This window comes from Danio aesculapii, chromosome 6 (assembly GCF_903798145.1).
Source record: "Danio aesculapii chromosome 6, fDanAes4.1, whole genome shotgun sequence".
Taxonomy (NCBI): Eukaryota; Metazoa; Chordata; class Actinopteri; order Cypriniformes; family Danionidae; genus Danio; species Danio aesculapii.
This window is the reverse complement of record NC_079440.1, coordinates 50,449,584-50,521,672: the sequence shown is the minus strand read 5'-3', so window position 1 is coordinate 50,521,672 and position 72,089 is coordinate 50,449,584. Positions and strand designations below refer to the sequence as shown.

Sequence of the window (72,089 nt, the reverse complement as noted above, 5' to 3'; positions counted from 1 at the left end):
CAACACGTCGTGGCAAACACGTCTTGCGCCTTATTGCGCCAGATGTATGATAGAGCCCAAAATGTAACTTACATTACATTACATTTTTTACATTACATTTTTAAGTATCTCAAATTTTTAAATAATATTTGTATGATTATTTTTGTAACTTAATTTGTGAAAATAATGCGTTACTTTACTCGCTACTTAGAAAAGTAATATTATTACATAACTTGCGTATACTTGTATAGCAGACTTCACTTGCACATCTTCATTTGTTCAGAAACCGAAGACATTTTAGTTTACAACGTCTAAATGAAAAGTTTAAGAAACAATGACAATGATAGTTTATTTATATAGCACAATTAAAACAACCCAAGTAGACCAATGTGCTTCACAAGAACTATAAACCACAAACAACAAGAGTAAGTCACAAAAAAAATACAAAGAATAAAAGAAAAAACCTTGTACCTGCTTGAAATCCAGTCAAATCTGAAATAAAACACATGTGTTAAAAATACTTTGTCAAACAGAAAAGTTTTAAACTTGGATTACTATAGAAAACAATATGTGATGCCACAATGGATGGTCACTGTTTCCATTCAGCTAATTTTGACTGACACCTATTAAATTTTTCCATCTCCACAAGGCAGGATCAACAGTAATAACAGCTCATGGTTTGCGCTTCTGAATTCCTGTTTAAGCAAATAGATGTGAGATGGCAGAGGAGGGACGTGCTGCGCCTCGCCGTCAGATGGCAAACGTACATGCTAGCAAACACGCACACATCTAGTGGCTTTGGCTAGCAGGGCGTGTATGTGTCAGCGAGAGGGTATTTACTTCCTCACTGATGCGGATTAGGTTTAGGTAGAGAGAAAGAAAGAGTGCTGGTGAGCATGTGATCGATTATAAAAGACAAAGAAGAGTCAGACTCGAGCAAAAGAAGCAGAGGATTTAAACGGCAAGAGCTAAAACTAGTAGTAATGAAAGAAAAACAATTACATTTAGATGATTTTGAAAAAGACTTATTAGAATAGGAATGCTAACTAGTTAATAAGAACTACTGTAACTATGAACTATGTTTTATTTTTAGTTATTGTGTAATATGTTAAAATCATGAAAAAAAAATGTACAAAAAGTTTTATATATTGATATTAGTTCATGTCTAATGAACTAACATGAGCGTGCATTTGATTAAACATTGATAGTTAAGGTTAATAAATGCTGTAAAAATGAATGTATTATTCATTTTTCTTAATTAATGCTTATTTACTTTTTTTATAATGTTATTGAATGATCACACATGCAATTTTATTTGAAACAAAGTTAATTAATCTACATTTTAATTAATCTACAACAGTGGTTCTCAAACTTTTAAACCCGCGACCCCCATTGTAAGATCGTCAAGAACTCGCGACCCCCAACTACCAAAGCATATACAAACAATAAAAATATATTTTTTTAAGCTGTTCACAATATTTTAACTATATTTACTATAGATTACAGGGCTCGAAATTAACATTTTTGCTTGGTAACACTGGTGCTTCTAACTTTAAAAATGTAGGCGCACCAGCCAAAATTTAGTGGCTCCCACCAATTATCGCACTGTTACTACAAGTTTTATAAACAGATTTATTGCATTTGAAAATCAACACTAATCAAAACTAACAAGCAAAAAAATAAATATGCATGCGTGAGGAAAATATGTCTCAATGAAATCCCGTTATCACAAGAAAAGACATTTTTATAACATAATTGAGTGACCAAAAGATACACGGACGGATATCCCAAAAGGTAACCCACAGACTTTACAGTGAATGCTAGTTATTTTCATAGCAGACTTGAAGCCAATGGAGGTCTTTTATCCACTCTTCAATAAGTATAGCTGGTGGATTAACATTCAGCACATGATCAGTAATCAGATGTGCCAATATTTGTAGCTTTAGGTGTTTCTAAGACAAAATCTGTCAGTGTTGTTTTCATTCTCTCGTCTTCAGCGCTTTACATTTTCGCGGTTGTAGCTCCTGTCATCTGAAGACAGGAGGCGTTGACTGAGTGATTGACAGCTGATTTTAACCAATCATTCGTGTTCAGTTCGTAGAGCAGTGGGCCAATAGGAAGAGCGCGAAGGCGGGGCAAGCGTTGAAGGCTTTGTTTACTGCGGCAAGTTGACATGACAACAGTTTTTAACTGTTCCTGAGCGCTGCGTTCCAAGTACAAAGATGCATTCTGCCTGAACGTGTCCTAAATACTTTATGAATTTATCAGTGATATCTTTTTAAAAATCTGAAAATATTAGCTTTCACTTTTAATACTGAAAAATATTTATTATAATCACTGAAAATTACACAATTTTTAAATGACTCTCGCGACCCCTTGAAATTATTCTGCGACCCCCGCAGGGGTCGCGACCCCCAGTTTGGGAACCACTGATCTACAACAACCATGCCACATTCAAAGTCGCTTAAATCACCTTTCTTCCCTGTTCTGATGTTTGAACTACAGCAGATCATCTTCTTGACCATGTCTACATGCCTAAATGCATTGAGTTGCTGCCATGTTATTGGGTGATTAGAGATTTGCTTTAACGAGCAGTTGGACAGGTGTGCCTAATAAAGTGGCCGGTGAGTATATATAAATAAATATATATATAAATTCTTAGTCCTGTGAAATTTAATTATTTTTTCAAATATTTCCCATTTAATGTTTAACAGAATGGCGTATTTTTTAATGTAGCATTTTTATTTATTCTTTCTAATAGGTTACTCATATAATTTTGGTTAATTGGTTTAATTAGGCAGGTTAGATTAACTAGGCAAATCACTGGATAACATTTGTCCAAAGCAAATACATTTTTTATATTTATATTTATATATATATATATATATATATATATATATATATATATATATATATATATATATATATATATATATATATATATATATATATTTCAGACATGGATTCAAGGCCTGGACAGTACTTAACAACAAACACAGGTTTTTGAAAGAGCTTGAATTAAATTTGAAATTAAATTAGTTTATAATTTTATTTTAACAATTGTACTCAATTGTCAAAAAGCGAACAAGTCTTAAAATTAAATCTTGTACAATAACACTGACAAATAATGCACATTTGATCAATATTTCAGGAACCCCATTTGAATATTACCAGTATTGAATTCAACAAATTTAAGTAAAGTTCTGTGAACATGACTTTTTAAAATGGACAATTTTTTTAAAAATAACTTTTTAATATACAATTTTTTAATGTATAATAATGTTGACGTCAGAAATATTAACCCCCTGAATTATTATCCTGTTTATTTTTCCCCAGTTTCTGTTTAACGGAGAGCAGATTTTTTCAACACATTTCTAAACATAATAGTTTTAATAACTCATTTATTTTATCTTTGCCATGATGACAGTAAATAATATTTAACTAGAATTTTTTTCAAGACACTTCTATACAGCTTAAAGCTCAAATCACTGGATAACATTTGTCCAAAGCAAATACATTTTTATATTTATATAATAATAAATAAAAACTAATTATATATATTTATATATAGATTATATATATATATTATCAGATTTAAGTCTGAAAGGCTGATCTGGAGTCAGTCTGCAGGACCAGTAGGCCTGTAACAGAAGAAGAGAGATGTGATAGATGGCACACAAACGCTACACCTCAGCCTCACGCGCTTGTAAATCTAAACCAGTCTCATCCTGATTGCAAACACAAACACTCACATGCATCCAAACACCAACTTTTCTGCAGAAGATCCCACTGTATGACTCAAATAGTAATATATGTCACTTCCTGTATAAGCACAGACTATCATAAACCCGACCTATATTTTTCTGGTTATCAAAACATGTCACAAAAGCATCCTATTTACTAGTGAAATGCTAATAATGTTCGTAATGATAGCTTATAAATGCTCACCATTCGTTCTGCACTTGTCTAAAGTGTCCATTTAGTGTGGATTTTACTGTCAAACTATTGTGATGAAAACGTCCATCCATTAGGGATTTGGACAGGGATTGTGAATTATGCACAAACCATATAGACTCGACATGGAATTCAAATTCTTACTCGACTGAATAGGAAGCACGGCTATTCTTTATGTTTGTTTAGTCTGTGTGTGCTTTAAGAAAAACAGGTTGAACTGAGTCTCTGATGCTTGGTTGGTTTAAAAGCTCTCTGGCTTAACTCTGACCGACAGACTGTTTTTATATTGTGCCCAATTGCTGGAGTGGCAGATGCGTAATTGGACATAATGAATGCCAGAGGCAATGTGCATGACGAGCTTCATTGGTCGCATATGATTTCTTCATTACTTTTGCTGATTCGGTTTTATTTAAGTCATTAGAGGCCAAAAAGATTATGCTCCTTTGAATAGTATATGGTACTGATCAAAAGACTGGGGTCGTATGTCGAATGTACAGTTGAAGTCAGAATTATTAACCCCCCTGAATTATTAGTATAACTGATTTCTTTTATCTTTGCCATGATGACAGTCAATAATATTTTACTAAATATTTTTCAAGATACTAGTATTCAGCTTAAAGTGACATTTAAAGGCTTAACTAGGTTAATTAGGTTAAAGTTATTATAACGAGTAATTAGGCAAATCATGGTTTATTCTGTAGACAATCAAAAAAAAAAAATAGCTTAATGGGTCTAATAATATTTGACCTTAAAATGTTTTTTTTTTTATTAAAAAACTGCTTTTATTCTAGTCGAAATAAAACAAATAGAAGAAAAAATATTATTGGAAATACTGTAAAAAATTCCTTGCTCTGTTGGACATAATTTGGGAAATATCTAAAAAAGATAATAATTTGGACTTCAACTATATGTGTTTTTTAAAAGATTTGTTTGTTTGTTTGATTTATTGTGTTATAGTTTTTTCTTTTATTTTTTTTCATTTAAAATAAACTCTGAAAATTAAAAATGGTGTTCTTATTAATCTTGTAGAATTATTGCTCTTGTGATTTTATTAGTGTAGGGCAAAGATTAATCACAATACAGTATGTGTGTGTATTATGTTATATATGTTTATTATGCATATATAATACACACATACTTAAAAAAAACAAAACAATACAAAATAGTATATTTTTGCATACATATTTACATTTTATATATATTATATATAATGTTATTTATATATATATATATATATATATTTTATCATTTGTATACGCACACATACAATTGAAGTCTGAATTATTAGCCCCCCTCCTTTATTAGCCCCTCTGTTTATTTTTTCCCCCAATTTCTGTTTAACAGAGAGAAGATTTCTTAAACACATTTCTAAACATAATAGTTTTAATGACTCATTTCTAATAACTGATTTATTTTGTCTTTGCCATGATGACAGTAAATAATATTTGACTAGATATTTTTTAAGACACTTCTATACAGCTTAAAGTGGCATTTGAAGGCTTAACTAGGTTAACTAGGCAGGTTAGGGTAATTAGGCAAGTTATTGTATAATGATGGTTTGTTCGGTAGACTATGGAAAACAAATATAGCTTAAAAGGGGCTAATAATTTTGACCTTAAAATTGTTTTTAAAAAATTAAACACTGCTTTTATTCTAGCCAAAATAAAACACATAAGAGTTTATCCAGTAGAAAAAATATTATCAGACATACTGTGAAAATTTGCTTTCTCTGTTAAACATCATTTGGGAAATATTCAAAAAAAATTATATTTATATGTATGTATGTATATATATATATATATATATATATATATATATATATATATATATATATATATATATATATATATATGGGAAACATTCATACACACTCTCACACTCATACACTACGGACAATTTAGTGTACCCAATTCACTTGTACCGCATGTCTTTGGACTGTGGGGGAAACCGGAGCACCCGGAGGAAACCCACGCGAACGCAGGGAGAACATGCAAACTCCACAGAAACACCAACTGACCCAGCCAAGGCTCGAACCAGCGACCTTCTTACGACAGCACTCTATATATATATATATAGATATGTACATATGTATTTGAAACATTTTCTCAAATACATCAATGCATGTATGTATTTATCTACACATACTGTAATAAATATTCACACTACACACACACATATATTATCTTAAAAAAAAACTCAAAAAAAAGCACTAGATTTTATAGAATGAAATGGAAAAATAAAATACAAATATATTCAAAATATCAGTTTTGATGATATCAAATAAATAAATTCATTCATTCATTTTCTTTTCGGTTTAGTCCCTTTATTAATTTGGCGCCACAGCAGAATCAACCGCCAACTTATCCAGGACATGTTTTACGCAGCGGATGCCCTTCCAGCTGCAACCCATCACTGGGAAACCCACACACATTCACTATTTAGCTTACTCAATTTACCTGTAATGCATGTCTTTGGACTGTGGGGGAAACCGGAGCACCCGGAGGAAACCCACGCGAACGCGGGGAGAACATGCAAACTCTACACAGAAATGCCAACTGACCCAGTCGAGGCTCGAACCAGCGACCTTGTTGTTGTGAGGCGACAGCACTACCTACTGCACCACTGCGTCGCCTAAATAAATAAATTATATATGTTATATTTGTAGTTTTGACAATAATGTATACATTAATTTAAAAATATAATAATTTGGTAGACATGTTATTTTTACCAATCTTACATCAATTTCAATTTTACACTCTGATTTGGTGCTTTTTTCGTAAAAAAAAAAAATAAAGTGCTTAATTTTTTGTGTGAAAACTTTTTTAAGGTGAACACAGAACTTTGAAATAGTGTATATGTACTGTTTTTTATTTGAAACTGTTAAAAAAAAGTTATGTTCAGCAACGTGCTGCTTTTAGATAGCAAACAGTTATTATTGTTTTAAACTTACTTTTTTGTATGTAATGCAATAGTATTACGTGTCAAATATATATTTATAATCCATTTCTACTTATTTCTTTAAATATTCAGCTTATTTTAACAGAGGTGTTTTCATGTTCTTCCTATATAAGATGAATTAGGAATTTGGTAACTTCCCTTTTTTGGCTCAACGCTGTGTTTGTCAGTCTCTATATATCCTCACCTGTCTGCTTTCAAACACTATAAAGACTGTTTACAGCCTCATCAGCCAATAGAAATCTACATCGCATTTCAAGAGGGTGGCATCTACCTATTTAATGTCAGGTAGGATGAATCCCTTTAGCAGCTCAGCCAAGAATAACTTACGACTCTCTACACACTACCCATTTTTATTGACTTATTTAACTACAAATAAATCCCATACCACTGAGTTTTACCAGGAAATCTAAAGGAATCCACAGACACCCTGATGGTGTTCCATGGAGATGAAGTTTCAACCCAGAATTAAATTCAGAATGTTCAAATTGGAGCCAAGAAAAATAGCACATTACCCAAACAAAATGGCTGTTTGTTGCAAAGGAAGCCTGGGAAGATCTATTAAGGGTTGCATGTTTACAATAGTCCCTTCAATGCCTCTTTTAATTACTGTGAGATTAAACACTGCCGGTAAACCCCTCTCAATCAATCAGTGTGCCCTTGGGGTCTCGAAGGATTGAAAATCGTTGGATTACCAGTCTGAATAATGATCAACAATATATGGCACATTCATACTGAAGAAGCTTTTTACTGACAGCAATCAGTTTGTGAAGGAATAAACTTTAGATAACTCTGTAGATAACATTAAGTTCCTAATAGACACATAACACAGGGCAGTGATATACTGTAGTGACCCATAATCTCCTTCTGCTAGACACTGGACTGGCATTAACAATTCAGGTCCTGTTTGCTCCAGACGTGCATCAGCTTGAGTATTTCCTCCAAAAGCTTTGTTGCTAGGCTGCTGTTTACACCAACACAAACTAAACATCTTCATTGGTCGGTTACCGAATGTCTGCTGTGACAGCAGTCAGCTGGTTATTAATCAGGGTAGTTAATAAGGGTATGTTGAATTATTGTTACTTGAAGAAAGAAAAAACTGAAATGGAGTCAAAATTAAAGACTTTAAAGACATAAAAATGACTAATATTTAAACAGAAATGTCAAAAATAAAATCTAATTGATTTTTAAGGGCACCTATGATCAAAATCATCTTTCGTAAGCTGTTTGGACAGAACTGTGTGTAGGTATAGTGTGTCCACAGTCATATTGGGGTGATTTAAACCCAATAAGGCTCTTTTTTTTTAATTTCTTGATGTTAAAATAGTATCCAAATCCCTCCCATTTTGAGGCCCACCGCAACGGGAGGCCCACCCACCAAATTGATTGACAGCTACGTATTAACATGTCTTCGTAGTAATGTGTATGATCATATCAACAAGACTGGACGTGCGCAAAGCAACTGGAATTAAAAGATCTGTTCAGCTCGCTGTGATCATCAATCATCATCAAATGTGATCAAGAATGAGTTTTAAAAGTTTAAAAGGTTTTTAAAACGTGCATGGGGGCGACAAAGTGGGTAGTGCCTGACTGTTAGTTGACATGAACGAACCATGAGCAACTGTATTTTCAATAACTAACATTAAATTACATAAACAAATACTGTAATAAATGTATTGTTCAGTGTTTGTTCATGCTACTAAATAGATCAACTAGCATTAACTAATACAAACCGTATTGTAAAGTGTAACCAATGTGTTTTTAGGATATCATTTACTTGCTAATGTATCTCTTGATTTTTTTTCTTTTAGAAATCTGCTTAATTGAACCTCCACTGACTCATTCTTCCTCAGAAGGGTTCATTGCAAACAGGTAACTTGTATTGCATACATTTCCCGCCATTGCATTGATAAAACTAGTGCATCATGCAGGTGTGTGGTCTGAGTCTGACATTGGTCATTCTATTATGATCATATTACGAGTATAAAGGTGATGCAGTCATTCACAGTCCATACAGCAGCAGTTCACAGCTGTAAAGACACCTACTGTAGAGAGTCAGTGAGTATTGCATCAGCCAGACATTTCCAGCTGATAGCAGAACAGAAGGTTAGTCACTGTTAAGCCTGCGTTATCTTTAATTTCACAAAGGAAGTGGCAAGGTAATAAAACAATCAGACCATTTTTCATGTTGAAAACAAGCAATCCAGAGTCTATTTAGATTACCAGTCAACATAAAAAATTGCACCTTGTTTTACTTTGAGAAGAGTTGCCAACAGTTTGAGAAGGATTTCATTAAACCAGCGAAAAGTTTTTGAAAGCGCTTTTACTGTTATGTCAGTGTTTGCACAATAATGACCTAATTAAGGGTTTGTGGGCAATCGTGCATTTACAAAAAGACTAGCTTGTATGGACTTTTAAAGAAACAAATCCAACAAATCCTCATTACTAACATGCAGAAATTGCTGGCCAACATACTGGCTGTCAAAAAAATGTTCTAGTGTTTGTTTTGGAATCAGTTTGGGATTGGTTGAAATCGGAGGCATGCTGGTGTTAGGTAACATAACAATAGATAATGGCAAAATGCCAGCAGAACCATGCTAGGTTTAATGGATGGTGATAGGAATGGGTTCAATTCACTCAGACAGATGCACTATTATATTATATTATATTATATTATATTATATTATATTATATTATATTATATTATATTATATTATATTATATTATATTATATTATATTATATTATATTATATTATATTATATTATATTATATTATATTATATATATTTGCTGCATAATTGCACCTGTGAAGAGCATGTAGCCAATGTCCTTGCAGATTTATATTGTGATCTTTAAAGCTTTACACAGTGATTCTTTCTATCATTCTAGTAAATCTGGACTTTACTAGAACTTCTATGTTAAGCAGCTTTGACACAATCTACATTGTAAAAGCGCTATAGAATTAAACATGAAGTGAATTGAATATTTAAGAATCTATCACTCATTGTTTTTGCATTTTGCATGTAGCAGATAGGAAAATGTTTGAGGTAAGATGTTGTTTATTTTCACTCATGCTTGGTGAGAGATTCTATGCATTGGTTAAAACATATTTTGGATGTACTTTCACAGTGAGTTAGCACCGACATGTACACTACCTAACAAAAGTCGCCCATCCAAGTTTTGGCAGCAAATAATAACTTGACTTCTGGTTGATCATTTGATATCAGAAGTGGCCCTATATGAACGGCAAAGGCCGCTAGATTATGCTTATTAGCCTGACATGCTAATAATGTTCATGGCTGGTGACAGGGCTGGCCAAACCTAGAGCACCTTGACTTTCTTTGCTTTCAGGAACTTTTATGTGGAGGCTGAAGTATGAGAAGGTGCGCTATCCTGCTGAAGAATTTGCCCTCTCCCGTGGTTTGTAATGTAATGGGCAGCATAAATGTCTTGATACCTCAGGCTGTTGATGTTGCCATCCACTCTGCTGATCTCTTGCACGCCCCCATACTTAATATAACCCCAAATCCAGATTTTTCCTTTACCAAACATGACTGATTTCTGTAAAAATTTTTGGTCCTTGCGGGTTCTAATAGGTCTTCTGCAGTATTTGTGATGAATGAGATGCAATTCAAAAGATGATTTATCAGAAAAACCTACCTTTTGACACTTTTCCAAGCGATCAACTAGAAGTCAAGTTAATTTGTTGCTCTTACAACTGGGATCGACGACAACACTTTTGTCAGATAGTGTATTGTATATATGTATATAAGCTACACTTTTTCTTTTTGATGCTGTTAACATGTAGAATTAAGGGTGTGTGGATTAGTTCACATTAATAATGTTGGCAATGTAAAGCTTGCACACATTTAAATGAAAAGAAAAGATCAAAATTGGACACAAACAGCACTTTGTTAAAACGATACCTCTTCAAAATCCTCAATGCTGATCTGATTATGTAATGTACAACTTTGCGCATTTCAAGTAAATTCTCCTAAATCCTCTGTTCAAGCTGTAATAACAAGTGCAATAGGCTTAGTGGTCGAACATCGACCCTTGTGACCTGAATTGAAAATTAGCTACTTTAGCTGACCTGGCAAACATGTAGATGAAATCTTTATCCATGATTTTTTTGTATAATATGCATTCTGTTTATCGTGTAAAAACATTTGGTAACACTTTACCTTAGGTCACAATTCACGATATTAACAAACCATTAACTAACACTACTAGCTTAATAAACTACTAATTAATTGATTATTAATAGTTAGAAATGTAGAAGTTGGGTTTATGTTTTGGGTGGGTTTAGGGATAAAGGAAAAGATCATACTTTATAACTACTAATAAACAATTAATATCTTAATGGTTGGTTAGCACGCTGGCATATGGTGCGGAAGTGCTCCGGGCATCCTAAGTTCGAATCCCAGCTCGTGGACCATTCCCTATCCTACCCCTTTCTCTCTCCCACTTCACTTCCTGTCAAACTACTGTCCTCTCAAATAAAGGCAAAAATGCCAAAAATAAATCTTTAAAAAAGAAAAAAAATTATATATATATCTATCAGAGTTTCCGCTGGGTCTTAAAAAGTCTAAAATTTTAAAATTGAAATTTTAGGCCTTAAAAAGTCTTAAATTCGCTGTTCTTGGTGTAAAACATGAACTTAAAACCAATACAATAAAAAACACATTATATCTAATAGTTTAATTTAATTCCCAATAGTTGAGAGAACATATTACAATTTAGTCATCTCAAATTCGCTAGACAAATCAAATGGATGAACACACCAAACTAACTTCAGTTAAGTAGTTAATTCACCCAAAAAGTAAAAATTTGTTATTAATTTCTCAGCCTAACGTCACTTCAATACAAATTAAGATATTTTAGGTGAATCCCTTATGTCCCTCTGAGAATATTATCGAGCTATGATAATTATTTTGTGTGCACACAAAACAAAAATAACAAATTTATTCAACAGTTTCTTCTCCTCGGTGTCGGGGCCACATTCATGTGTTGCGATTGACCTTGCCTCTGACACATTACCTCGGTTTCAAACAAAGGAAGTTGCATAGATATCCTGTGGGTATACGTCACTACACAGTGCTCATGAACGTGCTCAATATACTGACACTGAAGAGAAGGAACTGAAAGTGAAATCTGAGAGCTTATTATTTTGTGTGCACATGTGAAAAATAACGAATTTATTTAACAGTATCTTCTCTTCAGTGTCAGTATAGGGGACACATTCATGTGTCGTGATTGACCGTGCCTCTGATGTATTACCCAGGATGTCTCAGATTTTTTTCAAACAGAGGACGTTGCATAGATATCCTGTGGGTTTACGTCACTGCACAGTGCTCATGAACACTCTCAATATACTGACACCGAAGAGAAGGAACTGAAAGTGAAATTTGACAGCTCCCTCAAGTGCCTCAGGGAATATTATCGAGCTACGATGTATCCTTTTGTATGCGCATAAAACTAAATAACAAATTTTTTCAACAGTATCTTCTCTTCAGTGTTAGTTTAAGGTGCACATTCATGTGCCGCAATTGGCTGCAACTTTAATGTATTACCTTAAATGCATCTGTGCTTTATTTCAAACAGATAACTCACATATATAGTCTGTGGGTATTAGGCACGGGCCGGTTTAACTCTCTGATGATATAATAAACTTGGATAAAAAATAGCATGATTTTACGGTATCGCGGTATTGTGATTAATACTCTAAAATATGTACTTTTTAATTATCTTGGTAAAAAAACAACCTTTCCCATTGAACAAAATATATTTTATTTTAGGAAACATTTATAATATATTTCAGAACAGTAAACATGTCAGGCTAAATTATTCAAATAAATCATTTCTGACTTCTGCTATCTTCATTAGTTTCAAAAGCAGAGATTTCTTTACAACTTGAAAAGGCATCTTTAGATAGCTTTCTTTTCTTTGGATATAAAGTAAGCCACTACACTCTTTAGGCCCAGAGCATGCTTGGATGTTGGTGTGTAAGTCATTTATTTTTCAGATGATTAATGAATCATGGACCAGTAGCTTTTGATGTGGAGAGTCCTTTTCTGCTGGAGAAACTGTTGCCCTAAAAAGTTTTATAAAGTAGTCATAAAGAACACATAAAAAAAATAAAATAAAATAAAAAAAAAATTGCATATAGTGTAGGAAGGGTATAACAGAATATTTTAACACTTTTAGAACCTTGACCTTTCCAAACCATGATAAACCTTGAAACCCATTATCGTCCATTGCCTAGCTGGAATACATCACTGCACAGTGCTCATGAACGCTCTAAATCTACTGACATTGAAGAGAAGAAACTGTTGAATAAAGTTGTTATTTTTGCTTTATGTGTGCAGAAAAGGTTTCTTGTAGCTTGAAAAATTTCCTGTTGATTCGAATAAAAAAATCAATGAATCAAAAAATCTAAATATATATATATATATATATATATATATATATATATATATATATATATATATATATATATATATATATATATATATATATATATTTGACATTTTTTCAAACTACTTTTAGATAAAAAAAATACTTTTAGATAAAAAATTAGCTGAAACAACACAATTCTTGAGGGTTTTTTGTGACAACTTAATTGTTTAATGTTCAATTCACTTACATTTGTAAAAACTAGCAAATTAACTTAATTCATTCATGTTGTCCCAACACAAATTGATTGTGTGGAGCCCAGCGTGTTTTTACCTATATGGAGGATGAGGGAGCTCTCAGATTTCATCTAAAATATCTTTAACTTATGTTCCAAAGATGAATGAAGATCTCAAAGATTTTGAACCATGTAAGGGTGAGTAATTAATACCACCATTTTCTTTTTTGGGTGGGCTAACCCTTTAATTTAATTTATTTTTTAAAACTTTCATTTATTCATTTAATTTCCTTCTGCTTACTCTCTTATTTATCAGCGGAACGAACCGCCAACTATTCCAGCATATGTTTTACACAGCGGATGCCCTTCCAACACCCATACCATCTTGCATTCACGCATACACTCATACACTACACTGAAAAAAAAATTATTCAAAGAGGATTCCTTGGATTTACTCCATTTTTTTACGTTAAGTGGTTGTAAACAATTTATTTGGGCTAAATTTAAACAAACAAATTAAGTTGAACATTATTAAATTTAATTTGTTTGTTTTGCATGCAACACTTTTTTCAGTGTACGGCCAATCTTTGTTCATCCAACTCAACTATAGCACATGTGTTTGGACTGTGGGGTAAATCGGAGCACCCGGAGAAAAACCCACGCGAACACAGGGAGAACATGCAAGCTCCACCCAGGAATGCCAACTGGCCTAGCCAGGGACTCAATCCAGCGACCTTCTTGCTGTGAGATGACAGTGCTAACCACTGAGCCACCGTGCCACCCATAAACTTTTGAAACCTTTCTATTTGTATTTGACAGTGGTGTCGTGTGAAAGGGCACTGATTTCTAAAGTCTTCATAAATGTGCTGAAGTGCATTAAACAATGCCTCGCAGTGGCCGTATTAATAATAAACCCATGAGACATGCCATGCTTTCTCCAGCTGGTTTAAATAGAGGCAGTGACTCAGCAGGGCCTAAACTGGCAGAGAGGGCATTGGGTGTTTCGGTGCTTGTCACTTCTGCAAGCGATGTATCAGATTTCACAGCTATGAAAGCCCTGGCCTCAACTGCTCTGGTGCTAAAATGTCATAGGTAGAGTGAAGTTTGGATTACCGGGACGAACGTGCAGATGCGAGGCTAAAGCATGTGCTGGCCAGAGCTCTGTCTGGATTGGCTCCCAGTGACTCAAATGACACAGAGGCATAGTGACCAGGCTGTTCATCTATCTTGTTAAAAGCAGCCAAGGGGTGTTGGCTGATTGGGCATCAGTTCGGACAGCTAAAATATATAGACAGAAGGTCAGTCTGTAGCCTTGACCTGACAAATTTTCTAGCATTATGCTGTGCTAATTCAGACGTACGACCTTTTTGTTTCAGCTTTGCATTGTTTTTGATCTAAATAAGGATGCCGCTTAAATTAAAGCAAACATCTCTACTATTATATGCACATATTACATGTAGAAAGAAACGTTATACCTCTATAATCCTTATAATTCCTCTTTTTTCTTTTTTTATAGAGCAGAAAAAGTGTTTAAATAATTAATTGTGAAAAATTATATGAAAACAAATGCTTTTATGTTACTTTGACTAAATTTAATAGGATAATCGGGTTTCAACTAATTGTTTTAGTTATACAGAGTTTACGTACTCTTTTTAGTCTTTTAGGCTGATTTAAGCAGCGGTGGAAAGAGTATTGAAAAATCGTACTTAGATAAAAGTACCATTGCTTTCCCAAAATTGTAGTGCCCCAAAAGTAGAGTAAAAGTATCTGTTGTAAATATTACTCAAACGTTGATGTTTGGTTGATTTATACTGTGTTAGAAACTGACTAAATTCCAACATTGAGCCAACTTCTTAAACCAACGTCATATTGACGTCAAATACTGACATATATTTGTAATATATTATTTTGCCAACCAAAATCCAACATCTAATTAACGTCATAGTGGTAACGCCTACACAACGTCAAGCTGTAACATCATTAGACGTTAAAATTTGGTTGATTTTAGGTTTGACGTTGGCTGATTTTCATTTCCAAACAAAATGCAATGCAAAATCCATGACGTTGGGGTACATTGTCAATCTGACATCATGTTGACGTCTTTTGCCTGCTGGGTGTTTAAGGCTATTTCGGCCATCATGTCAGTAAACATCTGTCATCTTCTCATCAGTGACATGCATCTAAACAGTCTCTGGGTCAATGTGTGAGATTTTGGACATCTACTTGGACACTTTTAACGCTTCCAAACAGTTTGCTGCAATGATAAATCGCCCATGTCTTGAGGTTGTTTGTTATGATGCGATTTACCTTCTATGTGTGATTTGATTGGGCAGGAATCACAGGACTGAAGAAAAAAAAAAGTAGTGACTACAGGTTTAAGGAAAGTAGCTGAGTAAAAGTACTAATACTGATGCAGCACTAAACGTGCTCAAGGGAAAGTAAAAGTACACATTTTTAAAACTACTTAGTAAATTACAATTCCTAAGAAAACTACTTAATTACAGTCATTTGAGTATTTGTAATTTGTTTCTTTACATCACTGGATTTAAGTTAAGGAAATTTCAACAAATTTCAGCTAAAACAATTAAGGCAGGAGGAATTCAGAATGAGGGGAAAAGTTCCCAGACTCTGTAATCTACAAATAAATCAACCTGTAAGTATTATTCTTGAAAGAACTTGTCTTTAGGGATGGGCATTGCCAGCTACGGTTAGAGGTAAAGTACATACCGATATTGGGAAAGATGTTCTGTTAAAATAACTTTTTTTATATAAAGTGCAGAGAACTTTTTGTTTTTCGAGGTTTTATTATTTGTTTTTCACATTATACAGAGCAAACAAAAGCAAAACAAAACACCCCTTTCCCAGAACACCAGATCTACAATACATAATCAAATGTCCATACAGAAAATAAAAAATGAAAACATGACACTAGTTTCTTTTTTCTCATATTGTCATGTTTTATGCGTCCATTTTCATCACAAGAGTTACAATAGGTTGCCAGACCTTATAAAATGTTTCAACAGACCCTTTGATGGTATGCCTTATTTTCTCCAATTTAAGATGAGACATCACTTCTCTTATCCAGTGATTATGTGTTGATAGAATAGGGTCTTTCCATTTAAACAATACCAGTCTTCTAGTGCAGAGAACTTTTGACGATGATTATGTTGCTTTTGCATTATTTTGACATTTGATAGTCCCAATGTGTTCACTATTTAAAATTAAAATGCAAAAAAACTACAAAAAAAAAAAGATGTATTTTTTAAATTAGTCGACAAGAGAGTGAGTTAAGGGTCCTTTTATGCATGGGCTTCTTAAAAAAAACATGTATTTTTGTCCATTTATTTATAATAATAATGGTGTTTTGGAGGTTTAAGAATGAACATTTTTGCAAATGAATTTCAAAGTGACAGTTTTAAAAATGTTTAGTCTATACTCGTGTAAGAGCTTGAAAACCAAAACAGCAGTGATGGATTAATATACTTTAGCACAGATGCTTAGAGTTTCTTCAGAAAAAGACATTGGGATCTACTGCCCTGGTAAATGAATTACAAACACAATCTTATGACAATTCATAACTTTTTGATTTAGTGGCTAATTTGCATGAATTCGTACATTTGTATCTCATTCATACATTTTAGTATGATTTGCTAATCCCCCAATGATGGTTGGGTATAGGGGTGGGGTTGGGTGCCATGCCTCCTTTTTAAAATTGTACATTTTCGTAAGACTGAATTCGTATGAATTATCTACTAAACTGACAAAACGTAAAATACTTACGCTTCCTCGTGAGATCAAGTTGGACATAAAGTGTTTTAGTAAATTTGGTAGATCCATTTAAACAACGAAAACCTTGTCATTTTTCCATAAAAACTGAAAACGTTTTCCTTTGTGCTTTTGATTTTTTTTTGTATTGTCAGGCTTGTGTAAACAAACTATAAATAATTATAAAAATTTGTTCAACAGTTCCGTTTATTCATTCCTTAATTCATTCATCCATCCATTCATTCATTCATTCATTCATTCATTCATTCATTCATTTTCTTTTCGGCTTAGTCCCTTTATTAATCAGGGGTCACCACAGCAGAATCAACCACCAACTAATCCAGCATAGGAATCCCAATCCCAGCATCCCATCACTAAGAAACACCCATAAATTCTCATTTACACACATACACTATGGCCAATTTAGCTTACCCAAATCATCTGTACTGCATGTCTTTGGACATGTGGGCGAAACCGGATCACCCAGAGGAAACCCACGTGAATGCGGGGAGAACATGCAAACTCCACACAGAAACGCCAACTGACCCAGCCGAGGCTCGAACCAGAAACCTTCTTGCTGTGAGGCGAGAGCGCTACCCACTGCACCACCACATCGCCCAGTTCAGTCTAAAATCTTAATGATTATTTTATTATTTGTGGTTTCAAACGACAGCAAATGATGTACAAAATCTGGACTAATTTATGGACCTGTCTGATATGCTAAATTGTTCCACAATCGGAAATATACATTTTTATGATTTTTTTTCTATATCTATGTAATGCTGCTTTGACACAATCTACATCGTAAAAGAGCTATAGAACTAACAATAATAAAAAATCATTACTTTTCAGAGAATTGCAAAAAAAGGGAAAGAAATTTGACTTGAGGGTGAGCGAAATATATTGATTATGTTTCTGATTATAAAGTGATTGCAAGTTTAGCACTTTCTTGACTAGTAATATTTTCTGCCTAGTAACACCAGACTGCTCACTGAAACTGCTTATTTGGCCTTCTAAAGAGTTATTGGTGCCAAAAGGTCATTTTTTTTTGTTGCATTAGTCATTAAAGTAATGATTCATACACACTAAAGTATTCATTTGGCTGATGTTTGTACATTTTTTGTCTTATTGATTCTTCCAAGGGGCAGCAAGGTGGGTAAGTGGTTAGCTAGTGATTAGTTAGTAGTTAGTTAGTGTTTCTGTGTGGAGTTTGCATGTTCTCCCTGTGTTTGCGTGGGTTTCGTCCGGGTGCTCCGGCTTCCCCCACAGTCCAAAGACATAAGCTATAATTGAGTTGTATGAACTAAATTACCCAAAGTGCATGAGGATGTGAGAGTATATAGGTGTTTTCCAGTACTGGGTTGTGGCTGGAAGGGCATCCACTGAGTAAAACATATGCCGGAATAGTTGGCTGTTCATTCCGCTGTGGTGACCCCTGATAAATAAGGGAATAAGCCGAAGGAAAATGAATGAATTAATAGTTCTTCCAATTTAACTGAAATACTAAATGTCTTCTTGAGGAGTGAGAAGAGACTTTCGACACTGTTTCCTAATAAAACATCCTCTTTTGAAGACCTGAACCCAGGCCAAATTTGGGCCAGAGGGGTTCCCAGAATCGCGCATTCCAGCACAGTTGAAGGAAAACCACCCGCTTAGATGCGAGCTGTGATTATTTGTCTGCTGTATCTCGATGTTGTAAGATGCATACTGTACTATTGTCTGGTTTCCGTATTCAGAGGTCAATTTTCACAACAGTGCAACTGCTGACTACCTGCGACTTACTGAAAACTCCCTAGGGTTGAGTTGTCATCGAGGTCCTACAATAATAGTGTGTCTGCTGTGAAAACACTTCAGTTTTATTTTGAATTCATCCTCGCAGTTATGGAAGCGGTAAACATAACATCTCCAGTTTGGTTTATATTAAACACTAGGCCTAAAAAAATGTGATTGTTTATATAAAGCTCTCTCTATCCAGCCATGTAGATCTGCAAAGGAACATTTAGTTGTCAGTTGATCCTCAGGTCATGTTTATTATCTAAAATGTGAAGTTATATCATCGCCACGTGCAGCTTTTGTGTTTTGAAAACAGTCTGAGATTTCCATGACTGGTGTTTAACACGGAGAATTAAATCGGAGGATGCCGTACAGTTGATAACTATTGTTTACACGCAATGGTAAACATACAGTAATAAAATCTGCAGAAATTCACAGTAACCTGAAATTAACCCGAGCTGGTTAGTGAAGTTGATGTGCACTGTGGAATGAGTGTAGATGCCGGTTATCCACATTAGTCCAACAAAGCACACATTAGTTTGCAACCTACGTGCAGGAGACCACAAAGCCTGCCAAGAGAGTGTAGGGCTACTTGTTGTGGCTTTGACAGATTGACCAAGCAGTATTTATGAATGAGGCCGACACACCACTGCAGGATCTGCCTACAGCGGGAAATCCAAACAGGAACGGATTTAAGGGGCAAATTCCATAAAGAAAAAGACAAATAATATAACTCAAATGAAAAAAAAAGCATAATTAATGAACCTAAATTGTTAAGAAAAAAACAAGACAAGTGCATTTTTTTAATTTTTATAAATAAAATTTATAATTACTATTATAATTTACATTTTGCACACAATATTATTCTGTGTGTGCGTATTGTGTGTGCGTGTGTGTGTGTGTAAATATATTGATATATACTCTATATATACACTATTAGACATATTATTGTATTTTCACAGTAACTTACTGGCAGCACTGTTGCCTGCAATTTTACAGTAACTTACCTGTAAATGTGTTTTACAGTAGCACGACCCTACCACAACTTCATTACAGTAAACTTCCTTGAATTTACAGTAAAATAGCCTTATTCACAAATTTTTTTAATGGTAAAATTCCCTTTACCACATTTAAATTTTACAGTATGAATTTTTTTACAGTACTTTTACTGTCATTTATTTACATTTAAGCTCTACAAAACCTTTATTTTTAGCATTTACTATTGAATTGAAGGAATTCCAAACAAGTGACGAGATCATGTACAGTATTTTTATTATTTAATGTTATAATATCCATTTTAAGTCATTTACAAAAAACATTTTCATTCATCAATTTATTTTAAATACATGTTGTCATACAAGATGTTAATTAATTTTTCATTAACAGTCTCATTTTTGTTTTCGACTATAGTAGCCAAAACAAATACATTTACATTTCTGGAGAGAGCAAATTACGTAGCCAGAGCTACGTATGGCTGCTTTTCGTCTTTAAAATTAAAGCTATGGGGTGGTATGAGACCACAGATGGCTTCTGTTTCTTTTCACGCTAATAGCTGACCGCTTACCTCCATGTGGACGGCTTTTCCGCTGTTACCAGTTTGCCCAGTTTGTTTTCTGAAAACACTATCGGTTGAGTTTAGGGCAGGGGGTGGGTGGGTTGGTCATTCAGTCAGTCAGTCGACAGCAGCCTTTAGTAGATTTACACAAGAACAACAGGCATGAATGGCACTAACGAGAGAAATTTAAGATCTGAAAAAGTGAACACAGCGGCCTCTGGTGGATTCGCGAAAACAAAAACTGCAAAACATATACCTCCTGGGACATGTTTCGTTCTCTCCAGAAATGTATACCAGGGAACATATCCATAATAAGCCTGGGTTGACAGTAGCAATATTTATATCAATACAGTAAATTCCTAATATGCAGGAGGTTACTGCCAAAGTTTTTAAATTATTCACAACGCTGCGCATATAACAGTAGTGAACTGTAAAGAATGTATGTGGTACTTTACTGGACAGTAAATAAGTGTAAGTTGCAGCCAAGTTTAACAGCGTAGTTCTAATATTGCAATATCATTATTGCAGAGATTATAATATTATTATATTACTTACAGTAATTCCATAACAGACTACAGGATCTTGCATAATAGACTATATTTTCATCATAAATATTTTAATATCAGCCTTTTCCTGCATTGTATTGTTTGAATGCTTGATTCACTTCATTGCCATTCTTTTGAAGGTTTGAGGTGACGAACATCCTGGAACCATCATGCTCATTTTATTATTCTCTTTCTGTCTCTCATGTTGAGAACAATCCATTACTGATTGTTCCGAAATGTCTCTATTTGTTTTTCTTAGAATATCAAACGAATTTAACAAAGAGACAAAAGGTGCACACTTTTAGCTTGTGTCAGTTTTTTCTACTCTTATTTGTGTATGGTTTTGAATATTGTGCCAATGCATAGTGGTTTCCTCCTGTTTGCAGGTTGATTATTTTTCTTGTGCGATAAGCAGATACTTCCCCACCAACTCAAACAAAACCTCTATGTTGTAATGAGTTGTTACGTATTACCCCCTTCTCATCTCTCCTTTTCCCACGATCCAACAGGAATTGTCTGTAGGAGTGAGACACAATCGCTCTTTGAGCTCGTCTACAAACACTTGTTCAGTTTGACTGCAGATCTGTCGGTTTGATCACTGACATGGTAGAGGGCCTGAGTGGGCACTGAAACTGCAGTTACCTGGAAGCCCGTTTAGTCTCTTGGCTGGATATGATGCATTGGAATAAATGATTCTGCCACATGAACACATTACAATGTATCTGGTCAATCAGATCAGTAGGTAAACGAGTTTAATCCGTCTATTATTTACACATACAACTGCTTTCTTGATTTCTTTGAAGGAGATCAATGGGAGGGTGTTCGGGCTCTCAAATTAATATATAATATGAACATGATGGAAGACTGATAACTGGATGAACAAAAATGTATCTTAATACCAGATGAGAACCAAAATTATACCCATGTACCACAAAGTTGCCCTCTTAAGTTGCATGGATATATTTGTAGGAATAGCCAACAAAACAATTAATGAGTCAAAGTTATTGATTTTGCCAAACAGTTCATGTTCTGTGTACGGTTGTCACGATACTGGAATTCAATACCAATCGGTACTGAAATTTTTCAAATGTCACTGGAGCGTTTTAAAGACATGAAGATCAGTCGATTCATCAGCGGATAGCTCATATGTCAGCTCATAAACAGACCAGCTGATCTTCACTGCTTTAAAACGCTCCAATGCCCCTGTATCTGTGGTAACACTCATTAAACAGTGGTGAGTTCATTGAACTTCACAGCCAATCACAGTCATTTCTGATGAGCACGTGAACAAATCAACACTGTTTACGAATGCACTCAAATGTTTGCAGAAAATGCATATTTTTTAAATTTCAGTACTAATTAGTATCAAATTCCAGTATCGTGAAATACTAGTTCCATGTAGACATTTTGTAATTGTTTTTACTGTAATTACTGTATATCAATACTTCATTTTTGAATAGTAATATGCATTGACAACTTTCTTAATTTCTTAATTTGGTGATTTTTCTTAATATATATTTTTTAATACATCAGTGGAAATGTATAAATAAATAAAAACTGACCCTTGACTGGTTTTGTGGTCTACACTGGAAGAAATATCTGTAAATTAGCAGTTTTCTATCAGTTATTTTGTGATTCATAAATGTTTTTTTTCACCTGTTTATGCTTTTGAACTGCATTATGGAACCTTGATCTTTCTTCCAAACCTTCTTTTAACCTTGAAAACTTTGAAAAAGGGACTTTTATTAACATTTTGAATAGCTTGAAGTGATATATTGTGTGGGTTGGTGTTGTAAATTACAGTACAAAAACCTTATAATAAGCCACCAGTACATTTTCTGACTTATTCCTTTATTAATTGTTTCTCATACATTATATTATTTCAAAATGTTAATAAAAGTTTTGATGTTGAAAATTCAACTCCACTGTTTAACAAAGCAGAGATCAAAGTCCCATAATGCAATTCACAATCATAAATAAATAAAAAAACACTTGTGAATCACAAAATACAAAAACACAATTGGTCAAAAGGTGAATATAGCTCAAATCAAATCCTCAATACACATGTATTTAACATTGAATACTTATGATTGGGTTAAAAAAATGCACATCTCAATAATAATAAAATAACAAGTAGGCTATAACATGATAGTGAGGTGTACATGCAGACCTTTAGAATCAAATATTTATTATTCATTCATTTTCCTTCGGCTTAGTCCCTTTACCCATCAGGGGTCGCCACAGCGGAATGAACTGTCAATTTATTCAGCATATGTTATACTCAGCGGATGCCCTTCTAGCTGCAACCCAGTATTGGGAAACATCCATACACACTCATTCACACACATACACGCATAACGACTAATTTAGTTTATTCAATTCACCTATAGCACATGTCTTTGGATTGTGGGGGAAACCGGAGCACCCAGAGGAAACCCACGCCAACACGGGGAGAACATGCAAACTCCACAGAAATGCCAACTGACCAGCCGAGGCTCGAACCAGCGACCTTCTTGCTGTGGGGCAACAGTGCTAACCACTGAGCCACCATGTCACCCCAAATATTTATTATATTAATAAATTGAGTGTAAACTGCCATAAAAATATTGGTGTACGTCAAATTTGGTACATTCATAACTAAATATTAGTGTATTTCTGCTCTCTGATTAAGACATTTTTGTCTCCAAATGTATTGTTTTCATTACATTTCAAAGCATGAAACATGAAAGCTTTGCTTCTATTTTGATTACAAGCAGTTTATTTGGAACAAGTCCATTCTCCTCAGACATTTCCTTAAACAATCCCTTCTAGAAAAAAAAACATTACGTAAGGATCTCAAATTTTCCATTATTTATGTATTTTCTTAATATAACCTGGTTCTTATTACGACATTATTCTTATTACTATGTTATTACTATGGAAAGGTCAAAAGCATTTTAGAAACTTTTTAGTGTATGAAAAGTATTTTGTATAAAGGTTTTTTTTTTTTTTTTGCAAAACCTACAATATTGTAGCAGTCTTCAACAAACCTCTATACTTACGGCAACACTTCTCAACTCGTCACCACAGAAGTCTGCCTGGATAATGTTATCAATATTACTTCATCTTTCGGATTTTCAGGCTTGATTCTTGTGATGTGTAATTATGCACGCTCCTTTACGCATTCATTTTACACTGTATATGTCGTCATTCCGGATTAGCCAATCACAAAGCACATTCCGAGTCCGACCCCCTTCACTCCCGACATTGTTGCGTCATACATATTAAACCGGCGAGCCCGGACAGCATCTCAGATTCACCGGGTCGAGCAGACAACTTTTAGGTTAATTGAAACACTCCAGTTAAGAAAAAGGAGAAGAAATCAACTTATTTAAGAAAAGGGGAGTTGTCAGAAGAAGTTTTTAAGAGGCATCTGAAGGCATTTACGCGGTCTCCCTTCTGAAGCTACAACACCATACTTGGCGAGGTGTATTATTTATTTATTTAGTATATAGTTGATTTCATTTACAGTCGAATTCCGAAAAAATCCAAGTGGGGAAAGGCGAAGTTTCTGCCGAGTTAACGTGCGTCGAGGCGTAATTGAAAATTTGACAAGCCGTGATGGAAGGCGGAAAGGTAAGTTACGTTTAAAACTTCATTTTTGTCCCCTCTGATAATAAATAAATGCGAATATATATATATAAAGAATATAAATCTTAACAGAGCATGGTGTGGAAAACTAAACTGGTTTGTGTTGGTATTTCAGTGTGTCTATTTCTGGCTCTCTCAATGTCAGTCAGGATATTAACGTTAGCTGCATAAGTTAGCATCGCGAGCCTTTCTCTCGATCTCCAAAAGTTTGACAAAAACCAAAATAAACTCGTACCACATGTTGGGATGACACATGGGCAACCGAGCTGTGATAGCGTTTTAGTTTCCTTAAAAGTGGTAGGTGTCATAATGCCGAGTCTATGCCGGGAACTCGTTTGCTTGAAGAGAGAGACTGTGTTTAAAAACCGAGTATGCTCCCTAAGTAGACGGCATTTTTGGGGTACCACAAGCGCGTTTTCTGACTTTGTCTCAAAAGCAACTTGAGTTGTCTCCGTAGGCGGCATTGTAAGTGACTGTGGTGGCGCTATGGTTGCCCGAAAATGCTGTATTTGTAGGTAGCATAATGGGATTTCACACAGCCGGGGGATCGTGGTGTACGTGCCCACTTTAACCCGGTTTTCAATACATCAGTCATAATTTCTTTCTTTCTTTCTTTCTTTCTTTCTTTCTTTCTTTCTTTCTTTCTTATAATTTTCAATCAAATGTTCTTTATAGACATAGTTGTTTAAATACAATATTACTGAAACGTTATTACACAAAATAAATAATAAGAAAAACATCATTATTTTCTTGTATTAAAAACAAAAAAATGGCATTACAACAGTGATATTGTAGCATTAAAATTATAATTATGATAATAATAATAAGTGCATAATACTACATTCTAATGGCTTAAGTTTACCTTCAATTTCATATTAAATGCAACCATTTTGTTTTAATTAGAACACTCCATCTCTAGTTTTGTTTTGAGCCCAATCCAAACTAGTGACTAACAGTGAACTAGAGACTCATACGTGACTAGTAGGCTGTTCTAGATGGCTAACCTAACCACAGATGCATGATGATCACCCATGACAGATCAAGTGTCTTTTAGATTTCCTGAGGTCAGGGACTTTACAATATCTTGTTGTTTGATTTTTTTTTTGTCCTTCAAAGAACTAGCCTATTAAAAACAACCAGTCAGGGTGTTTTTAGCTTAATCTGAGTGAAATACAATGGCTTTAAAGTAAATGTGAGTAGTGCCATTAAATTAATTAAATTCAGCTGCAGTGCACTACGGTGTTGCTGCATTTAATCTATGGTCGACGTGCTGGGAACGATGGAGATGTCCCTAAGGGAGGGGACAGCCACAGCTGGCTTCTAGCTAGGGGACACACAGCATAACCCTGCCAGAAAGGTCGTGTTCTTGACCTATTCCCAGCACAATGTCTAATGTTTTGGCTTTGTTATACAGCACTCTGAGTCAACGTGCACGGTCCTATGCCTCTCTAATGCCAGAGGAACGTGTACACATGTTGTTGGTTGTTAAGACAACCCTCGTGCTTGGTCTTTTCATACCAAACTGGCTTCTGATATTAAATAACATATGGGAAGAATATTTGCTTGTGCCAAAGGCTTTAGATATTATAGCTGGCCATTAAACATGCTCAGACCTTTAAAGCACACTCATCAGGGTGCATTGTGTGAATAGGCAAAAGTGCCACACCTGACGCTCACCTGTCAGGTATTAGTATTCGCGTAAAAGAACTTTCTTTCTTTCTTTCTTTCTTTCTTTCTTTCTTTCTTTCTTTCTTTCTTTCTTTCTTTCTTTCTTTCTTTCTTTCTTTCTTTCTTTCTTTCTTTCTTATAATTTTCAATTGAACGTTCTTTATTGACATGACTGTTTAAATTCAATGTTACTAAAACCAGTGCTTCTCACAGGTTTGAAATATACTTGTGGTAACTGGCACATGGTTACCAACATGCGACAAATAATATTTTTTAACAATATTTTTTATTTATTATGACACTGTTATACACTGTTTCTTTTCAAAGCGTTGAAGTTTAAAAAGAGACTGTAATAAAAAAATAAATAAAGAAATCCACAATATGTTTTACTTCTATTGAGGAACCATGTGCTGATGACATTTTGTACAGTTTTGCCAAAGCATCTTAGATATGTATAAAGTATGCAATCACACACAACGAGAAGTGGGAAATGTGTAGGGTGAGAGAAGATTTTCCACTAGTTAATCGATCGCGGATGTTTGGCGGAAAAAAGGTGTAAAAGGATGATAGTAAAAATAATAAAAAATTAATGTCACCAAATATACTTGGGTGGCTGTTAATATATCTGGGCGGCCCGCCCAAGTAAAGTCAATGTGTGGGAAGCACTGACTAAAACGTCATTACATAAAACAAAACAAATAAAATAAAATAAAAACCTCCTATTATACTCTTTTATTTACTTTGTTGTATTAAAAAAAAAAAAAATGTCACTATAACAATGATTGCAGATTATGGCATCACACTGATTATGATAGTGTGATTTTATTTATTTATTTTTTTCATTTTCTTTTTTGCCAAATAAGTGCATAATACTACATTCTAATGGCTTGAGTTTGCCTTAAAATTCTTAGTAAATGCAGATTGTTTTAATTAGAACTCTCCATCTCTTGTTTTCTTTTGAGCCCTATCCAAACTAGTAACTAACAGTGAGTATTTACATGGACACCAATAACAGTAATAATAATAATAATAATAAGAAGAAGAATTATATATATATATATATATATATATATATATATATATATATATATATATATATATATATATATATATATATATATATATATATATATATATATATATATATATATATACACATCCAGTAAAGGCATCTAGTAATACGATAAACACAATACTCTGATTAAGAGTCTACCATTTAAACAGAGATTTTTGATTCATTTAATCTGATTAAGGTCGTAATCGAACTAAACAAAAATGGAATTAAGACAAATAGAGTATGCCAATTTTAGTCGCATTATTGAAGTTCAGTACAGACATGTAAACACCACAATCAAACTGTTGTAGTTGTGTAGGATTTTCATCGCATTTTGCGACAGGATAGTCTAGGCATGGGCCGGTATAAGAATCTAACGGTATTATAACCTTTTATAACAATATCACGGTTTCACAGTATTGGGATAACTGCTCTAAAATATATTCTTTTTAAATGTCTACGTTCAAAATCACAAACATCCATACTATATAGGATGCTAAAAGCATTATGCAAGCCAAGTAGTATGTCTGAATTCAAAGAAATCGAAAAACTGTATGCAAGAAGATAAGTCGACAAATTAAAAATGAAACACCCCAAATTATATGGAAGTCCAGAGGAAATGTGGATAGCATGGAGACGCAATGACGTTAATCAAATTTTGTGCTATAACATGTAGCGGGAACATTAAAGGAACATTCAAAAAGCAACTCATGTAAACACCTTAATCATGTTGTTGTCTTTATTCAGATTAAGGTAAATAATTCGATTACTGATGTCCATGTAAATGTAGGCAGTGAACCAGAGACTCATACATGACTAGTAGGCTGCTCTACATGGCTAACCTAACCACAACTGGCAAAAGGTACTATAAAACTAGCAAGTTACCATAACATGAGTCTACTGTACAGTGAATTCTGGTAAGCAAATAGATGTTTTTTTCTATGCTTCTATTTCTAACTTGACAGCATTTATGAATTAGCTGAACCACATGCACAGGCTACAAAGCATCAAACCAATCAGATAAAGGCATGTGAATCAGACAGACATGCTTCAGTGTATACTTTTTTATGTAGGCAGGGTTTTTCCAGATTTTGGTTCAAAACATTAGCTCAAACTGTGGAAATATTACAGTAATTGGGGGCAGGTGTGCAGTTGACCTTTATTATTTCAAGCGAAACTAACATGCTTTTAGTGGAAATCTCCATTTGCAGAGAGACATTCGGGGCTTTTGATAGAGGATTAAACCTAAAGCAAACTGTCGGAGACCTTAATTCTATTTTGCTTTGTCAAGTCAGGTTGCTTTTCTTTTCCTTTTCACCCTGCATGACTGCAGCCTGCGTATGTACTTCCCTGTTACTGTCATTTCAGCCTAATGGGCGCTAATAACAGGATTTTTAAGCGGAATCGGATTATGAAACGAAGTGCCACTGAGGTAATTTTTTTCCTTGAAAATTCCAGGGTCGAATCAGTGCTGAGCTGTAATTGCTAATCCTAGATATTTGAAAGGGTGGGCAGAGTTTTTAGCTTGAGGTCATCTACTGTAAGTTACATAATATTGTTTGCAGTGGTAAAGGGTCGTATTTACTGTATTTATCACTGCAGTTTTAAAAAATGCTGTCAAAAAATCGACCTGCAAAAAACCTTGGGCTAAAATGAGCCAGCTGGGGCTTCAGGTCAGAGTGAAAGCAGAGGCGGAGTTTGCCCATTTGGTAAAAATGCTGTGTCGCCATTACACTAGTTTTCTGATCATGCCCGAGTACATGCACCAAAAATAAAGTAAAGTAAAGTAAAGTAAATAAAGTAAAGAAAAAACATAAGTTCTGGTCAGTTTGATATTGCATAAACCCCTTATAGGCTAGGGGTCTTTTGCTTAAAATCGCCCTTATGTTTCCTTTTTAAATTTAAGGGTGTTGCATAAATTATTAAAGTAGTTTTAATTTAATAAGTGATATTTATTTGCTGCGTCCTTCTTGATGTTTCAATAAGCCTCATAATCTTTACACCATATTAAAGAAACAGCAGCCAGTAAATTTTAGTGGTTGAGTTTTTGTCACATTTAAAAGGTGTGTCTGTCATGAAACGTGCGCGTTTAGATGCATGCGTGTGTGTGAGAGACCTCGCTTTACAATGCGATGCTTTATCTGCCTGATTCTGATTTGACTTTCTCCTTTCTGCTGAACTGAGCTGGTTGTGTGACGTTTGATTCAGGGGTGTTCTGGGGGCTGGATTTGTGTGCTGCACTGCGAGCAAACGCGACATGGTTTCGGCCTCACTGCTCAAGCTCCCGGGCTATTGGCCCAGCCCGGCCTGATAAAAGCCCTGGCTCGCACTGGCCCGACAGTGGAAATTCAACTAATGTATATGTGAACAGGCTGTTGCAAATTTTGCTGACTTTATATAAGCTGTTCACTGTAAACAGTGCTGGGTTCCACACAATTCCCTCAGGTTTTCCCAACACACATCGATTAATATAACGTAAACTTTTTTTTCTAATTTAAGTGAACATAAAGTATAATTAAGTTGTCCCCCCCAGAAAATATTAAGAACTCATTTTAAATAAGTAGTTTGAACAAGCATCAAGTCATTTTTTAAATCAGTGTTTCCCAACCCTGTTCCTGAAGGCACACCAACAGTACACATTTTCAACCTCTCCCTAATCAAAGACACCTGAATCAACTCAGCAGAACATTAGAAAAGATCCCAAATCCTGACACGAATGAATCAGATAAGGGAGACATATGAAATATGGACTGTTGGTGTGCCTCCAGGAACAGGGTTGGGAAACACTGTTTTAAATGATTAAATTAGTTGTTTTTCTAAGCTCATTTCATAATTGTAATACAGAAATGAGCCTCATTTGTGTCAGACTCCTGAGAATTTTTGACATACAGTAGGTCTTAAACCCAGAAAGGTAGGTGTTTTGTGACACTTAAAATCATTGGGTTGTGCTCCAGTGATGAATGGCATTGTTCGCAGTGTAAAAGAACAGAACTGTGTGTGTAAGTTGTGAGTGGCTCCCAGACAATTTAGAGAACTAAGCTGGCAGAGAGATGCTGCTGGAGAAAAGGAGACGTGCCAGTCTGAGCATCACCCTCAAAGAGAGAGAGAGAGAGAGAGCCAGAAAGAGAGAGCTTTGTTGCAGAGTAAGCGCTTTTTCAAGAGTGTGAATCAGACAGCTTCTCTTCCTCACAATGCCAGCTTGAATTCATAGTTCATCAGTTTCAAAAGGTATTCGGACACTTAATCCAGTTAAAAGTCTGAATGTCTTTAAACCAGATAACAGTGTCATGATTTCCCAATTAATTCTGCAATAATGCTGAACTCATTTTGTTTTTCGAAACATTTTGTGTAAAGTCTGTACTAGATGTATATATATATATAATTCTTCTTCTTCTTCTTCTTCTTCTTCTTCTTCTTAATATTATTATTATTATTATTATTATTATTATTATTATTTATTTTATTAATTATTATTCTTTTTTTTTTAAGTTCATAAAATTAACAGGGGTCATCAAGTTAATTAGGGTTGCAAACTAAATTAGCACAAAATAAAATTACAGTAATAAATTATTGTTTCATTTAAGTATTTTTATCACTTTATCGTTATAAATTGAACTTGGTTTCATATTCCGTTTGAAAGTTATATATAAATAAATTATATATATGTATGTTTTCCCAATACACAATCAAGACTTCAAATCAGGGCCTGGAATAATTAACCATTAAATAAACAAAGAAATAAATGACTGAATTGTTTGAAAATTGAACAAATTCCACCACATATAATGATTAGCTCAAGTTCAAGAAATGAGATATGAGATTAAACTGATCGATAAGTTATTGCTACTGGAATCATGACACCCTAGTTTCCTCCAAATTGGTAGAACAAAGCATTTTAACATTTAGATATTGGTGATGTTATTTGAAAATGCTATGGTGTGCCCTGTAATAAGTGTTTTCTAAGAACAGGTTTGTGTTCATCGTCAGTCTCACTGGATGTTTCATAGCATGTACGTCATTTTGATTTGGTTGTCACTGAGAAAGTGCTGTAGTTTTTTATTTTTGTAGTTTGTTTACCTAGGGATGCAGATCCTCTGGCTATTGTTAGTTTAATGGTTATAGCACTTGGTTTATGATGTATATACTTCCACATTGACACATGGACCATAAATGGGATGATCAGGAGATACATAGTTTTTCAAACTAACTAAAATAAAATAAAAATGTCCACAGCAATAATAAGCCATAGTCCGGAATCTGAAGCTTTCAATGTCTTAAGCAGCAACAATATCAGCTCAAATTTGTTACGTAACTCTGAGAGGCCCAAAATCAAAACACAAAAAGCCTGTAAGCCTTGCCATGAATAGTGAGGTTTATTTGCATGCTGGTTTGGTTACTCCAACAGAGCTGGTGTCTAGTTGCCAGCGTTACTGGTGCAGTTGTGTTTGCATTTTTATACAGGAAGTCTCCGAATTATTTTCCCTCTACAATGTTCAAGATTAAAAATCCCTTTCTATATAGTACTATCCATTAAAACAGCTAATGTAAACCAATACACTGACCCACAATAAAGTAATCACTCAGCCAAAATATGTGTCCAAATCAACTGTGAGTGTGTGATATCAGTACAAGGGCGTGACTGTTTATTTCATGAGAGGCGCAAATTCAGGATGACGAAGCGAAAAATATTTAGTGCCGCTAAAACCATTAATGTAACTATTGGCAAAACCCAAGCACATACACTGTATGTTTCATGAGGGCTAGGCCAAGTCCATATACATCTGTTTGATCAGGTTTATGGAGTTACTACAGGCATGTCTGCATTGTAATATAGGGTAAAGGCAGGAATCTGAAGTGGAATTTTTCATAGCCAAACCTACGCCCTCCCCTCGAGTCAGACGTAAGACAAAATCTTCCATATTTAAAGGGTTCATATTTCTTAAAGAGACACAGCCGTTCTACATGCGTCTGAGCTGCGCTTGCTAGTAGCACTAATGTTTCAGAAGCAGGAAGGATGTAGTTAACTTTTTGGGGAAACTGAACCGGCTGAGCCAAGGCTACTGTATTATGCCTTTTCGCTCGTGTGGCCACTATCGCCATGCTCCCATGTGTGAGTTTGACTGCAAATGGGACATTTTCAGGATTTAAAAAATGACTTAATGAATATTTAAAGGCCTGCTGGAGGTTTTGTGTTTGTGTTTATTTGGCCTCGTGTTTCATGGCTGGTTAAACAGCATAGTTTGTGAACTCCATGAACTGTAGTTTCCATACACCAACATGAAGGTGTGACCACTTCCCGCCTCTTTAAGCTCTTGCCTCTTGGTCAAAAGCGTGTACACACGTGAGCAGGCAAATGAGTGTACACATCCAAAACTGGTATCTTTCTCATCGTGGACAGTCTGTTTATAACAGAGGAATGCAAGCTCTGAAAAATGTTCACAATGGAGATCTGTTTACAGTCTCATCGAGCATGCTAAATGCTAGCTGAAAAAAGAACAGCTTGACATTTAAAGGTACTTCGTAAGAGTGGGATGAGTGGATCGACAATCCATAGATGGTTTTCAGAGTTAAACTGCTATATAATTGAACTCTTATTAGAGAATGTTTTTGTTTGTATGCTGATTTTGCCAAAATAAATATAAAAATGGAGAAATTGTGACTGCTGTTTTATAAAAGTTTGAGTAAAGTTTACTCAAAGAGTGCTTGAGTCTCTGTGTGGTTTGTGTACTAGTTATGCAATGGCACTAAGTTCGTCATCAGACGTTCATGTTTGTAAAGCTGTCAAAGACTTGACTTACTTGTAAAGTGGCTCTTTAAACTGTGACCTAAACAGCAAGGGTTCAGTTTAATGCTGTCTCGGTGTTGAGGAGGGATAATAATGTACATGTAAATGTCCATCCCACATACTGTAGGTGTGAAATACTCTAATCTAGTATTATGATGGGGAGGAGGGTTTACAGATCGTTCTATATAGGGCTACAAACTACAGAGAATTCTTCATAAATCATTCAGAAGACTTTGTTCATACAGTAGTCTTTCTTAAGGACAATAAAAGTGATTTGATTTGATTTAATTTGATTTGATTTGAAGGTCACTGTAGTCCGCTGTTGTCATTTTACCCAAACCTGGGTAGATTGTATTAAATATAAATACATTTAAATGGTAAATTATTTGACGCCTCTCATGAACGTCATAAGCTACGTTTCAATCCAAAAATGCAAAATTAAATGTATGCACAAAACTGGAATATCGCTTAAAAGACATGCAAATACAGCAGTGTTTCCATTCAACAAGTCGTAGAGAACTAAATCGTCACTTCTTGATTAACTGGTGCCAAATATCAACAGTAAAAGTGGAATTTGCTGCGGTAGGAGAAGCTGCGTGAATCTTTTCCTTAATAAATGACTTGCATCTCAGAAGACAATGCCGACACGCAATGAATGTGTGGTCGTGTTTAAGGGCTTGAGACGCAGAGTGCAGATGCTCTTCACCATTTTGGAGGTCATTAATAATATAATAAAACGAATACTGAAATGGTTAAGGCATTTTAAAATGACTAAAACAACATTTCAGGTTTTTTACAATGTGCTCAGCCTGCTGGTTTGTCCCTTCACAAACATATTTCGCACCACATGACCTTTTTTAGTGCGCATACTGGAATTTTTTCAATAAAAGTGTTTCATCGTCCATCTTTTTTTATCGAATAAAAAGGTTATCCTACTCAGAATAAAGTATTTCTATCGAATAAAAAGTTTATCCTACTCAGCGCATATGTTTTTAATGCACATTTTCAAAATGTATGCGCATCTTGCCGTTTCCATCAACTGTTTTTTATGTACACATTCAAAATGCGCATAAAAATAGGTGGATGGAAACATAGCTATTCCAAATAGACATTACAAATAAAAAGCTATTAAATTTATCAAGTTATTAAAGTTCTTAAATATAATAATATTTAGAAGACTAGAAAATTGTTTGGCACCAATAGCCTAGTGTTTAGTGCATCACTGTCCCGAGTTTGACTCCCAGCTCGAGCTCCTTTGCCAATTTTTCTTCTCTGATCTCTCCCCACACTTTCCTGTCTGTAATCTCCACTGTCCTATGAAATTAAGGGTGAAAACGCCTAAAAATTATTATAATAAAAAAAAAAAAAACATTTGTTCCTAAAGATAATTTGCATTGACATTTTTGATATAGGGAATCCTTCATGATAATAGTATTAGAATTAATAGGTAACATTGTAATTAAGAATTGTATTCTTATTTATATCCTTCTTGTATTATGAAAATACTTTTTTTTTTTTTTAATTTTTGTTATGTGAAATTCTCATTATTCTTAATTAATGATTTAGTTAATATTGAGGTAAAAATTATTATATAAGATGATCCCTTTACTATATAATGTAGCAATGCAGTAATATTAGCCCACTATACTAATCATACAAGCTTTTAGTTCCTCTTTTGTGTTGCAGAAAGATTTCATCATTTCTTCATTTTGTCCAGTCACTATTACACCAGACAGTCCGAATGCAAATGTACTTCAGCTTGTGTTTTAATTCTTTATTTTTTTTCCTCTTTGTTTGGAATGAGGAAGGTGATTAATATTTCTAGCACTTCCCTGAGGGCTATTGAAATATATCTCAAACCATCAGAAAAATAAACGAAACCTTACAGGAACTCATCCTTTCGCGTGAATACTTTTTGTTGTACTGTAAGAGAAGGAAATGCTTGTCATTTTGCGCAAACACTAATCTTTAATATCCCCCCAGGAAAGGGGGGGGGGGGATGCGGGATATGGGAACAATAGCACAGCCTGAGCATGAGATTTTATTTATATTTAATTGTATTAACGTGTATTTTAAAGTATGTGCTATGCTTTGTTTGACTCTTTATTTTTAGCACTTTGGTCATCTTTGTTGGTTTTAAAGTGCATTATAAATGAAATTGAATTGAAAATTGAGCAATAGAATTATTTTGGTAATACTAAACACTGTTATTTATATTATTTATGATTCATATCTATAATATTATGTCTGTTTTTATCTTTCAAAATGTATTCTACACAAACTCCAGAAGTTTGTTGTCATCATAGCCTAGCCGTTAGCACATGTGTGTTAGAAAAAGTGGAGTTGTCTTTTATTTTCGAGGAAGGAAAGAATTGAAACCAGCTCTGCAACCACCATAGCAATCATTAGAATGCCAAACAATAGTTCACCACACCTCTTATTTCTAAAATTCATAAATAAGTACAGTATATAACATGTTTGGATTTGGACTTCTTTTTCCAACCTTATCAAAAAATATCCTTCACGAACTTGGTTTATAGAAGTTTGTTGAGTTGTGCTGCTGTTGTTTGTTTTCGAGGAAGGACAGAATTAAAACCAGCTCTGCAACCACCGTAGCAATCATCAGAATGTCAAACAATAGGTCACCACACCTCTGAGAATAGTTGTGTTTAATGCAGTCATGTCAGGCCAGTCACTGCTAGAGTAATAGCGCTCCATTGGACAATGAGAGTTTCAAAAGTGTCATTGTGTGGCCGGAAAATGGCTCAATCTGTCTTATTCTTCCCTCAACAGCAATTGACCTTGCCGTTGATGCTTGCTGTGGGGACGGCTGTAATCGGCTCTCTTCAGTTTGGCTACAACACTGGTGTCATCAATGCTCCACAAAAGGTGAGTTTAAAGTACATACTCACACACGCACAAAGTCCAAGTGACAAATTTTTACAGTTCACCCCGACTGACATCCCAGGTGTGTCCTTGGACATTGACATTATTGGAACGTTGGCCTCTCACTCATTCATTATATACTGCTGCAGCTGTCTCCAAATCCGTCTGTCAGTAAACGCACACACACACACACACACACACACACACACACACACACACACACTTCAATGTAACACAATTCCAGAAGGACTGAAGACTTAAAGCTCCACAGGGAGATTTAGTCTCATCTCTCATCAACATATTATTAACTTAATTTGCATGTTAAATAATAAGTTTGTATAAATAAAGCGTATTTTCTGTTCTGGAACATGGTGTAAAGTCATCACACACATAGCACTGCTTGTTCAGACCTGCATGTTGAACTAGGGGCCAGGCTTGGTCTACATGAATGGAGCTTTTCTAGCTTTTAGACAGTATATGGCCTGTATATTCTTGTATTTCTCTCTAGAGAAACTACCGCAGGATTTGACTTATACTGACCAATACTGACCTTAGGGAGAAACATTTGCAACTGCTAGATCAAAAGCCCTCCGGAATTATTAGCCCCCCGGTATATATATAACTAATTTCTAATAATAGATTTCTTTTATCTTTGCCATGATGACAGTAAATAATATTTTACTTTTACTTTTTTAAGATACTAGTTTTCAGATTAAAGTGACATTTAAAGGCTTAACTAGTTTAACTAGGCAAATCATTGTTTAATGGTGTTTTTTCTGTAGACAATCGAAAACAAATATTGCTTTAGGGGCTAATAATATGAACTTAAAATGGTTTTAAAACTGCTAATGAAAAACTCCTTTTATTCTAGCCAAAATAAAACAATAAGACTTTCTCCAGAAGGAAAAATATTATAGGAAATACTGTGGAATGTAGATTTCCTTGCTCTAATCATTTAGAAAATGTTTAAAAAAGAAAAACAAATTCACAGGAGGGCTAATAATTTTGACTCCCTCTGTATATGTATATATCCAACATTATGGATGTGGCCTTTAGACTCACTGAATAATGACAGCAGAAATGTCTCAGTAAAAGTAATAAACATTTTAGAATATTTAAATTGGAAATGCTTATTTTTCTCGAGATTCTCGAAGCAAGAATTTACTGTACAGTATTGTAATGTATGTATTTAAGCCTTACTCACCCCCCCCATAATATGCAAAGTGACATGCATTATGGGTCTAACTGTATAATTGTTGAATGCTGATATCCGCATGATGAGTATAAAAATGTCCGCGTTAAAAATATTTTTATGAAGAGCATTTTGAGGGAAAACCAAGGCCATAACCAAAACATAACAGTACTGTTTTTTGACTTTCATAGATGTTAAATTTGTCTGACATTAAGGAAAATACATCTGAAAAGAAAGAAAGACAGACAAATAGATAGACAGACAAATAGATACATAGATGGACGGATGGACTTTTTGACTTGACTTGAAATGATTCAGAATATTTTTAAGATGGCCACCAAATTTTAATCCCCACAAGCTAAGCATGATAATTAAGTGGAGTTTTCTCCTTAACTAAAAGAATAATTTAAGGATGCTGCATATAATTGCTTAAAATCGTCTCTTTTAGATGTGAACATGTCATAGTCAGAAGCAGCATTACAAAAAATAATAGATAGCACAAATAAAATAATAACATGGTAAGAAAAATGACAAACAATGCAATTTGGAAACACTGCAAATGATGGAAGGAGAATTCAATATATCTCAATCAATAATAAGTTTGAAGTGCATATTGGATGCATAAGAAGTTAAATTGTAAACCTATAAATCTAATACTTCTTAAAGGAGGTCTATAAACAACTCATTCAAATATTTTGCTCATCTTCAACTAACACAAACACTTGTGATGGGTTTATGAGATCGGTACTGATTGTGTTATTAGTTGTGATTATCGGCCGATACCAATCCCCAGCCAGAGCATCCCTAGCTATTACATATCCATAATACACTGTGATATAGTCTGGTTCGTTATTTTGTTAGATCGTATTGCTTTCTCACTACAATTGATCCGATTTGTTTCAATCAAGCCAAGACCACCTCATTCAGGCAGTCTTGGACTGATTGATTTAGCGTGAATCAGAGAGCAATTGCGGGATTCACTTAAGCCAAACAAACCACGGCAAATGGGGAAACGCGCCAGGTTCCGAAACAAGTGTCTAGGTGTGAAAGCACTCTTATTGTGCTTAACAGTTAATGTCAAGACCACATCAACTTTCTTCCTTTTATTTATGATACATTATTACATGGCGATCTTAGAAAGACCACACAATTAATATTTATTTTAATGTTGTGATGCCTAAGTAGATTATTGCATTACATTACATCTGCATGTTTGAACTACTAGTGACAACCTAAATGTATTATGTTGAATCCACCTAAATTTCTAAAAAAAAGTAAGTTAACTTAATCGATTTGTGTGGGGACAACATGAAGGAATTGTGTTGAACCCAGCATTTCTTTACAGTGTATTGATTTATAACTGAATTTGATTATAAGGGCATCCAAAAAGCTTTACCTACTGAAGTGCCTTTATTCTCAGCATATACTGGCCTCTGGCAATGAACAGCGTGTTTGCTTTCACTGTTTGTGTTTCTGACAGTTGTAACAATAGTTTTCGCATGTGAGATAAGGCTGTGAGGCCATGGTAGGAGTACCATGTGTGGGGTGTGAGTCTGACGCAGACCCTCTCTATTAATAATCACTTCGATAAGATTACTGCACACTCAAGGGCTCCTTACTGAAACTGCACTCACAAATCACCAAAACTATACTCCGTTATCTAGCCTGAAAGTCTTCCATCAATGGACTGCATTATTTGCGAGCAGGTGGATCTTTGCTGCACTCCACAATTCAGGAGGTTTGCGTGGATAAACAACCATTAAACTTGCTTTTAAAATGAAAACAAATGCATTTATTTATTCACGCTCACTTCATTTCACTTTTATTGTTTGACTTTTTTAACACATCAACAGACAGCTGTGGACACCATATTTTCAAATGGTTTATTTTCACAGTTTTGTCTTTTAGCTATTTTAGACGCAAATTAGCTCTTTAGATGCAAATTAAAAATAGCATTTGGCCTAAATTGTATGCTCTTGTAAAACCGGTTTACTTTCATAGTGAATTCAACAGATATCTAGTATCATTTCCTAGCACAGTGGTTCTATTAAAACACCCACAGCACTGTAGAACAGGTTTGTTTAATGAGGAGTCGAGACGTGAAGCACATGACTGATATTTAGGCGACGCTGGCGCACCAAAGAGTTTGTACATGCCTAAAGTGTCAGATAGCCCAAGCTGAGAGAAGACAGACAGGAAGTAGTCATAAAAATATGCCTCTGACCTTAGTACGTCAAGAGATCATACAAAAGACGCTCTGCTGTCATTGGCTGTCAGTGAAATTCCTCTGATAGTCACCAGTGCTTTATAAGGGTTAGCTGGAGACGGTCTATGTTTATCAACAAACCCGGAGACCAGCTGAAACCTGACTCCCTCCGCGGGCCTCAGTTTACATCACAAAACCAAATCACTTAATACTGAGCAAGGCAGCGAGACACCTTCTGGACAGAACTGCTCATTGCTGTATAAATCTAAACCTTACAGTAAAAATACCCTCAAGAATTGTGTTGATTCTGCTCATTTTAAATAAGCAGTTTGAACACAGTGGGTAATTTGCTCTGGAATTGTTACGGATGCCGTGTGTCACAATTTCTCTTAATGTCCCCCCTGTAAAACTAGGAAAATAGGGAGAACATGAGGTCTAAGGCCCATTTAGACTAATGTGTTTTCGTTTTAAAAAAGTTTTGCTATGGTTATGCCATCCGTCCACACTACGCCGGAGTTTTCTAAAACGCTGCTGCTCCATGTCAGTGTGGATGGGGGAAAACGGAGACATGTAAAAACGGAGGATAGGCTGCAGACATTCGCCCCTCTGATTGGGGTTTTTCCCTCAATATTAAGTTGCCTACCCAGTTCAGTCCTGCATCCTCTCCTTGTAAGTTCAGACTTCGCAAGTTTGATATGGAAAACAGACTCCCGTGGATATGTCGGATAAATCTTCAAATGGAACAGTGTACTTTATAATCTTATTCACATCATCCTGGATACGTTGTTTCACTATCTTAATAAATAAAATGAAAACATGATATGAGGAACTGCGGTTTTCATTTTGATATCAACAACTTAACAGACATTAGAAATGTTGAGGCGTCGTGCCGCATATATGAGCGTCATCTTCACTGTATGCATGTTTAAACAAAACGAAGCCTATTACTGCCTCCTTTCATTTTCATTAAAAATACGAGACACTTTTGCTGAATATCAGTTTAATAATCAATAATGGCAATTATAAAAGTATAACATACAAAACATACAATACAGTTTATACAATATAGGAAATAAAGGCAAACAATCAGTCAATATACAGAATGTACGTGGTTACATTAATTATTAACTTATCTTTGCGCTCAGCCAAAACACGTTACCTGAGAACAAGTAATAGATTCAAAAGACCAAAGTTGGGGAATATGTCGTTAGATAGAGACAAGATTAATTAAATATCACGTTTAACAAATATAGTGAGATTGGATCCAGGGGTAGATCCTTGATGAACAGTCTGACGTGTGTGTGTGGTCACGTGATGTGTGTTTTCTGTGATTTGGTGTAGATGGAGAGCTGTTCAGAAACGCTGGGTGAAACGCTAATGTGGACGTGGATCGTTTTCATTCTAAAACACCGTTTTAAAACTAAAATGTACTAGTGTAAACGGGGCCTAAAATAAACGCTATGCGAGTTCATTCATTTATTCATTTTATTTTCGGCTTAGCCCCTTATTAATCAGGCGGAATGAACCGCCAACGTATCCAGCATATGTTTTTATGCAGCGAATGCCCTTCCAGCTGCAACCCATCACTGGGAAGCACCCATGCACTCTCATTTACACATATACACTACGAACAATTTAGTTCACCTATAGCGCATGTCTTTGGACTTGTGAAGGAAACCGGAGCACCCGGAGGAAACCCACTCGAACACAGGGAGAACTTTCAAACTCCACACAGAAATTCCACTGACCCAGCCGGGACTCGAACCAATAATCTTCTTGCTGTGAGGGGACAGTGCTAAACACTGAGCCACTGTGTCGCCCCTTAAACTACATTATCAGAATAGTAATAATAAAATATATAGAGCATGTTGACTTTTTGTATTTGATATCACTGGAAGCTGATGTAATAAGTCATTGTATTTGTGTTTTAGATCATCGAGGCCTTCTACAATGAGACGTGGACAGCTCGACACGGGGAAATGATCACTAAAACCACCTTGACTACCCTGTGGTCTCTGTCTGTGTCCATCTTCCCTATAGGTGGCATTGTTGGATCCTTCTCTGTCGGGCTGTTTGTCAACCGATTTGGAAGGTGAAATACAGTTAATCAGACAACTGATAGGGTTTGAGTATTAAAGGGATAGTTCACTCAAAACATTTACTGACAATTTACTTTTTACAAACCTACTGTATGTGACTTTCTTTTTTTGTTAAACACAGAAGAAGATATTTTGAAGAAATCTGGAAACCTATAACCACTGACTACCATAATATTTGTTGTTTTTTTCAGCTTTCTTCTTTCTTTCAGCTTTCTTCTTAATATCTTATTTTTTGTACATCAAAAGAAATAAACTCATAAAGGTTTGAAACCACTTGAGGGTAATTAAATAATGAGTAAATATACATTTTTGAGTGAACTGTCCCTTTAATTATGGCACCAAATTTCACATTATGGCACATTTAAACTTGTGATGAGTAAAATGTGCCTGTTTTTCTGATGCAGGAAGAATTCAATGCTTATGGTTAATGTTCTGGCTTTCATTGCTGCGGCATTGATGGGCTTCTCTAAGATGGCAGCATCCTGGGAGATGCTCATTATTGGACGGTTTGTGGTGGGCCTTTATTCTGGCCTGTCTGGTGGTTTTGTGCCCATGTATGTGGGTGAAGTGGCCCCTACAGCCCTCAGAGGAGCCCTGGGCACGCTTCATCAACTAGGCATTGTTGTTGGCATCCTCATGGCACAGGTACATCTAATCATTTCAGCAGTCTCAGTCACTATTTAAGTGTTTTTCCATATTTAAATTCAGGTTTTTGGTATTGTAGGTCTTCGGTATGGATGCTCTCATGGGTAATGCAACAATGTGGCCGTTCCTTCTGGGCTTTACCTTTATCCCAGCCCTGGTGCAGTGCTGTTTACTGCCTATATGCCCTGAGAGCCCTCGATTCCTGCTCATTAATCGCAACGAGGAAAGCAAAGCCAAATCTGGTGAGTATGGACCCATAGCCAACTCTACACATCAGGGTTATTTTTTCAATAAATATTTGTAAGTTTCATTTTAGTTAGTTTCATTAATGGTTTTGTTTTAGTTAGTTTTTATTATGTGAACACATTTCGATTTAGTTTTTATATATTTAGCTTTAGTTTCAGTTTTAGTAATTCTAGTTAAGCAGATTTAACAGAACACTCTTGTGCAAACCTAGTAATAAAAGTAAAATAATAGTTTGAACAGACACCGACTGAACCCAAAACCAAACTAATCCAACTTAAATTAATCAAAGTAAAACTAATGAAGAATTCAGGCAAACCTCTTCATATTAAAGATCATTTTCATAGTTAAACATGACTGGTTTATGTTTTTTGGTTAATGAAAAAAATGTGTTTGTCTGTAAAAGCACCAATTTGCTTATTAATTTAGATTATTATCTTTTTATTATTTCGGTTTCTCAGTGACAGTTGTTAGTTTCATTTAGTTTTAGTCTTTCATTTATTGTGAATACTTTACATTTTATTTAAATGAACGAAAATAGTTTTTGACCAGTAGCTTTAGTCTTAGTTTTATTTTTTGTTTACAAAAATAACCTTGCTACACACCCCTTTAAATGCACTGGGTGTCCACGAGACCTTAAACAAGGTGTCCGCGGGGTCTTAAAAAGTATTAAAAGTTGATCAATCAATTATGAGAAAATGAAAGCCCTTAAAAGGTATTAAAAAGTCTTGATCGCGTTTTACGCTGTCTTAAATTTTGTTCAAGCGTTGTCCAAAGTGTTTGATTCCAAAAAAGCATAAATAGATTTATTCTCCTCCTAAGATTAATTACTGTATGCTCAATCCACGTGATTGGTTCGGGCCGGGGCACGTCTGGCCAAGCTCCTCCGTCTGGGTGAGGTCACGTAATTTGCGACAAATGCGGGAAAGTGATGTGACGCTCTCCACATCATAGAGCAAAACAGACGGCAAAATAGGAAAATGTAAGTTTGTGTACTGCTGGTTGGAAAAAGATGAGTTTAGCCAATGGCTGAAGCCGTCGCTGAAAACAACCGTGTAATATTAACAATTGTTTATTAAGTTAAAGGTTTGATACTGATTAGAACTTGAAGTGGTGATGAGGTCTTAAAATATTCTGAGAAGGTCTTTAAAAAGTCTTAAAAGGTATTGAAATTACCTTTAGGATTCCTGCATTTACCCTGTTAAAAAGTCTTAAATTCACTGAAATATTGTGTTGTAGGTCTTACATCATTTTAAACTGGTCTTAATTGCCCTATGTCCAAGTAAAGCTTCCCAATTGGGCTGAAACCCAATCACCAATAATTCATCTCAAAACATTGATACAAGGCAGGATGGATCCATGATTTCATGTTGTTGACGCCAAATTCTGATGGTTCAACGTTTTTTCAATCTTCTTTTGTCCAGTTTTGGTGAGCCTGTGCGAATTGCAGCCTCAGTTTCCTTCTTTTTTTTTTGGACCATTATCTGTAAACCCTCGAGATGGTTGTGCATGAAAATCCCAGTAGATCAGCAGATTCTGAAATATTCAGACCAGCCCGTCTGGCACCAACAACAACACTTTCAAAGTCACTTAAATCACTTAATCACTTAAATTCTTTCCTATTCTGATGCTTGGTTTGAACTGCAGCAGATCATCTTGACCGTGTCTACATGCCTAAATGCATTGAGTTGTTGCCATGTGATTGGCTGATTAGAAATTTCTGTTAACAAGCAGTTGGACAGGTGTACCTAATAAAGTGGCCGGTGTGTGTATATTTAATTTTTTTATTGCAAAGAGATACAGTTCACAACAGCTCTTAGACATTTTTACAGCAAATTCTTCCTAAATTCTTCCTAAAAAAGAAAACTAAAGCAACGCATACCTTTACATGATCTTCACTTAATACAAAGACTATTTACAAAGGTAACCGGGCCATTAGAAAAGTCTTTAGTGTTTAGCTGTGTGTAAGTCTGAAATTTCGTTCATAATCGTCTAAAAGGGTCTTTAAAAGTCTTCAATTTATTTGAAAGAAACCTGCATAAACTCTGATGCCATCAACTTAATATTTTTGTGTGTTTAGTGCTTAAGAAGCTGCGCGGGACTACAGACGTGAGCGTAGACATGCAGGAGATGAAAGAGGAGAGCAGACAGATGATGAGGGAGAAGAAAGTCACCATTCCTGAACTCTTCCGCTCTCCGCTTTACCGGCAGCCCATGGTTATAGCCATCATGCTTCAGCTGTCTCAGCAGCTCTCTGGAATCAATGCTGTGAGTACCTGCTCATGCACTACACACTATATTTTAATAGAACACATGGATTTAACCTGGTTTATGTTGTTGTGTAGATATTCTACTACTCTACAAAGATCTTTGAGAAGGCAGGTGTGCAGCAGCCGGTTTACGCCACTATCGGAGCTGGAGTTGTCAACACTGCATTCACTGTAGTGTCAGTGAGTATCACATTAGTACACAGACATGAACATAAACGCAACGGCGCCTCTGCTAAAATTTGAATCATTATTTTTGTCATTTTTTAAAAAAGTTATAAAAGGTAATATATTAGTATTGTCAAGCCATTCATTGACCTCTGCAGCTGATGGTCAGAACTGCAGAAACTGTTGTTAATTTGCCAACGTCACTTTAGAGCTAGTATTTGAATGATTCTCTAGCATAATGTCTAAAGTGAAGACAAAAATGTTGCTGACATTTTAAGATTATAAGGCCGAACGGCATGAGATGCCATCAGTCTACAGTGATTTCCATAATTTTTTTGCTGCAATTAGGATATCGCAATAATTAACCCCAAAAAAGCCAAAGCAAAGCAAAAACTACCAGATTACTGTGGAATAAATTAGGGATGCTTCGATCGATTAGCCGAAGATCAGACTTTGGCCGATAATCACATTTAATGACTCGATCGGTAATCGGCAATCTGGCCAATCTCAAGAACCGATCGCAGGTGTTTGTTTATGAGTTTACAAGCAGAGGAAGACGCACGTGCACTCCCGTATATTGTACATAGCCTACAGCAGTCACAACATGTGAGGAGGTAAATGATGCATGGGGGCATGAGCGATCGATACAGATGCTGTGTGATCTGTTTATACAGTCTATTGGCGCGACTGGCGTGAGTGATGCTCTCTTTCTTGCAAGTGCAACCATTGTATTTCCAGTGCTCTGCAAGTCTTCTGCATATCATAGTAGCTCCTTGATCCCCAAAATGAGTTAAGATATGCAGAAATCATGGCAACGAGAGTGAATAAGCAAAAGAATTGTGGGAGAGGCACAGTGATATTCTAAGCATTACATTTGTTAGGTTAAATGAATAGAGCAGTAAAGATATCACCAGTGTAAATCCCCCTCTCTGTCATAGAGCTATCTAGCTGCTGAGACTCTCCTGATCTGCTGTCAGTCGTTGGAGACAAGCAAAATATTCTAATGGTCCTGCATGTTTTTAAGCCATTTTTTGCATATAACATTCATTGCTCTGCTCAGTATGATAGGCTAATGGCCGCCAGCAAGCTAAATCTTAAAAATTACAAATATTTTAAATAGGCACTATCCTTATAAATAAACCGCATAGTTGCAATCTAAACAACTACATTCTCGCCTTAAAAAGATTTTTTTGCAGTGCCGTAAACATATAAAATGAAAATATGCATGATGTAGTCAAATGCTATATTTATTATAATGAGTTAAAATTATTACTGTGTAACATAATATTAATATGTGTATTGTTATTGTTCTACAGTTGTTTGTGGTAGAGCGTGCCGGCCGCAGATCTCTGCACCTCTTGGGACTGCTGGGAATGGCTGGATCTGCTATTCTGATGACCATCGCTCTTGCCTTACTGGTATGCAAACTCTATTTACTTGCTTGAATGACACAGTGTCAGCATTTACAGGTATTAATCCATCATACGGTCAGCCTTGCGGTCCAGAGGATTTCAGTATATGTGATCTGATGGCTTTATTGTATATGTCTATTGCCCAACAGGAAAAATATGACTGGATGTCCTACATGAGCATTGTAGCTATCTTTGCCTTTGTGGCCTTCTTTGAGATCGGACCCGGCCCCATCCCATGGTTTATTGTGGCTGAACTGTTCAGTCAAGGCCCAAGACCCTCAGCATTTGCTGTCGCTGGATTTTCCAACTGGACAGCCAACTTTATCGTGGGCATGTGCTTCCAGTATGTTGAGGTAAGAGGCTGCTGGGAAACACATCAAGGAAATTGGGATGTTTTGATTTTGCTACATAATTCTGGCTATGAATGCAGTGACTCCATGATAAATATTGGGAATGCTAACTAAAACCCATATATTTTATATATGCAGTTGAGGACAAAATTATTAGACCTCCAGTGAAATTTAAATTTTTTTTTTAATATTTCCCAAGGGCTGTTTACCTGAGAATTTTTTCCCAATACATTTTTACACATACTAGGTTTAATAATTAATTTCTTTTATCTCTGCCATGATGACAGTACAAAATGTTTTACTAATTATTTTGCAAAATAATACTTTTCAGCTTAAAGTGCAGTTTAAATACTTTTTAATTATTTTTATTAGGTTAATTATTTTAACTAGCTAATTAAAGTTAATTATACAAGTCATTGGACAACAGTGGTTTGTTCTGTAGCCAATCAAAAATATATAAGTTCTTGAGGAGGGATAATAATAATGACCTTAATATGTATTAAATTTTTTTTTTAATAACTGCTTTTATTCCAGCCAAAATAAAATAATACACCTTTTTTTCCAGAAAAAAAAAATAGTGCATTGAAATTTTCCTTGCTCTGCTCTTTGGCAGTATTTTATGTTTGGGCTATAAGCATTCTTTTTTGAAAAGTATTTTATATTCTGTCCATTTCTATTGTATGTAACCTTCTACAATACTATACTTTATCAAATATTTACCCTGAATAAATAAGCTAGCTCTCTGCAACTCTCACATGGTTGCCCACTGAAGCTAAACAGGGCTGCGCCTTGTCAGTACCTGAATGGGAGACCACATGGGAAAGCTAGGTTGCTGCCGGAAGTGGTGTTAGTGAGACCAGCAGGGGGCGCTCAACTTGTGTGAACAAACCATCCTTGACTTGCCTAATTACCCTAATTATGCTAGTTAAGCCTTTAAATGTCACTTTAAGCTGAATACTAGTATCTTAAAAAATATCTTGTAAAATATTATGTACTGTCATCCTGACTGAAGCAAAGAAAGTCTGGTAATGGAGGTGAGGATCCACGTGCAGTTTAATAATCAAGAGTAGTCAGGCAGGCAATGGTCAAACAGGTAGAAACAGGAGCATAAAAGGTAATCCAAAGAACGTGGTTAAAAACAGGCGAATGGTGAGTACAGGCGGCCAAACAACAAGAACGATAAACAAAGCAAAGCGTCAAAACACTGGAAGACAAGACAAAGGAAAACACTTTGTATTGTTGGCAAAAAACAAGACTAAGCCAAGTGTAAGTGTGAATCAGATGGCCCAGTGTGAGCTTAACTAAAATGACTAAAACTGAAACTAAAGCTAAATATATTAAAACTAAGTAGAAATGTGTTCACAAAATAAAAAATAAACTAAAACAAAACTTTTATTGAAACTAACTAAAAGGAAACTTACAAATAATAATTGAAATAAAACTGATTTGGACTGTAATAACCCTGGTGTGAGAGTTGGTTATGGGTCCATACTCACCAGATTTGGCTTTGCTTTCCTCGTTGCGATTAATGAGCAGGAATCGAGGGTTCTCAGAGCATATAGGCAATAAACGGCACTGTACCATGGACGGAATAAAGGTAAAGCCCAGGAGGAACGGCCACATAGTCGCATTACCCATGATAGCATCCATACCGAAGACCTACAAGATTGTGATATATATCATTATCAAGATGGGAGATGACTTCTAAAAAAACTTTTACTGATTTGATTTGCCTATTTACCATATTTCCTCTTTGTCCATGTGTTGAACAGGAGGTCTGTGGGCCGTACGTGTTTGTCATCTTCACCGTGTTCTTACTCTGCTTCTTCATCTTCACCTTCTTCAAAGTCCCCGAGACCAAGGGCCGGACGTTCGACGAGATCTCCGCCGGTTTCCGTCAGGCATCAGGAGCAGAGAAACACACGCCTGAAGAGCTCAACAGTCTGGGGGCGGACTCTCAGCTATAAACACACCCCCTCTGGCCCCGCCCACTCCTGCATACAACTACTGAGCTGAAGGGGCCTGTCAATCAAACATATCTGCACTCGCCTCTTAGTCGTCCCGCAATTCCCCACACACACGCGCTGAACCAGCAGAGCGTGAGACTGGGGTTTGAAAAGGCAGCGAGTAAGAGTAATTATCATATTCCTTTTATCAGAAAGATGATCGTTTTATGACATGTTTGAGGTGTCGTATATTTGCATTGCTGAGTCGCTTTGGCTAGATTCATTAGGTTTTATGCTTTTTTTAATATACCTTAACTGTTACTTCTGCTGCGCGAAGAGAGAGTACACATCATCAGAGGTCACATGGTCCTTTCTGACCAATCCGCCACACTGTTGACGTCAGGAATCCACTGTGACTGACAATTCAATACTGTATTCCAGGTGACTGTATATATCAGACAGAAAAGTCTTGAAAAGTGGCTTTGATGAAAGAAGAGTCATGCGTCATGATTAGCAATCGAGGCTGTTTTAAGGTGCACGTCAATTTGAATAACAGGATTCAATTAAATGTATATATATATATATATATATATATATATATATATATATATATATATATATATATATATATATATATATATATACATATATACATATATACATATATATATATATATATATATATATATATATATATATATATATATATATATATATATACATATATATATATATATATATATATATATATATATATATATATACATATATAAATATATATATGGAAAAGTTTCTTTGGATTTAAAGTTTATAATTGTGTTTGTGTAAAAATGTTAGTCTGAATTTATTTAATTGTATTCTTTTATCTTATTTCTTATTTATTTATTTTTTAATTTCAGAAGAGTTAATATATCAATATTTAGAGAAATATCTCCATTTATAGAGTTAAAGGTCCCATTAAATTAAAGTGTTTTTTAGGTATTAGTTTCAGTAGTGTTAGATTTTTAAGATATTTATAAGCTAGTGTGCCCCAAAACAGTGACAAAATTCGCTTTTAGAAGGTATAAAACTGATATAAACATGTAAAGCTTGTAGTTTGTCACTTCCACCTATATGGATCAACGGTTTTATTCACGTCACTTTATACTACAGTTCCTTATCACATCATAACCAATCAAATGCTCTTTAGTATCTGGCATGCCCCGCCCCCTTTAAGAAGCTTCTCATTTGTTTTTTATTTGATGCACTTGAGCTCAACCACTCTCGCTGGCAGAGCTGTGATAAAACAAAACACTATTGGCTGTTTTTTTTAAAGAGGGAGGAGCTACTCTGTGTCCCACCCTCTTTTCGTGTTTCAGTTGAGATTGTCAAACATTGAATAAAAATGCACATTTCAAAGCACTTCACGGGACCTTTAATATATATCGATATTTAGAGGAATAATCCCGACTTACAATCACAACAAATGAAAGCATTTATTATTCTGACCAGTTTTCTGTAAAACAAACAAACAAAAAGCTCTGAAATGTATGCACTTATAGAATAAAAGAAATATTTAATGAACATTTTACTCAAACACATACCTAACAAATCCAGAGAAACTTTCAAAATATCTAGACTTCACTAAACCTGAATAATTCAAGCCCTAGTAAATATGCTTCATTTACATTAGAAAGCGCATAGTTCATCTACTTATTTTAAAGACAATGGGTTTACTCACTTTTTAAAGTAGTCAACTAATCGCTTTTTACATTGTGTGTAATTTTTATTTTTATTACTACTTAAAGTTAGTAAACTTATTGTAACTTAAAACTGTTAAGTTGACTTAACTCAATTTTTATAATTATGTGCATAATTAATCGACTTATTTTTAAGGCAACAGTTTAGGTAAAGTCAACTAATTGCTTTTTACAATGTACGTAATTTTATTCTGACTTTACTTACAAAAGAGTTAGTAAAGTCATTTTAACTTGGAACTGTTAAGTTGACTTAACTTAATTTTTATAATTATGAACAGTTCATCTACTTATTTTAAAGGCAATGGGTTTACTCACTTTTTTAAAGTAGGCAACTAATCGCTTTGTACAGTTTATGCCATTTTTATGTTGACTATAAAAAGTTAGTAAAATCATTGTAACTTAGAACTGTTAGGTTGACTTAATTTTTATAATTATGTGCATAATTAATCTACTTAATTTCAAGGCAACAGTTTTAACTCAAACAGTTTAAGAAGTCAACTAATTGATTTTTACAATGTATCCCATTTTTATGTTGACTTAAACTCATTGTAATTTAGAACTGTTAAGATAACTTAACCTAATTTTTATAATTATGCTTTTTATATTATATTATATATTTATATTTACTCACTTTTTAAAGTAGTCACCTAATTACTTTTTACAATACATGTTATTTTTATGTTAACTACTTTAAAAAGTTAGGAAACTCATTGGAACTTGAAACTCAACTTAATTTTTGTAATTATCCACAGTTCATTTACTTAAGCTAAGTCAACTTTAAAAAGTATGTAAACTCATTGGAACTTAGAACTGTTTAGTTGACTTAACTTAAGTAAATGAGCTGTGGATAATTACAAAAATTAAGTTGAGTTTCAAGTTCCAATGAGTTTACTAACTTTAAGTATTCAACATGAAAATGAGGTTCATTGTCAAAGCAATTAGTTGACTTTACTTAAAAAAGTTAGTAAACCTGTTGCCTCAAGAAAATGACTATGTCTATAATTATAAAAATTAAGTTCCAAGTTCCAATAACTTTACTAACTTTTAAAAGTCAACATAAAAATGACGTACACTGTAAAAAGCAACTAATTAACTTAACTTTAAACAGTGAGTAAACCTGTTGCTATAAGTAAATGAACTATGTGGAGAATTACAGCAACACGTTAACTCATTTATTTTAAGTAAAGTCAGCTAATCGCTTTTACAATGTACTTCATTTAACTTCGAAACTCTTCTGCATCGCAAGCTTTTTACGAGGTATTTTGTCCCTACATCCATATCAACATGTCCTCTTTTGTTGCCTTTAAGATTCACCACATCTGCGAATTGATATTTTGTAACAAAGTCGTGCAGATATAATCACTTCCTGGACATTTCTGAAAGCGTTTCATTATGTTACACGCCACCAAAAAATCACCTTTTCCCAAACAAGGCCGATCACTTTTGAATGCACAACGACATGCACTCTTTACTGAAAGTATTAGCAGTTATCATAAAGTACAGCGTATATTTTTATATCCAATAATTCATGATGTCCCTTTTCAGACAGACTCGCTCGGGTAAAGTTTAAAAAGCGTTTTGCACAGTCGACTTGAAGAGTTGGGAAACACGGAGAGCGACCAAAATGCACTGTGACCGGTGTCATAATAAGAGTCACTCTGAACCTCAGACCATTGATGATGCTGTCGAGCACAAACCACGTGTCTTTTTTGACTTGATTTGATTTCTGAACATGTTTCGAAGCAGTACGCCCGGCTCCAACGTGCCTTGTCATTTTTCAGCCTTCTACTTTTGCTCTCATCTTTGGTTTTCCCTTTTTAAACCTACTCATCCATAAGTATTTGTGATTTCTTTATTATTTGACGCACAGCGAATTCACCAAATGAGGTTTTTCACCTTGAATGTGAGCGTGCATATGTTGATGTAATCTGCTGCAACACTACACAGTGCGTCGGCTTCACATTTAGACTTTTATTATGTAAATCTGAGTTTTACTTTAAGTTTTAACCTTCTTGGTTGATGTTGGCCTATATTAAATCACCTCTTTATAGATGTTTTTTCACGTTGAGTGTGTGTGTGTGTGTGTGCGCGCATGTGATATTTGTCCAGTTTGCCAGAGATACAGCAGGACAGATAATTTCTGTTTTAACACCAGCATTTTGAATACATATTCACTCTCACTGCATTCCATACGGGAGCATTTTGTGTGTGTGTGTGTGTGTGTGTGTGATGTTTTGTATACTGTACATCAGAATGAGACAAGTGTGTGTGTGTTAGATCATATGCATGTGAACGAGTGTGAAATCACTGAGTGTGTTGTGTTCAAAGAATACTCAGAAGAATTAGATCACCTTTTTTAGTCTGTGGACAGTGGTGATTTCCGGCTGTAAGTGTAAATAATGGATGTAAAATAGAGTCGCTCGAGAGACGTTGTAGTTTTATAGTGTGATGATTTCATGTTTTCATCTGTCAGTTTCCTGTTTTTATAATGTAGACTATATTTCTTTTCTTTTTGTTTGTTTTTTTTGCTCTTGTGCACTATCATGGTAGTCAATACTGTAAGTAAACTGTTTTGTTTTTTTAAGGCACACTGTATTTATTAGTTCACTTAATTTATTTAGGTTTTTTTTTTTGGCTTTCTGTCATGGAAATAAAATTGTTTTAAAAAACATTCGTGAATCCGTGAATGAATTGACGGGCGTCACGGTGGCGCAGTGAATAGCACAATCACCTCACAGCAAGAAGGTCTCTGGTTTGAGCCTCGGCTGGGTCAGTTTCTGTGTGGAGTTTGCATGCTCTCCCCGTGTTCGCGTGGGTTTCCTCCGGGTGCTCCGGTTTCCTCCACAGTCCAAAGACGTGGTATAGGTGAATTGAATAAACTAAATTGGTAGTAGTGTATGTGAGTGTGTGTGTGGGTGTTTCCCAGTGTTGGGTTGTGACTGAAAGGGCATCCGCTGTGTAAAAATGTGCTGGATAAGTTGGCGATTCATTGCACTGTGGCGACCCACTGTTGGCGATCAGTGTGGATGAGGGTCACAAATTGATGGGCTACAAATTTAATATTAAGAAATTTAATTGAACTACTACATCAAATACTTGATGACTCACCATTAAAGAGAAATATTCATTCATTTTCCTTCGGCTTACTCTCTTTATTCATCAGAGTTCACCACAGCGGAATGAACCGCCCTTATCCAGCATATGTTTTACTCAGTGAATGCCCTTCCAGCTGCAACCCAGTACTGGGAAACACCCATACACTCACATTCTCACACTCATGACACGTTACACGTTTACACATCAACCCTTTTGTTTTTATTAAAAAGTGACTACACTGTAGATAGTAGTATAAAACTTATTTCCATACACTGCCAATCACACATGCTTTAGCTGAGTTTATGAACGCGGTTGCCTATCAGAAGCATTCAGATTATTTTTGTTGTCACAAATTTTAGATAAGTAAATTCCGCTGATGGTGAAGAAAGCTTCGGTAAGGATAACGGTAAGTCTTTTGACATTGTGTGGAAGTTTCCACTATGACGTCTACCATACTTTGGTCAATATGACATTGGTTTAAGATGTTTGCCTGATGTTAGATTTCGGTCACTTACCAACACAACCAAAAATCAACCAAATATCAACATTATTTGACGTCATTATTGGACGTCATTAGGTGTCAAACTCACTTCCTGGAGGGAAGTACTGCACAGTTTAGTTCCAACTTCCAACCCTGCTCCAACTGTCACGGATTGGTCAGGCTCTCACGATCCCCACTCACGAAGATCACCATCACCTGACTTCTAATGAGCACACAGCTGCATCACATTCACGAGCACCAGATAAAAGCACAGCACTCCAGTCGCTCATTGTCCGGGCTCGTCTCGACGAAAGCGGACAACTGAGCGACCACTCAGCGTAGTCATCCTCAGCTAAAACAAACGCTTTACTTACCTGTTCTCTTTGTATTCCTCCTAGTCTTCCTGGTCCACCCGAATCGTCCTGTCTTCCAGTCCTTCCAAGTCTGTGTCATCCTCTGTCAGCTGTATCTGGTGTGTGCTGTCCATCCTCGTGTATTCCTGTTACCCAGCCACGGAGGAAAAGACCCCAACATCACTCCTGATCCTCCTGGCTATCCTTCATGTGCTCCTTGGTGTCATTTAATAAACACCCTAACGTTTCCTTACCTCTGTCTCCTGTCCGCTTCATAACAGAAGCCCGGACCAATAACGACGACAACATGAGCACCCCCGATCACTTTCAAGAGCTGGTGGACCAGTTGAAGCGGATTCTACAGCCACCAGCTCCACTTTCCAACGCACCACCAGCACCGAGCACTTCCGCCTCCACAGTTTCTTCTTCGGCCCTTCCTTCCAGTCCCATGGCCCGACCAGCGCCCTACTCAGGCGGAGCGGGGGAGTGCAATGGTTTTCTGTTACAATGTTCCCTCATATTCGAAATGCAACCTTCTCTATATCCCACAGATAAGTCAAAGATCGCCTACATCGTATCACTACTCTCTGGGCCTGCACTTAAATGGGCTGAGACGATCTGGAACCAAGCCGGGCCGGTCATGAATTCCATCACTACCTTCACGGAGTATTTCAAAGAGGTGTTTGGACGTTCTGATGGGGAAGTAGCCGCTGGAGAGCAGCTGTATCATCTAAAGCAAGGTACTCTATCTACACAGGAATATGCTCTCCGGTTTCGCACTCTAGCAGCTGCAAGTGGATGGAATGAGAGATCGTTGTTGACCACGTACCGGCTCGGCTTGGAACCCACTCTCCGAATCCAGCTGGCCACATTAGATGATACTATGGGTCTGGAGAGATTCATCCAACATTCTCTCCGATGTTCCGATCGTCTCCGTTCCTATCAACAGGACACCATCACCCCCTCGTCTGCACTCCTCCAATCGCCTGAGTCAACAGCCTCTCCAGAACCAGAACCCATGATAATAGAGTCTGGAAGACTGACATCAGCGGAACGACAGAGGAGGCTGACCCGGGGTCTGTGTCTATACTGCGGTGTCAGTGGACACACCCGTATGGAGTGTCCCCTTCGTCCCATTCGGACTTCAGTGAGTGTATTCAGTACGAATATTGAACAATGTAAACCACTTACTACCACCGTACAAATAACTACTGCCTCTATTTCTCTCCTTGTCACAGCCCTCATCGACTCCGGGTCAGCAGGGAACTTCATCTCCCAATCCCTCTGTCGTCAACTCCACCTACGTACTGAGGCGTCCTCGCATATATACCAGATACAACCGATAACCCAGTGCACTCGATCTTCGACCCGTATCCATCGACAATGCGAAGACATCCTTCTTCAAGTGGGGTTGTTACATCAAGAGAGGATTCAATTTCTGGTTCTGGAGGGTGCAAATATGGACATCATTCTAGGGCGCCCGTGGCTGGTGAAGCACGATCCCATCATCTCTTGGGGCACAGGAGAGATAAAGAAATGGGGATCTGGATGTACACCTACCTGTTTTCCAAATCTCCCTCTTCAAGGTCGGAACCCCATTTCTTTGTTTACAACATCGGTCGAGAGTCCTCCTGAGAAGCAGTCTATCCACATTCCTAAGGAGTACAGCTCCTTTCATGATGTCTTCTGCCCCAAGAGAGCTTCCCAGCTACCGCCGCATCGGCCATGGGACTGCGCGATCGACCTAGTTCCAGATGCCCAGTTGCCAAGAGGTAGGATCTACCCGCTCTCGCTTCCAGAGAATCAGGCAATGGAAGATTACATAAGGGAGGCTCTGAGTCAGGGGTACATACGTCACTCAAAATCACCAGCCGCCTCAAGCTTCTTCTTTGTGGCCAAGAAGGACGGAGGGCTGCGTCCATGCATCGACTACAGGGTCCTAAATAACGGTACAGTAAAATACCGATATCCCCTTCCTCTGGTACCAGCCGCTTTGGAACAGCTCCGAGAAGCTAAAGTCTTCACTAAATTGGACCTCCGCAGCGCGTATAATCTGATAAGAATACGTGAGGGGGACCAATGGAAGACAGCATTCGTGACCCCTACTGGCCACTATGAATATGAGGTCATGCCTTACGGTCTGGTCAACGCCCCCTCCGTATTCCAAAACTTCATTCATGAAGTCCTCCGGGAGTTTCTTCACCACTTTGTAATAGTGTACATAGATGACATCCTCATTTACTCCCGGAGTGAGGCCGAACATCGCCAACACGTTGCGGAGGTCCTACACACATTGAGGGAACATCACCTCTACCTCAAAGCGGAGAAATGCTCATTCCACCAGAAGTCGATTCATTTCTTGGGATACATCATTGACCAAACCGGTATACGTATGGATGGGAAGAAAATTGAGGCTGTTCTATCCTGGTCAGAACCCACTTCCATTAAGGAGCTCCAGAGGTTTCTTGGGTTTGCTAACTTTTATAGACGGTTTATCAAGGACTACAGCAGGATTACATCACCTCTCACTAATCTCCTCAAGGGTAAACCCAAAGGACTGGAGTGGACCAAAGAAGCAGCCGCAGCCTTCCGCCTTCTTAAGAAGGAGTTCACAAGGGCCCCACTCCTGACTCATCCTGACCCAAATCTTCCTTTCGTGGTGGAAGTGGACGCATCCACCACCGGCGTCGGGGCAGTATTATCCCAACATCATGATACACCGCCCCGACTGCATCCCTGTGCCTATTTCTCTCGGAAGTTGAGCCCGGCGGAGCAGAATTACAGCATAGGAGACAGGGAGCTTCTAGCAATCAAGCTAGCCTTGGAGGAGTGGCGTCACTGGTTGGAGGGAGCCAAACATCCGTTCCAGGTGATCACAGATCACAAAAACCTCCAATATATCAAAGAGGCCAAGAGACTATGTCCACGTCAAGCCAGATGGTCACTTTTCTTCTCACGTTTTGATTTCTCCATTTCCTATCGTCCAGGACCCAAGAATCTAAGAGCAGACGCTCTCTCTCGTTTACACGAGCATCACGATCATGAAGAACTCCCAACGAAGATTCTTCCCGAACACATCTCCATTTGTCCGATCACCTGGAACGCTCCTCCAGTCGTTGCCACTCCGGAAGCCCCTGCTCCGCCGGGATGCCCTCCTCATCGGCAGTTCATACCACCTGAACACCGGGTAGATCTGATCCACTCCTTACATACCTCGCTAGGCACTGGACATCCAGGGATCAACAATACTCTCTCGCTAGTATCCCAACGATTCTGGTGGCCAAACATGGCAAGGGATGTGAGGCAATATGTTCAGGGCTGTAAGGACTGTGCCCAATCCAAGAGCCCACGTCATCTACCCGCTGGAAAGCTCCATCCCTTGCCGATTCCGAACCGTCCCTGGTCACACCTAGGAGTGGACTTTATCACTGACCTCCCCTCGTCAGAAGGTAATACCTGTATTCTAGTCATCGTAGATAGATTCTCAAAGTTTGTCAAACTAATCCCTCTGAAAGGTCTTCCCACAGCCTTTGAAACAGCCGACAATATCTTTAATCAAGTCTTCAGGTCATTTGGTATTCCAGAAGATATTGTGTCGGACAGAGGTCCACAGTTCATCTCACGTCTATGGAAAGCCTTCTTCAAGCTCCTAGGTGTGGCCGTCAGCCTCTCTTCTGGATATCATCCCCAAACCAACGGGCAGACAGAGAGGAAGATTCAGGAGGTGGGACGGTTCCTGAGGACCTTCTGCAGTGGTCACCAGAGCTCCTGGAGCCAGTATTTGGGCTGGGCAGAATATGCCCAAAATTCACTGCGGCAACCCTCCACCGGACTCACGCCATTCCAGTGCGTCCTGGGCTTCCAACCACCGCTCTTTCCCTGGGATGGCGAACCATCTGATGTCCCCGCAGTGGATCACTGGTTCCGGGAGAGCGAGAGAGTCTGGGACGAGGCTCATCAACATCTGCAGAGGGCAGTCCGTCGAAGCAAGGTAACCGCCGATAGAAGAAGGTCTGAAGAACCCAGATACACACCCGGACAAAAGGTGTGGCTATCCACCCGGGACATACGCATGCGACTGCCCTCTCGCAAGTTAAGTCCCCGATTTGTTGGTCCCTTCACCATCGTGGAACAGGTTAACCCCGTCACCTACAAACTACAATTACCCTCTCACTACCGTATTCACCCCTACATTCCACGTATCACTCCTGAAACCCTATCACGATCCTGTTCTTCCCTCCACAGAGCCTGACCACGAAGAGGAACCCCCTCCTCCACTGCTCCTAGAAGAAGGAGCCGTCTACGCAGTGAAGGAGATCTTGCGTTCCCGACGTCGTGGTGGCCAGTTGGAGTACCTGGTGGACTGGGAAGGGTACGGCCCCGAAGAAAGGACATGGGTTCCCAGAGCTGATATTCTCGATCCTAGTCTCATGGTGGAGTTTCATGAGAGCCACCCTGAGTTCCCAGCGCCTAGAGGCAGAGGGAGACCACCACGGCGTCGGAGGTGTCGGCCCTCAGGAGCGGGCCCTGGGGAGGGGGGTACTGTCACGGATTGGTCAGGCTCTCACGATCCCCACTCACGAAGATCACCATCACCTGACTTCTAATGAGCACACAGCTGCATCACATTCACGAGCACCAGATAAAAGCACAGCACTCCAGTCGCTCATTGTCCGGGCTCGTCTCGACGAAAGCGGACAACTGAGCGACCACTCAGCGTAGTCATCCTCAGCTAAAACAAACGCTTTACTTACCTGTTCTCTTTGTATTCCTCCTAGTCTTCCTGGTCCACCCGAATCGTCCTGTCTTCCAGTCCTTCCAAGTCTGTGTCATCCTCTGTCAGCTGTATCTGGTGTGTGCTGTCCATCCTCGTGTATTCCTGTTACCCAGCCACGGAGGAAAAGACCCCAACATCACTCCTGATCCTCCTGGCTATCCTTCATGTGCTCCTTGGTGTCATTTAATAAACACCCTAACGTTTCCTTACCTCTGTCTCCTGTCCGCTTCATAACACCAACACACTTACAGTTGAAGTAAAAAATTATATATTATATTTGATGTTTAACAGAGCAAGCAAATTTTCACAGTATGTCTGACAATATTTTTTCTTCTGGAAAAAAAGTTGTATTAGTTTTATTTTGGCTAGAATAAAAGCAGTTTAGAATTTTTAAACACCATTTTAAGGTCAAAATTATTAGCCTATTTAAGCTATTTTTTTCCAATAGTCGACAGAACAAACCATCATTATACAATAAGTTGCCTAATTACCCTAACCTGCCTAGTTAACCTAATTAACCTAGTTAAACCTTTAAATGTCACTTTAAGCTGTATAGAAGTGTCTTGAAAAATATCTAGTCAAATATTATTTACTGTCATCATGGCAAAGATAAAATAAATCAGTTATTAGAAATGAGTTATTAAAACTATTATGTTTAGAAATGTGTTGAAAAAATCTTCTCTCTGTTAAACAGAAATTGGGGAAAAAATAAAAAGGGGGGGGGGGGGGGGTAAATAATTCAGGGGTGCTAATACATCTGACTTCACCTGTGGGTTTCAAACAAACCTGAAGGACTTAATTAGTCTGGTTGGAACTAAGCTGTGCAGAGCTGCGGCCCTCCAGGAGTTTGACACCTGTGCATTTGACACTGGCTTGACATTGAATGTTGGTCACCTGACGTCACGACATAAATCTAACCTAATATTAATGTCTTACTACATTGTATGTATGTTAAATATTTCTGGTTTGATGTTGAATGTCTATTTAATATACTCAGTGGTCATATAATTAATATAAAGAAAAGAGATGTCATATTTTACCTAGATGAAAAAAAGATATAGATATTATTATAAATTATATATTATCTGGCAAGTTTCATTTACGCAAGTGTAAATGGTCGGAGAGGAAGCCTAAAATCTATTTCGAGGCTGATTTAAAAATGTATTTTGAAACTCTTAAAAGTCTTTCAAGTCATAAAGAAACCAGAAGTGTGAATATTCTCCAAAAATGAAACTCCTTTTCTCTGTGGTAAATGTTTTAGGCTACCTGCTCTTGTCCTTTCGTTGTTGTTTTTTTCGTTTTGTAATTTTGCTTACAGATGTTATGCTAATATGTGAATATTTGTTATGCGTTTGATTAGAAATGTTCAGCAAATACAATAAAAAATGCTATCAAGGGTGTAGATTTGCTCTTGACATTGATGGGGACATACATGCCTATAGCATATGCATAGAACAGCACAAATGAATGAAAACGAATAAAGGCGAATAATAACAATTAATGAAACGTGTCCCATGCTGCAAAAGTCAATATGCTTGATTTTACTGCAATCTGGCTTGCAGGAGATATGAATGTAGAGAAATTTAGAGAGGCACATGACACAATTGAATTGTTTTATCTTGATTATTATTTTTCGTAATCATGAAACCCAAAATTGATACTGAATTTTGATTAATTGCACAGCTTTGTTTAATATTATTATGGTGGACTCCAAGCGAACTTTAAAAACTTGACTCTTTGAAAAGTTGCTTATGTCCACTTCTTGTACAGTGATGGAGGACTGGAAAAGTCCTTGTTTTAGCGCTTCACACATTCAAATGTAATAACAGCTGTCATTAACAGCATAAATAGACCCAGACATTCACAATGTCCTTATGTGTTTTTTTTTTTTTTGGGGGGGGGGGGGGGGGGGGGGGGGGGGCGAGAGAACCCGAGAAGAGAATGATTTAATCCTTTCTGTGTGTTACTAAGGGTTGACGGAGCATTATTTTATTTTGATGGTGATTCAATTATTCGTGGGGACATTTCAGTAATTGCTGGACATGATGGGGACACCCCCTTACTATGTTCTGTGCAAAAATCACTTTACGCCACTCAATTAAAATAAAAAAAGATTATTGCTACTTTTTATCTCGCAATTCCATGATATAAAGTCAGAATTCTGAGATTAAAAAGTCACAATAACCTTTTTTTTTTCAGAGGGAACAGGCTTGCAGCTTTAAGAGCATTTAAAACATTTTCTGGGTCAAACATGCAGTTATATTTGGCGAGTTTGTGCTTTTAAACTGCAGAATTTATAATTACTGTACTAATTTTACTGTGTAAAGCTATGCTGTTTATGTAAAACTGCTATATAAAACTGAAAACACCTGAATTATTTGTATTTGAGCCGCATTAAACAATTTATTGTTTTGGCAACACTTTATTTGATGGTCCATTTGAGTATTAGCAGACTGTCTGCTCAATATACTGCTCCTTCAACAGACATTTAACTGACTATAAGAAACAGCAAGTACATGTCAACTTACACTAACAATAACCGTAAGCCCAACCCTAACCCCAACCCAAAAGTCCATTTATAATCTAATGAGAATTAGTTGACATGTAGATGCAATGTAACTAAATTGAACAAACGGACCGTCCAAATAAAGTGACCAATAAGACGCTTGTCGACACATTAAACATGTCGCTGCACTGTCTGCGCATTCATTTAAAAGGTAATCAAACACACCTGACTGAACTCATTAGCGGGAGGAAACTCTCAAGAACGGAAAATGCCGTTTGTTGTTATTTGTTATTTTCCTTCTGCTGACTGTCTTTAAAAATCCTCAATAAAGGTAAGCTGAGCGAATTAATTTCTAAATAAGGAAAGCACATGTACAGTATCCTGAAAGTGTTGTTTGCTGGTGAACAGTTTGTCTGTAATAACAAAGCATTAGTGAGGGTGTGGTGAAGATCAATGGACTGCATTCCTCTGCTCTTGTTTTGGACATTTGTCGCTCAAAGCAACGAACACAGGCAAAACAAGATGTAAAAACGTGGGTGAAGTTACTGCCACCACCTTCATTTGGCATTACCAAGCCTACGACATAACTTGCATATGTGTCTCAAAACATATGCAAAAAGGCGTTTTCCAGCATCAACAACATTTATCAGAGCTTTAATTATTGTGATCCTACATTTTAAATGTGTCCTGTTTACATTCTGTCTTTTATTGAGGTAAAACATTCAGACTTTCTCCTTTATAATACAATTTCAGACAAGTATTCTTTGCAAACTCTAAATAGGGAAATCATATTCGCAGCCAATAGCTATCAAACATTGTTCACAGTCAATTAAATAGTGCTAATGGGCCATTACACCGAATCAGGGGCTTTTCTGTCCCTGGGACATATGTATAAATATGTAAAAACAAACAAACAAACAAACAAAAAAAAAAAAAACTCAAACGTTCTTCTTCTTCTTCTTCTTCTTCTTCTTATTATTATTATTATTGTTATTAAACAAGCTGTCCTTTTTACTGTCCAAACTACAAATTCAATCTATAACATTTAAAGGATTGATTTTAAAAACAAAACACTGAAAAATAGCATTTTTGCTCGTCCGCAGTCTCTAACACTGCATTTCAGTGTAAAATATAATCATTAAAATCTTAGATTTTTTTTTTATTTTCTTTTGCAATATCTCCATATCTCATTTTGCCTCGTACATTAAAAAAAATAAAATAATTATATATCAAAAAGCATAGACAGCAGCCTCTGGTGGACTCGCGAAAACAAAACCTGCAAAAAAAAAAAAAATTATTTATATATATATATATATATATATATATATAATTTTTTTTTTTTTTTGCAGGTTTTGTTTTCGCGAGTCCACCAGAGGCTGCTGTCTATGCTTTTTGAGATCTCAAATTTCTCTAATGAGTGCCATTCGTACCTGCTGTTCTCGCGTAAATCCACCAGAGGGCACTGTCGACTGACTGACTGCAGTCTTGCCTACTAGTTTCAATGAAAAGGTGCTAAGCTTTGCCCTAAAAGTCACTAAATGTGGTTAGATTACAACATGCGTCAATTTGCATATTACTGACATCATCATGTCCAACCGTTTCTGTTTGTCTATGGTTAATAAAAGGGTATATATATTTGCACTACGTTTTGTGTCAATTTAACTAAATTCATTGCTGTTTGAATACAGTATATCAGTATAGATGTGTAGTGAATTTGCAGTAATCTTTCAGACATACTGGAAACTGTCTCTATATTCTCTGTTGATTGTGAACAAAAAAAGACTAAATGGTCAAACTCAATTTAAAACAAAGGAGAAACATCAATTTGACTGTTCAAGGGGAAATACCTCACACTCGTGGAGCTAAATCATTTGGCGTCGGTTCGCAGAGGGGTGATCTGCTCTCAGGCTGCAGATGGGAGAGGACTGTGGGTGCTCTGAGGCGGGGTAGGGGCTGACGGCATCACCCGCAGCTCATTGAGAAGAGTAGAAACGGTGCAGTATGGACACGAGTCTATAAAAATCTCCAGTAATGCCAAAGAAGTCGCTAGATTACTCGCTAGTCGCTTTTTTGAAAATTTGTTGCTAATGGGGTCTGAAAAGCCATTAAATATAGCCACAAAGTCGCTAAATTGGCAACACTGACTGCCTGACCCACACTCCTCCTTCCCTAAACCCAGCCAATAGTGTTTTCAAAAGCACCGACTGACACGCCCACCCACTTCCCTAAACCAAACCAAAAGGTTTAAAAAGCAATCCAGAAAAAGAAAAACCCTCGTCTGGTTTTTACAATGTTTTCAGATTTTACCACATTCTCACCCTTTTATTTACTTTACCTGTTATTTTTATTTTTTGGCTTGTTTTTTTTCTGGAACCGTTCTTCACCAGACCTGAACCTTCGTTGTCGTGGTCAACTCCTCTCTGCGTCTCAAGTCCACCGACGTACATTGGGAGCTACTGGACAAACTGGTCACAGCGGAAAAGCGTTCCATACGGAGGCAAGCGGTCAGCTGGTAAATAATACCGTCATGACAACTTGTAGCGTTCGTTTTAAAAACGAAATACAGCCATACGTACTTCTGGCTACATAATTCGTGAGCTCCAGAAATAAATAAATATATATATATATATATATATATATATATATATATATATATATATATATATATATATATATATATATATATATATATATATATATATATATATATATATATATATATAGGGCTCTGTTTTCAGAATGAGCCTATGTTGAAAATAAAAACCATGACTCGACATATTCTGTACCATCCTAAGTTTATTAAAAACATTCCTTTTCCATACAAAATATTGTGACAGAAACTTCATGTAAACTTTGCTAAATTAACATAAGAACTCTAATCTCTAATAAAGGGACAGTTCACCCTAAAATCAAAACATACTCAACAGTTGCTCAAAATGATTTGAATAAGTTTAAGTTTTTAGTTTTTTACTCTTTATAAGATCTTTTGAATCCACCATTGACATCCATGGTATGTTATAAAATATTGAACAGAATATTGTAACATCTGGGTGAACTGTCCCTTTCCAGCTCAACAAGTAATGTAAAATGACACCAAAATAAACGCAATAAATCAAAGCATAAATTTATACCTCAGAGTTTTCCACGTGTGCTGGAGAGCTGCATCATCAAGCACAAATATACACACAAGAGCACTTTGGTTTAAAACCCAAACACCTGAGTTTGCCCCCAGACTCCCCTGTCCCGCAGAGGAGACGCTCTCCATTCGTTTTCCTCAACCAGAAAATAACAAAATGAGTGCAAACAAATCTGCTGCTCGGAGGACACAGCAAACTACTATGAGCTTCTGAAGAGGTATGCGGTTCGATGAAGACGTGGAGAAACGCATTCCAGAACCATCTATTATTACAAAACACAATACTGAGCGTACGACTAACGTAAAGGCAAAGCTAAACAACACAAATGCTGCAGCTGCATGTCCATTCTAGCCAAGCACGACACGTTTTGTCCTTCATTCGGCTTTAAAAGCAACACAACATCAGCCTGTTCTTTATACATACAATTAAATAAATCACAACAGCTCGTTCCAAGCTAAAAATCTACACATTTCATTAATCTGAATATAAAAGAAATTCTTATCAGTACTTGCCTGAAAGTCAATATTTGAGGAATTTAAATATAATTTTAGACTGGGCAAAACAATCTGATATCAGTCAAACATTCATGTGCGTTTTTTTTTTTTGGTAGTCGTACATTAGGAAGCAGTTTGAGTCCAGTGCATTTGGGGTTCATTTATCTTTTTTCTGCATGTTGAATGGTGTCAGGCGAGTGCTGGTTCTCCGTGGACTCTGAAGCGATAAACGCAGGTGTACTCCAGGTGACCCCAGTTAGTCAGAACCCTCAGCTCCACCATACTGTAGACATCTGACACCTCCTGCACCACACAAAACAAGCAGTTCACACAAGCAGATCTAGGGCCATGTACACACTTTCTCCTGGTTTTGACCTTCTGTCTACACTGTTTTAGACTATATGTATTTTTTAAACACTCTTTGAAAGGTTTTTTTTTTTTTGAAGCACTGTGATAACGCTTTCGATTCTGAATTTTTGATCAATTCAGCTTGAATGGTGGAAGACATTGTACAGCAGTTGTATTGGATGTTCTTCATTTTGACAGCAATAATGTTAGTTATTGCTCCAGAGGCCTGAGCAGGTCGTAAGTTGTTTTTTTTTTCTTTCTTTTTTTCTAAATAAGAATGTAAAGTAACTACTAGCTAGTAAACTAAATACTAAATTTGTTCTTACTTCGGTTCCACCACATGTTCTTAAGGCAAAACAGAGTTAGTAGGTCATAAGCTCTCCGTAAAGTAATGCGTAGTCGCACTGAATGATGCAAAACCTGATAAGAAGCATTTAAATTGTTAAACTGCTTTCAAATTCTGCAACACTATTTACATTACAGTACAGTCAGTCACTAATAACAGACGACGCACATCCCTGCATACACATGAAATCATCCAAACATTAGACTTTGATGAATCCAGTTAACCCAAAACACTGCTTGAAAGAAAATGAAACCTTTTTTTTTTTTTCCTAAACTGAAAACAATGCAAGATTTGTGAGGAAATGAAGGCTGTGAGTAGAGGGACATCATTCTTCATTATCATCACGAGCTCCTCGATGTAAATTAATCTGGCTGATATTATTACAGGAATGTAGCGTTACATTTAAACTAAGTTCAGTGGTGCAACACAAAAATATCTAGTAGTGTGTACTGTAAAGAACTTTGTGTCCCTTTATGTCACAACTAGGCTACGTTTTAACTTGTGCACTGCTGGTGCAACCAGCCTGTTCAATAAAGCTGAATTAGCTGGTTAGCCACTTAATTTTTAGTTTAGTTTGCACCAATCTTGGGTTTTCAGTATCATGAAGGCAGCTTGACTTTGATCACTCTTTGTGGCCATGGTATTATGGAGTAGCTGTGCTACATAAAACCCAGAATTGGTGCAAAGTAAACTAAAATGTAACTGCCTAGCCAGCTACAGGCCCCTGATGCAGTTTACTCAGAACTGTTGTTTTGGCGAGTCTGCCAGTCTACTGTATGTTCTTGCTCTCAATTGCTAATAACACATGTGTTTTACTCCCAACAACAGCTCCATCAGACTGTCAGTTCATTTTAAAAGCTCCTTAACATATTGTTGTGATGTTCAATAGAGCCGGAAAGTAATGAAAGGGACAAAATAATTTTCTGTCATTTCAGTGTGGATGACCAACGTTTAGGATATGACTGAAAAGGATAGTGTGGATGCAGAGTTGTTAGATGAAAATGTTGTTTAAAAATCAGCATTTTGTGTTTTTTAATAAGCAAAGATGCAATAAATCCATCAAAAGTGCAAGCAAAGACCGCTTTAAACACTGTTCTTTTGAATGTTCTACTGATCACAGATTTAATAACTGTAGAAAATTTAAGCCGTAAGACTATTTAGTCATAAAAAACATTTCTTGAGCTTCAAATCAAAAGAGCTTTCTGAAGGACCACGTGTCAGTGAAGACTGGAGTGATGATGCTGATAATTCAGCTTTAAAACCCAGGAATACATTAGATTTAACCATTTTGTAAAATAGAAAACATTTATTTTAAATTGTAAAAATATTAAAATTTTTAGTATTTTTAATATTGTGGTTTTATTTTTATAGTTTGGCTACCGTGACATTTATAAATACTTAATAAAACAATCATAATAATACAAAAACTAATAAATAATAATAATAATAATGTTTTTTTTTGACTCACCGGAAGCTTAAAAGTCTGAATGGGTTCTCCATCCTGGTCATAAGTGAATGTCCCAAGCAGCTTTCCGTCTTCAGTCTCATTAGACACACCCTGAACACAAGACACGCAACAAATCTCTGGTGCTGTTGTTTACTGTTTATAAAAGAACAGTTTACGTCACAGCTAAAATAACAAAGAATGATCCCTCTCAACAGATAAATGATGAAACGCTGATAGCCAATCAGAGTCTATCCTGCTTTAAGACAAGACAATACAGGAATCTTTTTTTGTTCTTTTCAGCCCAATGCAAATAAAACATCCAAAATGCATTTAAAGCGCTGTCTGAGAGGCTGTACTCTGTAGATTTAGATTATAATACATCTTTTGAAAGGTCCTTTTCTAAACAGTTTTTTTTCTTCTACATTAAAACATTCATCTTCGCCACATGGTGTTATTAACTAAACTTTACAGATCATATTATATTATATTGCTATATTGTGAAGGTATTTACAGAAGGATATTCTACAAATACATTATTTTATAAAAATAATATTTAGGTTTTTTATTTTTACTGGCAGTTCCCAATATTTTCTGAATTATGAAATGATAAATCCAGATCTCCAAAATCTTCCTATATAAAAGCCTTTGATTTAATAAGTCTAAACATTTTTCTCATCTGTAATTCCATTCAGATTTTATTATGCTAGAAATGTATGCATATGAACAAATATTTGAAATGCCTCATTTGCATAATTAAACAACTTGCCATTTTAAACAACAGATTTAAACTTGTAATACAAAAAAAACCCTCTCATACTGAATGTAATCAGTCCGCTGGAGAAGTATAGTGATCAATATCACTATGCTGTAAATATATCTTATTCCACTACAGTGTCTTGCCTTATAAAGCAGAAGCATTTGAAGCAGCAGAGAAAATGTAGTGAACCATTATAAATATCATCTACTAATCATTCTTACTGTAAATGGGGCTTTGCAAAGGAGAAAAAAAATCAAATATGGACTCACGTAAACAGAAAAGTCCTTGGGCGCGCTGTCCAGGCGTCCGGTGGGTGACAGGTCTTTGGGAATGTGTTCAAGTGTGACGTGTGTGATCGCAACGGGATAAGACAAGGAGATCACCAGGAAACCCTGAGAGCCTCGGAAAGCCCAACACTTCCCGGGATACAGCTCCGGCTAACACACACACATGCAGAGGATCAGATCTGTTGAGCTGAAGGTGGACAGTGTGATGTGGGAGTGTTTGTGTGAGCTGTTACCTGTATAACTGTACGAGGGCTTTCTGAGTGATACCAGAGAGGAATACCGAATAAACTGAGACACGCAGATCTGGTCTTGTACGTCTCTGAACAACGAGTGTTTAACACACTGGCACCTGCACAAGCACACACACGCACAGACAATACAGTAGATATTTAATGTTTGAGAGGCTGCATTTATTTGATCAAGAATAGTCAAAACAATTGTAGTGTGAAATATTCTAACAGTTCAAACTTAATGTATCTCTATTATTATACTGTATATACTTGTATTTTTAAAATGTTATTTATTTCTATGATGGTAAATCTAAATTTCCAGCATTCAGGCATCAGTGTCTAATGATCATTCAACAAATCATTCTAATATGTTAATTTGGTGCTTAAGAAATGTTTATTATTAATGTCAGTTGTGCTGCTCTTAATATTTTATATATATTTTTATCAAGATATAAGAAAGCAATCTTACAGAAGTCTTTGAGAGCCCAAATTTGTTAAGGTCCCATGAACTTAAAATTTCTAATAGATTATTTCTAATAATTTATAATAGATGTAAGTCTCAGTAATGTTAGTTTTTAAGGCATCTATAAGCTAATGCACACCAAAACAGTGACAAAATTCGCGTTTAGAAGACATAAAACTGATATCAACATGTAAAGCTTGTCGTTTGTCATTTCTGCCTAAGTACTTCGTACGTACTACGTAATTTTAGGTGAAGTGACGTGCGAATAATACTTTTTCAGGGATTTAATGAGGGAATAATAAGGGAATTATGAATTTTCATTCAAGTAAAGCTATTATAACATGTAAAATTTCATTTTAATTTGAGTTATGAATTACAGTATGGCAATACTATTTGGTATTGTGATACTTCAGCTGGTGTAGTATCATAAGATGATTTAATGGTATCGCGACAACCCTACTTCACAGGATCTTTATTGGTAGTATAAATAAATACAAATAAAATGTAAAGATCATATGATGTGGATAAGTCAGCTTTGCTATCATTGGAAATTGCATTTAAAACAAAAAAAGTAAAGTTTTAACAATATTTCTCTATATTAACTTTTTACTGTAACTTTGATTAATTACATACAGCCTTGTTTTCATTTGTTGTGATTTTTAAAATAGGAAAAATAGTATTCTCTCAATTTATTATATGGCTGTGTGTGTATGTGTGTGTATGAAAATTATTAAATTCAGTTATCATGCAGAAAACTGGTACAATACCAGAAGATTCCAAAGCATAGTCTGCCAATCCAATCCCATCCGCTCTGTACAGACTAATAGCCCTGTGGACGATTTCTTTTACATCCTGTTATTAAACACAAAAAAACACCATGATTCTCACATAGTCACACTCTCTCAAAAAGAAATAACGTCTTCTGTCAGACACACACTTGTATAGTAGCGGCTCCGGCTCCTTCCTGCTGCAGCGTATCTCCTACAGTCCTCCAGACTTCTCTGCTGCTCTCTTTCTCATGCGCTAGTTTCTCTAGTATCTGTTTCTCCAGATCCTGTAGCGCCCTCTGCAGCTCCGGACGCAGCACTATACTTGATTCCAGTGAGCTTGGATCTTTCAGGTGTTTTATTAACCAATCAGACAGCTCTGCTCTCAGCTGCACAGGAAATGACATCATTAGTTGCAAGCATTGCTGCTCCATTGTTTTAAATGAGCTAAAAACATGCCCTTACATTGTTGTTGTGAGCTTCAAGTGCATCGACTCTTCCCGTAAGGAGGTCTCGGGTCGAATGAAGGTTTGAGATGCTGGACTTTAGCTCAGAAATCTGCTGACCACGCTCCAATTCAGTGCTAGGAAATATGAAACGTATGTCCCCAGTTGGATTAAACTATGATGCAACAAGCAAAAGCGGCTTAAACGCTGCAAAGGGACTCACTTTCTCATGTGATCATTGATAGTCCTCACATCGGTTTGCATCATCTAAGAGACAAGCAGACAAATACACAATTAGATGGATGACATCATTTCCTGTTTTGTGCTGTGTTGCCATGACAGAACAAACAGAGGTGGCACAAAGGAAGCGGGATGATGCTTTTACTGTCATTGAAAACTTCTAATACAGAAACCGGTGTGAATGTATTGGTTGCGCACCTCAGATTTGGCTTTTTGTCTAGCACTCTCTTCCTTCAGCAGTTCAATGTCTCTCTGAGATTGAAACAAAACACATAATGAGAAACACGCTGAGAGATTTTAGCATGAATAATTGTGAAGTTTTAATTACCATGAGGTTTGCCTCTCGTTCATGCAAGTTGGCGATCTGGTCCTTCAAGTTAGACAGACTGGCATGCTGGAGATGATCCTAAACAGAGACAAAGTGCATTTAATTAAATAGTAATCAATTTAAGAGAAAGATGCATTGCACAACATTGTGAAATATTAACTGGAGACTTTAAACCCACATCAGAAACTGCTTTTACGGGTCTATCTGTGTGTTTAACAGGAGGAGTGCTGGTAACGACAACATGGGGTGCAGGACGAGACGAAAACGGGAACCAGTACCATATCCCTGCAACACAATTTCAGGTAATTGCATATTAATATTTTATACTCGAGCATGAACAATTGCATTATTTACAGCTACATGCACATGGTCCTAAAGGTGTGAGGTTTATTATTTTGAACTGCATAGATTTTATTAGATGACTATCAGTCTTACCAAAAATGAGAAAGATAAGGAGGAGGACCAGCAGGACAGCTTTTTTCATGTCTGCTGTGCATCTAAGGTGGAAAAAGAAACCAAGGTAGTCATTGAGGCATTCAAGAGTTTTTGTAGAATTTAAGGTCTCTTATTATGCCTTAAAACTGATATAATCTCAGCTGTCCCCAAAATGTATCTGTGAAGTTTGTTCAGAATATCTCATGGGTTATTTAATGTATTGTATCATACAGTGAGGTCCAATCCCAATTCTCTCCCTTAGCCCTTGTCCTTACCCCTAACCCCCTCGGTTTGGTGTTCACATGAAGGGGTAGGGGTGTCCCAATTCTGTTTAGCTTGAAGGTGTAGGGCTAAGGGGAAGGGATAGATAGCTCTTGAAACAGATTTTTCAGGACCACACTTAAAAGCAAGGGGTACGAAAATTTCCCAGAAAACATGGCAGCATGGGTACACACGGAAGTCAGGAGATGCACTAATTACTATTTTTATTTTTTTTAAATATTTTTTGTCATTATTACCACTATTTACAACAAACAAGCTCATGTTTTAATACATTCATAACGGCGTTCTTGTTTTACCAAAAGATTAAAAAAACAAACACTTAATTTGGCTATCTATAATCTATAATAACAACTCCTGTATAGCAGTCCAACAACATACTTTCACATCTGACATTACAATACCCTGTCAGAAGAGTCTAGTG

The 72,089-nt window shown here is 36.4% G+C and overlaps 2 protein-coding genes across 3 annotated transcripts in view; one reads left to right on the top strand and one right to left on the bottom strand.

Moving 5' to 3' along the window:
* The first annotated feature begins 24,437 nt into the window (after nucleotides 1–24,437).
* slc2a1b (solute carrier family 2 member 1b) lies at nucleotides 24,438–49,285 on the top strand. Its single transcript, XM_056460451.1, has 10 exons — nucleotides 24,438–24,773; nucleotides 36,089–36,184; nucleotides 41,511–41,671; nucleotides 42,083–42,323; nucleotides 42,403–42,565; nucleotides 44,647–44,834; nucleotides 44,912–45,016; nucleotides 46,318–46,419; nucleotides 46,563–46,766; nucleotides 48,536–49,285. The coding sequence occupies exons 1-10, from the start codon at nucleotides 24,759–24,761 to the stop codon at nucleotides 48,728–48,730; spliced, it is 1,470 nt and encodes a 489-aa protein (XP_056316426.1). The 5' UTR covers nucleotides 24,438–24,758; the 3' UTR covers nucleotides 48,731–49,285.
* A 16,186-nt stretch (nucleotides 49,286–65,471) lies between these two features.
* sun2 (Sad1 and UNC84 domain containing 2) overlaps nucleotides 65,472–72,089 on the bottom strand; it is a 13,998-nt gene continuing 7,380 nt past the window's right edge. For both annotated transcript variants that reach the window (XM_056460449.1, XM_056460450.1), the window contains exons 7-18: nucleotides 71,387–71,448; nucleotides 71,130–71,236; nucleotides 70,952–71,029; nucleotides 70,822–70,875; nucleotides 70,607–70,650; nucleotides 70,403–70,520; nucleotides 70,108–70,326; nucleotides 69,938–70,022; nucleotides 68,711–68,826; nucleotides 68,460–68,627; nucleotides 67,455–67,544; nucleotides 65,472–65,595 (exon numbers count right to left, since the gene is read on the bottom strand). In XM_056460449.1, coding sequence (XP_056316424.1) covers nucleotides 65,482–65,595; nucleotides 67,455–67,544; nucleotides 68,460–68,627; nucleotides 68,711–68,826; nucleotides 69,938–70,022; nucleotides 70,108–70,326; nucleotides 70,403–70,520; nucleotides 70,607–70,650; nucleotides 70,822–70,875; nucleotides 70,952–71,029; nucleotides 71,130–71,236; nucleotides 71,387–71,448 — 1,255 coding nt within the window. In that variant the 3' untranslated portion in view covers nucleotides 65,472–65,481. The remainder of the gene's footprint in view (nucleotides 65,596–67,454; nucleotides 67,545–68,459; nucleotides 68,628–68,710; nucleotides 68,827–69,937; nucleotides 70,023–70,107; nucleotides 70,327–70,402; nucleotides 70,521–70,606; nucleotides 70,651–70,821; nucleotides 70,876–70,951; nucleotides 71,030–71,129; nucleotides 71,237–71,386; nucleotides 71,449–72,089) is intronic.

Excerpts from the sequence above, each read along its gene's own strand:
- slc2a1b (XM_056460451.1), top strand. Across the intron at positions 42,324-42,402 it reads TTGGCATCCTCATGGCACAG|GTCTTCGGTATGGATGCTCT; the intron begins GTACATCTAATC and ends TTGGTATTGTAG. Across the intron at positions 42,566-44,646 it reads GGAAAGCAAAGCCAAATCTG|TGCTTAAGAAGCTGCGCGGG; the intron begins GTGAGTATGGAC and ends TTGTGTGTTTAG.